Source organism: Dama dama, chromosome 12, assembly GCF_033118175.1.
Source record: "Dama dama isolate Ldn47 chromosome 12, ASM3311817v1, whole genome shotgun sequence".
NCBI lineage: Eukaryota > Metazoa > Chordata > Mammalia > Artiodactyla > Cervidae > Dama > Dama dama.
Window position 1 is genome coordinate 70,631,278 of NC_083692.1, and position 72,089 is coordinate 70,703,366.

The following is a 72,089-nucleotide window of genomic DNA, read 5'->3' on the forward strand; positions in this document are numbered from 1 at the left end:
AAAATAAATTAATTCTACACAGACTTTTCCCAAAAGTAAAAGAGGAAAGAATTCTTTCCAACTCAAACAATGAGACCATCCTACTTTGATACAAAAGCCAGAAAAGAAAAAAAAAAAAATATATATATATATATATATATAAGAATGACCACTCTTACCACTTTGAAAGTGATAGTGAAAGTGGCTCAGTCATGTCTGACTCTTTGAGACCACAAGACTATACAGTCCATGGAATTCTCCAGGCCAGAATACTGGAATGCGTAGCTCTTCCCTGCTGCAGGCGATCTTCCCAACCCAGGGATCAAACCCATGTCTCCCGCATTGCAGGCAGATTCTTTACCAGTTGAGCTACTAGGGAAGCCCACTTTAATTCAGTAATAAAGTGGAGATGCTGGCCAGGACAATCAAGGAAAAATAAATAAATAAAAGACATACAAATTTAAATAGAAGTAAGTTGTTATATTTGCTGACAGCACAATCATCTTTATTGAAAACCCTAAGGAATCTAACCCCAAAAAGCAATGAAATAAGTAAGTGAATATGGCAAAAGCATAGGATACAATGCAAATTAAGTTAAATTTCTACATACTAGCAAACTGAATTTAAAAATCAACTGCATTTCTATATATATAAAAAGATGCTTACTCCTTGGAAAGAAAGTTATGACCAACCTAGACAGCATATTAAAAAGCAGAGACATTACTTTGTCCACAAAGGTCCATCTAGTCAAGGATATGGTTTTTCCAGTGGTCACGTATGGCTGTGAGGGTTGGACTCTGAAGAAAGCTGAATGCCGAAGAATTGATGCTTTTGAACTGTGGTGTTGGAGAAGACTCTTGAGAGTCCCTTGGACTGCAAGGAGAGCAAACCTGTCCATCCTAAAGGAGATCAGTCCTGGGTGTTCATTGGTAGGACTGATGTTGAAGCTGAACTCCAATACTTTGGCCACCTGATGTGAAGAGCTGACTCATTGGAAAAAACCCTGATGCTGGGAAAGATTGAGGGCAGGAGCAGAAGGGGATGACAGAGGATAAGATGGTTGAATGGCATCACTGATTCAATGGACATGGGTTTGGGTGGACTCCGGGAGTTGGTGATGGACAGGGAGGCCTGGCTGCTGCGGTTCATGGGGTCGCAAAGAGTCAGACATGACTGAGCAACTGAACTGAACAATAAGAATCTGAAATCACAAAAATATTTCTTTAAAAATTGAACATTCACATGCCATTCAACCAAGCCATTCCACTTCTAGGTATTTACCCAAGAGGAAAAAAAAAAAAAGCATATGTCTACACAGAGGCTTATACACAAATTTTCATCACAAATATATTTGTAACCTCTGAACTGAAAACAACCCAATATTCAACAATGGGTGAAGAAAGAAACAAATCCTGATGTAGCCATACAATAGACTACTTCTCAGTAATAAAATGAAATGAATTATTCATACTTGCAACAACATATTAATCTTAATATCATTATGTTTCATGAAAGAAGCCAAAAGACACATTATTGGATGAGTCAATTTACATAAAATTCCAGAGCATTCAGACTAATCTATAATGACAGAAGGTAGGTTAATTAATGGTTGTCTGGGGCTATGGTTGGGGAAAAAGATCAACTGCAAATGGCTTAAGGAAATTTTGAAAGGTGATGGAAATGCTTTTGTCTTGATTGTGATGCTAGTTTCATAAGTGTATAAATAAGTCAAAACTGATCAAGTTGTATACATTATATATGTCATGTTGTACTTCAGTTACACTTCAATAAATGGGTAGAAATAAATAACTAAAAGAGATATAAAAATAAAGAAATAGATCAATTTAAAATAGCCTTTAAAATGTGAGATACAGAAATGACAAATCTGAAATATATTTAAGACTTTTATACTGAAAACTACAGAACATTATTAAAAGATATTAAAGATGTCTTAGATATATACTATACAGCACAAAATGGATTGAAAGAATCAATATTATAAAATGTCAGTTTTCCCAAAATTAATCTATAGATTCCATGCAATTCCATTCAAAATCCAATAGACTTTCTTTTCAGAAATTGATAAATTAACTCTAAAAAGTATTTGGAAGTGTAAAGGACCAAGAATATAAAAAAAAAATGTTAAAAACAAAAAATTGTGAGACTTACACTACCTGATTTTAAGATTTATACTAAAAGCTACAATAATCAAGATATTGGTATAAAAATTAATATATATATATAAATGGAACAAAAGTCAAGAAATAGAACAATATATTGTAGTTTGTTGATATTTGATAAAGGCAACAAGGCAACTCAATGTAGAATATTGATTTCCAAAGTGCTAGGACAATATTCACAAGTTAAAAAAAAGACCACAACTCTGGACTTTTACTTCTCCATATAAATATTGATCCAAAATTAACCATAGACTCAAATTTAAAAGTGAAAATTATAAAACTTCTAGAAGAAAATTTTAGTCATCTTAGATCAAGCAGATACCTAAATGACTCAAAAATTATAGGCTATGAAAATTGGTAAATTATGTTTTGTTAAAATTAAAAATTTCTTCTTCAAAACACAGTGTTAAGAAATAAAAAGGCAAGCTCATATCTTACTGTAGAACTACAAATTTAGTATCTCCAAAGCTGGAGTCCCGAAAGTCATTTTGAACCATGACTAATGAAGAATTACTGCCTTAAAAAAGAAAAAAAGAAAAGCTTGAGAATTTTATTATACCATATTCATGGCCTCCACCATGAACCAAAGAAGAACCATATGGAGAAATGAAAGACATATATTTTATTTTCTCCATTTCCTCACCAACATGTGTAATTTATGGTTTTTTTTTCTGATGACAGCTATTCTGACAGGTGTGATGTGATGTCTCATTGTGGTTTTGATTTGTATTTCCCTCATCAGCAATGTTGAGCATCTTTTCACGTATCTATTAACCACCTGCACTTCCTCTTTGAAAAAATATCTATTCAGGTCTTCTTTCAGTTTTTAATTGGGTTGTTTGGGTTTTTTGATGTTAAGTTGTATGAGCTATTAATATATTTTGGATAAAAACCCTTTGCTGGTCATATAATTGGCAAATATCTTCTTCCATTCCATAGGCAGTGATTTTTGTTTTGTTGATGATTCTTTTTCTGTGCAAAAACTTTTAAGTTTAATCAGGTCCCATTTGTTTCTTTCCAGTTTTATTTCCTTTGCTTAAATGGACAGATCATATATATATATATATTCATATATTTGTTGTTGTTGTTCAATCACTTAGTCATGTCGGACTCTTTGTGACTCCAAGGACTGCAGCACACCAGGCTTCGCTGTCCTTCACCATCTCCCAGAACTTGTTCAAACTCATGTCCATTCAGTCAGTGATGCCATCCAACCATCTTGTCCTCTGTCATCCCCTTCTCCTGCTTTCAATCTTTCCAAGAATCAGGGTCTTTTCTAATGAGTTAGTTCTTTGCATCAGGTGGCCAAAGTATTGGAGCTTCAGCTTCAGCATCAGTCCAATGAATATTTAGGATTGACTTCCTTTAGGATTGACTGGTTTGATCTCCTTGCAGTCCAAGGGACTCTTAAGAGTCACCTCTGACACCTCAGTTCAAAAGCATCAGTTCTTCAGCACTCAGCTTTCTTTATAGTCCAACTCTCACATCCATACATGACTACTGGTAAAACCATAGCCTTGACTAGACAGACCTTTGTTGGTAAAGTAATGTCTCTGCTTTTTAATATGCTGTCTAGGTTGGTCATAACTTTCCTTCCAAGGAGTAAGTGTCTTTTAATTTCATGGGTGCAATCACCATCTGTAGTGATTTTGGAGCCCCCCAAAGTCTGTTAGAATGTTGAGTTTTAAGCCAATTTTTTCAGTCTCCTCTTTCACTTTCATCAAGAGGCTCTTTAGTTCCTCTTTGCTTTCTGCCATAAGGGTGATGTCATCTGCATGTCTGAGGTTATTGATACATAAATCACGTCAAAAAATGTTCCATGTTTACCTCTAAAACATTTGTGTTTTCTGATCTTACATTTAGGCCTTTAATTCACTTTGAGTTTATTTTTGCATATGGAGTTAGAGAATGTTCTATTTTCATTCTTTTACATATAGCTGTACAGTTTCCCCAGAGCAACTTATTTCTCCATTTTACTTTCTTACCTCCTTCATTGTAGACTCACTACAGTGTTGTAGACTCACTGACCATAAGTGTGTGAGTTATTTCTGGGCTCTCTAATCTGTTCCATTGATCTATGGGTCAGTTTTTGTGCAGTACCATCATCTGGTCCCATCACCTCATGAGAAATGGATGGGGAAACGGTGGAAACAGTGTCAGACTTTAGGTTTTTGGGCTCCAAAATCACTGCAGATAGTGATGGCAGCCATGAAATTAAAAGACTCTTACTCCTTGGAAGGAAAGTTATGACCAACCTAGATAGCATATTAAAAAGCAGAGATATTACTTTGCCAACAAAGGTCCATTTAGTCAAGGATATGGTTTTTCCAGTGGTCATGTATGGATGTGAGAGTTGGACCGTGAAGAAAGCTGAGCGCCGAAGAATTGATGCTTTTGAACTGTGGTGTTGGAGAAGACTCTTGAGAGTCCCTTGGACTGCAAGGAGATCCAACCAGTCCATCCTAAAGGAGATCAGTCCTGGGTGTTCATTGGAAGGACTGATGCTGAAGCTGAAACTCCAATACTTTGGCCACCTCATGTGAAGAGTTGACTCATTGGAAAAGACCCTGATGCTGGGAGGGATTGGGGGCAGGAGGAGAAGGGGACGACAGAGGATGAGATGGCTGGATGGCATCACCTACCTGATGGACATGAGTTTGGGTAAATCCCGGGAGTTGGTAATGGACAGGGAGACCTGGCATGCTGCGATTCATTGGGTCACAAAGAGTCGGACACGATTGAGCGACTGAACTGAACTGAACTGAAATTAGTTGTGATTACTGAAGCTTTGAAATATAGTTTGAAGTCAGAGAGAATGATTCCTCCAGCTTTGTTCTTTCTAAGATTGTTTTGTTCATCAGTATCTTTTGTATTTCCATAAAAATGTTAGGATTACCTGTTCTAGTTCTATGAAAAATACCATTGGTATTTCGATAGGAATTGCACTAAATCTGTAGATTGCCTTGGGTGAAAGAAAATGAAAGTATTAGTCACTCAGCAGCGCCCAACTCTTTGCAACCAGGGACTGTAGCCTGCCAGGCTCTTCTGTCCATGGAATTCTCCAGGCAAGAATACTGGAGTGGGTAGCCATTCCTTTCTCCAGGGGTTCTTTCCAACCCAGGGCTGATCAAACCTGGATCTCCTGCATTGCAGGCAGTTTCTTTACTGTCTGAGCCACTGGGGAAGTCCGAAAAGTGAACGTATCAATAACGACATTAATTCTTCGAATCCAAGAACACCATATTTATTTTCACCCATTTGTGTTGTTTTCAATTGCTTTCATCAATGTCTTGCTACCGCTATGGCTAAGTCACTTCAGTCATGTCTGACTCTGTGCAACCCCATCCCTGGGATTCTCCAGGCAAGAACACTGGAGTGGGTTGCCATTTCCTTCTCCAATGCATAAAATTGAAAAGTGAAAGTGAAGTCACTCAGTCATGTCCGACTCTTCGCGACCCCATGGATTGCAGCCTACCAGACTCCTCCATCCATGGGATTTTCCAGGCAAGAGTACTGGAGTGGGGTGCCATTGCCTTCTCCGTCATCAATGTCTTACACTTTTCCAAATACAGGTCTTTCACCACCTTAGACCCTCATACACTGTTGGTAGGAATATAAATTGCAGCAGCTACCAATCTGATAGAAAAACAGTTTGGAGATTTCTCAATAAACTGAAAATAGAGCTACCATGTTATTTAGTCACTATGTTATGTCTGACTCTTTTGCAACCCCATGGACTACACCCTACCAAGCTCCTTTGTCCAAGGGATTTCCCAAGCAAGAATACTGGAGTGGGTTGCCATTTCCTTCTCTGGGAGATCTTCCTGACCCAGGGATTGAATCTGCATCTCCTGCATTGCAGGTGGATTCTTTATTACTGAACCACCTGGGAAGCCTAATATGACCCAGTAATTCCACTCCTGCATATATATCCAAAAAAAAGCAAAAATACTAATTTGAAAAGATACATGTAACATAATGTTCAAAGAAGCATTATTTACAATTTCCAAAATATAGACACAACCTAAGTGTTCATCAGCAAATGAATGGATAAAGATGTACTATATATGTGTATGTATACACATACATACATATATATATATATATATATATGTATATATATATATATGCATGTATGCTAAGTAGCTTTAGTCACATCCGACTCTTGGCAACCCTATTGACTGTATTCTGCCAGGCTCCTCTGTCCATGGGGATTCTTCAGGCAAGAATATTTGAGTGGGTTGCCATGCCCTCCTTCAAGAGATCTTCCCAACCCAGGGATAAAACCTGCCTCTCTTATACCTTCTGCATTGGCAAGCAGGTTCCTTACCACTGGCGCCACCAGGAAAGCCCAATACACACACACACTCACACACACACACACACTATGGAACACCACTCAGCCATTAAAAAGAACAAACATTTTCAGCAACATAGATGGACTTGGCAGGCATTAGGCTAAGTGAAATAAGTCAGTCAGAGAAAGACATATTGTATGATAACACTTTTATGCAAAATCTAAAAAATATAACAAACTAGTAAATTTAACAGAAAAGAAATAGACTCACAAGAACAAACTAGTCATTACCAGTGTGAAGAGGGAAGGAGGAGAAGCAACATAGGGGTAGGGAAATAAGAAGTAAAACCATTTTGTATAAAATAAACTATAAGGACATACTATACAGCACAAGGAATACAGCCAATATTTTATAACTATAAGGAGTATAACCTTTAAAGAACTGTGAATCACTATGTTGTACATCTGAACCTTATATACATTGTACATCAAATAAACTTTTTAATTTTTAAAAGACATATTTTCTAAAGGAAATAAGGACATTAAACCTAGAGAAGGAAAGATTAAGGGATCAATTAATATTGGCCTGCAAGTACATGAATGATCTCTATGCAGTGATCTGGACACAGATGCAGTAAATTAAAAGAATGGGAAAATAAGTATGAAAATTTTAGGCTAAGAAAAGGAAACCGGAAACCTAATTTTTAATAGCCAGCTTCCAAATGAGGTTGTGAAATCTGAAATGCTCATTGTATAAATTATCATTCAGTAGGTAAAATAAGCATAACCATAAGAAGATAATCTGGAGAATTTAAACTTTTCTTCAAGGGGACTAGACTCAAGGGGGCCACTGTGTGAAGCTCAAATAGTGACATCAAAGTCCTTTTGCCATGAAGTGCCCATTCTTAAATTGGGTACCCAGAAAATTTCTATGCAAACAATCTATATCTTTCCATCCTTATGCTAAGTTATACAATGCTAGTGTGATACTGAAAAACTACAATGCTATAGTTTCCTCCTTGTTGGTCTACTTATAAGCAAAGAGTAGTGAGTAAGAAGGGAGATGAGGAAAAGTTGTTAAACTGGTTGAATTTGTGTGTATTAGAAACAAGATTCCTCCGGGCAATAAGAGTATATTTCATGTTTACCTGCTCTATCTAAATAATAATTTTCAGAGGGAGGGTAAAATCTAGTTAACAACCAACCCTAGAAACCAGTGAGATAGCATGAATGAAATAGCTGAGTGTTTGTGTTTATTATATATCCTGATTTCCCCCAGCTGAATGTTGAAAATCAGTATGTATGCATCTGAAGGACTGTCACAAAGCAGGCACTTTGAAAATAACTCTTTTGTTATTACAGAAGTAATGCATGCTCATTTTAGAAAATATAGTTAAACAAACACACATGCACAAAGAAAATAAAAATTGTCATAGTTTTACCACTCAGCAATCATTACAATTAATACCTGGGTATCAACCATCTCTGTGCTGACCCATCCGTAACACCAAAATGGAAGCAGGCAGTAAACATTGCTTGCAATCATGAGAAGTACATTCTTTTGGTAATATATGAATGCCTTTGCTGTTCCAGCTCTTATGCAGGATGAGATTCAGTAAGCCTTAATTAAACGCATGGTTTAATTATAGAATATAAGAGAAATATAGAAATATGAGTAGATTCCTAGCCCCAAAGAGTTCACTTACACCAAATATGTATGTTCAGAGTTTGGTAACCTGATTTATCTGATTACAACAAGCACAATTTAACGGTGTCCTTTTCCTCTTTGTCACCTTGTATTCTAAACATAGGGATACCATTTTTAATGGCAGTGTCTTACTTTTTATTTATCCCCAATTCTCTCCTTTCGAAATTACAATTTCCCACTTAGTTGCAAAAGGCACATTATCAGCAGAGATCAAAGGATCAAAAGTTACCATCCTTACAGAAACTCAAATCCATTTCTACTTTTTCATGAGTCTTTGTCCCTAAACTGTAGCAATAACTTTCTCATATTAAAAAAAAAAATACTATACAAACAGAAATTATTATCGTTGCTCATTCTTGCTGTCCTTTTTCCACAACCACGGGAAGCCAAATTACTAATTCTTTATTGGATTTGTCGTTGGAAATGTTGCCAACATGGAATTAGAATGAGAAAACAATTGAGCTTCCAAATCCTTGAATTAGCTCTAATAATTAAGGCATCTTGTGGAGGGCTTCAATGACAGGATAAACTCATCTGTCCCTAGTGCAGGACCCATATCAATTATCCTGGGCATGGGGAGGCTGGTACACAACAAAAGGAATCAAAATACAGAGGCTGACAGTCCAGACAAAGCCTGACTCTGGTCAAAGGCAGCCTCTCCAAGTGTTATCTTTAAGCCAAGTGGTTTTAAGAAAGTTTAAATACCAATAGGGGGTTAATTTGAGCCCAATTTGATTTTATTTCTGAATTAATGCTTTTAAAATCTGCTTTTATAATTTCTGCTTATCAAGGATTGCCCTTCTGGTATAAAAACTGAGCCAAGACTCAGTTATCAAATAGTATGAAGGGTTCTGTTAATTAGATAGTGTATCTGTGATGAGTTGTTGACACTGAGATGATGCGTGTTAAATAATTTTAAAATATTCTGCGGGGCACTAACTTGGTGGCTCAAAGCATGGTTCTTCCATTTTTCAGACCCTGATTTGAGTCAAACTAGAAGTTCTTAGTAAAAATTAATGTGATGGTTGTAACACATTTCTTAAATGTAAAATCATTCATATCTCAAAATTATACATATGAGAGGATAAATCTTCTGGCACTCTTTATTAAGCTGCTCTAGACCATCCTAATTCAGCCTCTTTCACATGCTGGTTGGTCTTTAACTGCTCAGTACAGACTGCCAGGAAATTCATCATTACTGTTATTAAACACAATTCTCAGGATTTGCTCTTTTCATAGTGTTTCTTTTAAAAGCTTTCTTGGTGATTTTTCCTCTGGCTTCTCTTTCTACCTCCAAATCAGGCAACTCAGGAGAAATCTCAAAACCGAAATATTTTTTTCCCATGTAGGTAAATTGAAGCTCAAGCTGTTAAGGATTTTTTTTTTTCTTTCTGTCTGTCAATTTCCTTTTTCTGGTTATTGTCTGTGACAGCAGAGGCCATGAACAATCCACAGGGAATGGCATGGAGCCTTAAAACAAGCTGGTAACTTTGTATTTTCCAGAGGAAAAATACTGGACCCTAGTCTATAACATCAGGAATGCTGTTAATTAATGAACCAGTAATGGTAAAAAGCACAAATCACTGTTATCTATGGAGTTTCATTTTAAGTTCCATTTTAAATACTGACTTTTATTTACAATTTTGTTTCTTTAAATTTTGCTATTTTCTTTCCTCACTAATTCTCTAAGACACATGGTATACTAGAACATCTGTGTCTCATGGAATCTGGAGTCCTAAATCTTCCTTGTCTTTAACGTAATTAATAGCAGAATGTATTCAATCATTGTGTACGTGGCTCAGAAAAAGAGATGGCTCTTCTAAGGTACTGAAGCTCTCTGCAAGCCACTAACTTCACAGGAATGCTGAGTTCACACTCCAGGATTACCAATGACTCTGTGGCCTTGGGCAAGTTGACTCCCTCAGTTCAGTTCAGTCACTCAGTCTGTCTGACTCTTTGCGACTCCATGGACTATAGCACCCAGGCTTCCCTGTCTATCACCAACTCCTGGACCTTACTCAAACTCATGCCCATTGAGTTGGTGATGCCATCCAACCGTCTCATCCTCTGTTGTCCCCTTCTCCTCCTGCCTTCAATCTTTCCCAGCATCAGGATCTTTTCCAATGAGTCAGTTCTTCGCATCAGGTGGCCAAAATATTGGAGTTTCAGCGTCAGCATCAGTCCTTCCAATGAATATTCAGGACTGATTTCCTTTAGAGTTGACTGGTTGGATCTCCTTGCTGTCCATGGGAATCTCAAGAGTCTTCTCCAACACCACAGTTCAAAAGCATCAGCAATCTTTCAGTGCTCAGCTTTCTTTATAGTCCAACTCTCACATCTCTACACAACTACTGGAAAAATCATAGCTTTAACTAGATGGCTCTTTGTTGGCAAAGTAATGTCTCTGCTTTTTAATATGTTGACTAGCTTTTCTTTTGTCATAGCTTTTCTTCCAAGGAGTAAGCATCTTTTAATTTCATGGCTGCAGTCACCATCTGCACTGATTTTGGAGCCCCAAAAAATAAAGTCTCTCACTGTTTCCATTGTTTCCCCATCTATATGCCATGAAGTGATGGGACCAGATGCCATGATCTTGGTTTTCTGAATGTTGAGTTTTAAGTCAGCTTTTTCACTCTCCTCTTTCACTTTCATCAAGAGGCTCTTTAGTTCTTCTTTGCATTCTGCCATAAGGGTGGTGTCATCTGCACATCTGAGGTTATTGACATTTCTCCCAGCAATCTTGATTCCAGCCTGTGCTTCTTCCAGCCCAGCATTTTGCATGACGTAATCTGCATATCGGAGAAGGCAATGGCAACCCACTCCAGTACTCTTGCCTGGCAAATCCCATGGATGGAGGAGCCTGGTGGGCTGCAGTCCATGGGGTCGCTCAGAGTCGGACATGACTGAGCAACTTCACTTTCTTTTCACTTTCATGCATTGGAGAGGGAAATGGCAACCCACTCCAGTGTTCTTGCCTGGAGAATCCCAGGGACAGGGGAGCCTGGTGGGCTGCTGTCTATGGGGTCACACAGAGTCGGACACGACTGAAGTGACTTAGCAGCAGCAGCAGCAGCAATCTGCATATAAGTTAAATAAGCAGGGTGAAAATATACAGCCTTGACGTGCTTCTTTCCCGAACTGGAACTAGTCTGTTGTTCCATGTCCAGTTCTAACTGTTGCTTCTTGACTTGCATACAGATTTCTCCTTACATACATACAACTGCATACTTTTGACTCCCTAGGCCTTGGTTTTTACATTTGTAAAATAAGGAGACTAGAATTCACAAATACCCCTTCCAATTCTAATATTCTATGATTTTTTCCCTCAGAGGAGCTTACTATTGAGAAAGAACAAAAATGGAGCTCACATGAAAAAAAAAACTTGGCAAGCAGCCTTACTCAGCTACTCCAGAGGAGGTTTTAGACAAAATTATCAAAAAAGAAAGGAAAACACTGGGCATCAAGTATAAAAGGAAAGAACACTAGACAAGGAGGGGGGACTTGCTTCTAGTCACAATTGTACCGTTAACAACCAAGTAACGAAGAACAAATTATGAAATTGAAACTTTGGAGGCCAAAGTTTGGGCTCAAAATTGAAGAGGCTTGATTTTATTATCTCTAATATCTTTCAGTACAAAAAGTCATGGGGAAGAGTACCTGAAAATGTTCTAACAGTTACTGACAATGAATCCTTCTCTTTTGATCCTGGTTGAAGTACGTTGTTCAAAAGCATGCTGATCTAGATTGTCAATTCAGAAGTCAAACATTAGCTTGGGGATCCTAAACAAAAGCTAAGGGTAACTTTCTGAAGCTAACAATTTAGTTATCATAATGGTAATCTTCATGGGGTCGCAAAGAGTTGGACACAACTGAGCGACTGAACTGAACTGAACTGAATGGTAATCTTCGTGCTAACTCTAGGAGCTAAGGATTACAAGCAAAGCTGTTCTATGTACTTCTTTTATTCCTCTTTTTTATTTCTTCCACCCACTTCTTTACCTAGAATATAGCTGAAGTAACAAACAAAAATCAAGAAATGACTGAAAATGTAAGTCCTAGTGGTACATCTCAGGATATTTAGAACATGTGATGTGCTTGCTCTTTCTGCAAACCTTTCTAGACCCACTAAGGACTCTCCACAACACTGAATCTGGCAAGGCAGCTATCATACCTGCAAGCTTGCAATATACATCCCAGCCTTTCAGCAGGAGGAACAATCATCATTAATATTTTTCAGGTTCTAGTCTAGTTTAGAAATCTGAAAAAATCAACTATCAAAGGGGAAAATGCCAAAATAAAAGTTGTATGAAGGATAATTTCCAGATTTTAATAATTTACTGAGTGAAAAATATATAAGATAATGGGATTTTTTTTCCTCTTGAAACATAAAGTACTGGACATTGCCCAAGGTGAGACTATGAAGGCAGATGGTGTCATCATACATTTCAGATAGTCAGTTCTGTTTTACTTTCTGATTGCCTCCTTGAAACCGAGCCCAATGCTTTCTCTTTTCCTTCAGGACATTGACCATTCCCCTTAGGGTCTGGAACCTCCTTTTCATAAGCCCTACTTAGGGTAAGTAGCATCTTCCAAGAGCCCATGCTTTGCACCACAGAAAAGAAGAAAGAGATTCTGGTCCCAGTTTCTAATGAGCTTAATATGCCACCTGAGCCAAATCCCTTTAACCAATTCTTACTCTCATGCCTAGGGAAAGAAAATATTTGAAGGAGTACATGGTCAACAGTTCAGATGCCACTGAAAAATCCAATAGATTTATTAACAAAGAGTTTACTGATGTTCTAAGTAAGAATGGTTTAATAATGAAATTATTATTAATAATATAAGGACCTCATCTCAGGGTTGACTCAGGCAATACAATATTTTGTTATGACTCCTAGCGAAGTGAAGTCGCTCAGTCATGTCCGACTCTTTATGACCCCATGGACTGTTGCCCACCAGGCTCCTCAGTCCATGGAATTTTCCAGGCAAGAGTACTGGAGTGGGTTGCCATTCCCTTCTCCAGGGGATCTTCCTGACCCAGGGAATGAACCCAGGTCTCCAGCATTGCAGGCAGACGCTTTACCATCTGAGCCACCAGGGAAGCCCTATGACTCCTAAATTCAGGTCAATAAGCATCTGTTGAGCATTAAGTGTGCCCAAATCAGTTTAATAAGTCCCCTGAGAGATTAAGATTAATAGTACACTTCTATCCTGAGGAAACTTGTAGTCTCAAAGAAAAGGTAAGAAATGAACATAAAAGTCTATGGGATAACTTCAAAAATACACAAATGGACACCAAAAAACATGAAAAGATGCTCAATATCATTAGTCACTTGGGAAATACAAATCAGAAAACTAAAGAAGGTAATGGTGTTTGATCCAGGAGTTAAGGACAGACTAGAGGAAGAATAGCAGTAGAAGCAGAAAGAACACTTTCAATGGGGCAAGAAAGATCAGGAAAATGTAGGTCATGTGCAGAAAGCAGCTGACAGCCCTGTTTAGCAGTTATAGGATAAGTAAAAGAGAGTAGTAAAAGAAAATATTGGGGCCAATGTAGCTTGGAAAATCAGGTGCTGCTCTTTCCTCCTACCAGGCACATTTCCTCTTGGCAAGGAGCTATGTGACAGGACATTCTCTGAAGAAGGTCTTAAACAAAGATCTTTGAAACAATTTTCATAGTAAATGTCTAAACTGGAACTTCTTTCTATGCTCTTCTTCCCCATGTTTCTCTTTTATCTTGTATAGACTTAGGATAGACAAATCATGAAAAGTTCTTGATGCAGTGAAGAAACAACAGTCTGTCTTCCCACGTGGTCCTTCACTAGGTATACATTGACAAGCAGTGACAGCCTTCCTGTTGTACCTTTGTTAGTTAAAAACTCCAAACAGTCACAAGTTACCAGAGTGATTATTTTTCTTTTCGTGATGTCAGAATATAGAAAGACCAAGCTAATTTTAATTGGGAGCCATCTGCAGTCTTCCTACCTCATGGACAGATCCCATATGATACAAGGATGATCCTGAGGGCTGCCTCCTTTCCCCTCAGTTAAATCTACTATTCCTAATGGAATCCTGTCCGCAGATTTGATCAGCATGCAATTTGATAGCATTACCCACAGAAGTGTGTGGCATAAGATGGTGGAGTAAAAGGACATGCTCTCAGCTTCTCCTGTGAGAACTACAAAACTACAACTTGCTGCTGAAAAACTGTCGACTGAAGAATGTTGGATCCCATCAAAAAAAGATACCCCACGTCCAAGGGCAAAGGAGAAGCCCCAGCAAGATGGTAGGAGGGGCGAAATTATGTTTAGAATCAAACTCCTTACCCACCAGAGATGCTCAGAGGGCTCAAACAAACCTTGTGCACACCAGGACCCAGACCTCACAGAGACTGAACCAGAACTGTGTTTGAGTGTCTCCTGAGAAGGTACAGGTCAGCAGTGGCCTGCCAAAGGGGCAGGGGCTCTGGGTGCAGCAGACCTGGGTATGGCATGAGCCCTCTTGGAGGAGGTCGCCATTAACCGCACCACAGAGCCACCAGGACTTACATAGGACAGGGGAAAGAGACTCTTGGAGAGCACAAACAGAACCTTGTGTGCACCAGGACCTAGGAGAAAGGAGCAGTGACCCCACAAGAGACTGACCCAGATTTGTCCATGAGTGTCTAGGAGTCTCTGGCAGAGGTGTGGGTCAATGATGGCCTGCTGCAGGGTTGGGGGCACTGAGTGTGGCAATGCTTGCATGGGACTTTGGAAGGAGATAGCTATTATCTTCATCACATCTACCATAGTTTGACCTCAGGTCAAACAACAGGGAGGTAACATAGCCGGACCACAACAGAAAATTGGATTAAAGATTTACTGAGCATGACTCTGCCCATCAGAACAAGACCCAGTTCCCCCCTCAGTCAGTCTCTCCTGTCAGGAAGCTTCCATAAGCCTCTTATCCTTATCCAGCAGAGGGCAGACAGAATGAAAATCACTATCACAGAAAACTAACCAAACTGATCACTTGTCTAACTCAATGAAACTATAAGCCATGCCCTGTAGGCCAACCAAGATGGATGGGTCATGGTGGAGAGTTCAGACAAAACATTGTCACTGGAGAAGGGAATGGCAACCCACTTCAATATTCTTACCTTGAGAACCACATGAACAGCATGAAAAGGCAAAAAGATAGGACACTGAAAGATGAACTGCCCAGGTCAGTAGGTGCCCAATATGCTACGGGAGATCAGAGGACAAATAACTCTAGAAAGAATGAAGAGACAGAGTCAAATCAAAAGCAATGCCCAGTTGTGGATGTGATTGGTGATGGAAGTAAAGTCCGATGCTGTAAAGAACAACATTGCATAGGAACCTGGAATGTTAGGTCCATGAGTCAAGGCAAATTAAAAGTGGTCCAACAGGAGAGGGAAAGAGTGAACATTGACATTTTAGGAACCAGTGAACTAAAATGGCCTGGAATGGGTGACTTTAACTCAGATGACCGTTATATCTACTATCGTGGACAAGAATTCCTTAGAAGAATTGGAATAGCCATCAGAGCAAACAAAAGAGTCTGAAATGCAGTACTTGGAAGAAATCTCAAAAATGACAGAATGATCTCTGTCCATTTCCAAGGCAAACCATTCAATATCACAGTAATCCAAGGCTATGCCCAAACTAGTAACACTGAAGAAGCTGAAGTTGAATGGTTCTATGAAGACCTACAAGACCTTCTAGAACTAACATCCAAAAAAGATATCCTTCTCATTATAGGGGACTGGAATGAAAAAGCAGGAAGTCAAGAAACACCTGGAATAACAGGCAAATTAGGCCATGGAATACAAAACGAACCAGGTCAAAGGCTAACACAGTTTCGCCAAGAGAATGCACTGGTCATAAAAATACCCTCTTCCAACAACACAAGAGAATACTCTACACATGGACATCACCAGATGGTCAATACCAAAATCATATTGATTACATTATTTGCAGCCAAAGAAGGAGAAGCTCTATACAGTCAGCAAAACAAGACCAGGACCTGACTGTGGCTCAGATCATGAACTCCTTATTGCCAAATTCAGATTTAAACTGAAGAAAGTAGGGAAAACCACTAGACCATTTGGGTATGACCAAAATCAAATCCCTTATGATTATACAGTGGAAGTGACAAATAGATTCAAAGGATTAGATCTGATAGAGTGCCTGATGAACTATGGACATTGTACAGGAGACAGGGATCAAGACATTCCCAAGAAAAAGAAATGCAAAAAGGCAAAATGGTTGTCTGAGGAGGCCTTACAAATAGCTGTGAAAGAAGATAAGTGAAAGGCAAAGGAGAAAAGGAAAGATATTCCCATTTGAATGCAGAGTTCCAAAGAATAGCAAGGAGAGATAAGAAAGCTTTCCTCAGCAATCAATGCAAAGAAATGGAGAAAAACAATAGAATGGGAAAGACTAGAGATCTCGTCAAGAAAATTAGAGTTATCGAGGGAACATTGCATGCAAAGATGGGCACAATAAAGGACAGAAATGGTATGGACCTAACAGAAGCAGAAGATATTCAGAAGAGGTGGCAAGAATACACAGAAGAACTATACAAAAATGATCTTCATGACCGAGATAACCACGATGGTGTGATCAGTCACTTAGAGCCAGACATCTTGGTATGAGAAGTCAGGTGGGCCTTAAGAAACATCAGTACAAACAAAGCTAGTGGAGGTGATGGAATTCCAGTTGAGCTATTTCAAATCCTAAAAGATGACGCTGTGAAAGTGCTGTACTCAATATGCCAGCAAATTTGGAAAACTCAGCAGCAGCCACAGGACTGGAAAAGGTCAGTTTTCATTCTATCCCAAAGAAAGGCAATGCCAAAGACTGTTCAAACAACCGTATAATTGCACTCATCTCACACACTAGCAAAGTAATGCTCAAAATTCTCCAAGCCAGGCTTCAACAGTACATGAACCGTGAATTTTCAGATGTTCAGACTGGATTTAGAAAAGGCAGAGGAACCAGAGATCAAATTGCCAATATCCGCTGGATCATTGAAAAAGCAACAGAGTTCCAGAAAAACATCTATTTCTGCTTTATTGACTATGCCAAAGCCTTTGACTGTGTGGATCACAACACACTCTGGAATATTCTTAAAGAGATGGGAATACCAGGCCACCTGACCTGCCTCTTGAGAAATCTGTGTGCGGGTCAAGAAGCAACAGTTAGAACTGAACAAGGAATAACAGACTGGTTTCAAATCAGGAAAGGAGTACGTCAAGGCTGTATGTTGTCACCCTACTTATTTAACATATATGCAGTGTACATCATGTGAAATGCCAGGCTGAATGAAGCACTAACTGGAATCAAGATTGCTGAGAGAAATATCAATAACCTCGGATATGCAGATGACATTACCCTCATGCCAGAAAGCAAAGAACTAAAGAGCCTCTTGATGAAAGTGAAAGAGGAGAATGAAAAAGTTGGCTGAAACTCAACACTCAGAAAACTAAGATCATGCCATCTGGTCCCATCATATCATGTCAAAGAGATGGGGAAACAATGAAAATAGAGACTTTCTTTTCTTGGGCTCCAAAATCAATGCAGATGGTCATTGCAGCCATGAAATTAAAAAATGCTTGCTCCTTGGAAGAAAAGCTATGACCAACCTAGAAAGCTTATTAAAAAGCAGAGACATTACTTTACCAACAAAGGTCCATCTAGTCAAAGCTATGGTTCTTCCAGTAATCAATTTTGGATGTGAGAGTTGGACTATAAAGAAAGCTGAGCACTGAAGAATTGATGCTTTTGAACTGTGGTGTTGGAGAAGACTCTTGAGATTCCCTTGGACTGCAAGGAGATCAAACCAGTCCATCCTAAAGGAGATCAATCCTGGGTGTTCATTGGAAGGACTGATGCTGAAGCTGTAATTCCAATACTTTGGCCACCTCATGCGAAGAACTGACTCATTGGGAAAGATCCTGACTGGGAAAGATTGAAGGCGGGAGAAGGGGACGACAGAGGATGAGATGGTTGGATGGCATCACCGACTCTATGGACATGAGTTTGAGCAAGCTCCAGGAGCTGGTGATGGACAGGGAGGCCTGGCGTGCTGCAGTCCATGGGGTCACAAAGAGTTGGACATGACTGAGTGACTGAACTGAACTGAAGCTATTTTAACTACCTACTTTATATATTAAATCACTGCAGATGGAAGAGATCTGTTAAGTCACTAAAACATTTTGGAGGGAATATAATATTTAAGAACTACAAGGTTTATAAGATGTATAGGATAGAAATTTAATTTCTGGTTATAAGACATTTTATTAGCATACATTTCACACATCAAGTTGAATGTTGCTGGAGAAAGTCTATGAACTTAAGCCCTCTCTCTACCTTAGAGGCCTTGTACAAATGTCTGCTATCTGGCCCTGCATATCCGTTATCTTCATTACTATTAGAGTCATTATCACTATATTGCCAAGGAGAATCTACATGAGTCTAGACTGATTTGCACTTTCAGTTTATATAAACAGCATTATACCTCTGTGGCAGAAATATCCTAAGATGGTCCTCCAAGATTTTTGCCTCCTGGTATTCACCTCTTTGTGTAATCTCCTCCCCTAGATTATGGACAGGCCTTGGGACTTGCTTCTACCCTGTGGAATATAGCAAATGTGACGGAATATATGTGATTACATGTGTGTGACTGCATATTAGCATAGCACCCAACTTACTCAAGTCTCTCTGTCACAGACTTCTAGAAAGAAACTGATAGGAAATGAATCTACCAACAACCTCAGGAGCATGGAAATAGATTCTTCCCTACTCAAGCCTCTGGTGAGAACCCAACCTAATCCAACACCTTGGCTGTAGCCTCATGAGAACCTAAACCAAGGACTCTGGTGAGTCATGTTCAGACTCTCATCCCACAGAAACTGTGGGAGATAGTAAATTTGTGTTGCTTTAAACAATTTGTGATAATTTTTATCAGTCATAGAAAAATAATAAAACCTCTAAGAAGTACACTGTTCAAAACGGATAAGGGGAAACACATTACGTAAACAGCAAGAACATGAATTAAATATACCTATGGGCTTTTCAACTCTCTCCACAGGGAAAAAGAAATAGCATGAAACTTGTTATTATATTACCAGTTAGAGAGGTTAGGCTTAGAAATGTCCATAAATTCTCAGTATTAAGGAGCCAAATAAAGAGTAGACATTCTGACATCCAACCAAGTAATTTAAGTAGCATTCAGTCAGTCAGTCCAGTCTCTCAGTCAAGGAAAGTCCATATGGCACTAATTTTCCTCAACTCAATAACAAATATTTCCTTCATCATTTTAGCCTAAGACTCTGGATTCTAGGCATATGTATACATTCCTCAGAAAAAAAGACATTTTAAACTATTATCAATTATTTTCACATATTGAAAAAGAAATTGTGTATGAGTTGAGGAGCATAAAAACCCTGTTAGTCAGGTTAGCTCTATACTTTTAAGTCTCTGCTCCTAACCCAGCAAAGTTTTCTAAGACCCACATAAAAGCAACACCACCAAAGACACTCCAGGTTTTCAGACCTGTATATTGAACCATTCACTTCAACGACTAGTATATTTTCCTGTCCTCTGTCTTTATTGTGTCTCAATGGTTGATGTCTCTGTTTTAGCCTTCCTGTTGATGTTTTAATTATTTTCCAACTTCCCCACCACCAAGCACGGTGCCATTATTGCTCTTATTTTTCCTACTATTGATCCTGATATTTCAAGGGTGAATTTCTACAAAATATCCCCTAGGACATTAAGAAGTGAAGGAGATTATGAGCAGTGAAGCACTCTTCTAGCCAGCTTCTTACCTGGGCAAAGTCCACCCCACAAACAAGATCCAGATATAGGCACTTGAGTAGAGAGAGAAATAGTGCTCAGGAAGAAGACCTTGAAAACAACTTCATCTACTGTGTAATTTTGCATAGTTTTGTGGGGCTGTTATTAAGTTATCTACACAAGCAGATATTTAGATTCAATTAAACTTGGTCCCATTCCTCTCCATTGTCCTGGACTCAACAGTGGTATTTGTGGGAAATAATGAGAATAGAAAATTATCTTCCTCCTAATCTCTACCAACAGTTATTAAATGTAAAATAGTTATATGCAAGACACTTTGTAAAGTGCTACTGTGTGTGCTCAGTTGCTCAGTCATGTCTGACTCTTTGCACCCCCGTGGATGGTAGCATGCCAGGCTCCTCTATTCATGGGGTTTTCTAGGCAAGAATACTGGAGAGGTTTGCCATTTCCTTCTCCAGGGGATCTCCAGGACACAAGGATCAAACTTGCATCTCGAGTCTTCTACATTGGCAGGCAGATTCTTTACCACTAGTGCCACCTGGGAAGCCCTAAACTGCTATTAGTGACCCCAAAATTAATAAAGTATGTCCCTTCTGCTTAGTCACAAGAAGGGAGGACATCATTTATATAAGTATAATGCAAAGAAGAAAAATAATTCTATGATAGAGTCACAAAGAGATAGGAGGAAACAATTATATTAGATTGATGCAATCAGGAAGGTGCTTATAGAGAAAGGAGTTAAAGAAGTTGGCCAGTGATCCATTTCTTTCTTGATTACCCTAGGGATGTTTCTAGAAAAAGAAAGAAGACAATGACTGAATCTAATGTTCTTGCAGATATAATTACTAGAATTCTAGGGAAAAAGACTGATAATGTAGGATGTCCCTGGTTTAGGACTGTTTAGGATGAACAAGCCTATAATCTATGAATTTATGATGCATGGTTCCCTATAGAATGTGATGATAAGCTGTACAGCTCCCTGGACCCTGGAGCATGAGGTGGAGGTGTTTCCTAACTTAAATGCTTTGAACTATGTGAGGTGACCTGCCATCCTCATTAGAGACCTTGCCTATTATTCTGGGCTGGAGAGCACATCTACCAAAAAGGAGACAAGGGAAATCTTGTGGGATGTCCCAGGCTCCTCTCTGCTCTGCCTTTGACTTTTGAGTGCTTGCATTCTTAAAAATGGCTCAAAAGCTTGATAATGAGTAAGGGCTATGATTTGTGTGAGTTTGGTCTGACATTCTGATCCTTGGTGTTAACTCAGTCTTCAAGGAAGAGGCAGAATCTGAAATGAGTTTAGAGAGATATTTAGGATTTTAGAAGGCAGAAATGAAGCAACTGATAAACCAAGCAGAGGAAAAAAATCAGGTATTGCGAAAATAAAGCAGAATAACATAGGATCTATTCAGGTCACAATACACATCCTAGTTTGGCTAGAATATATTCTATATCCAAGGGAACAATCATGAATATAAAGCTTGAAAAATAAGTGGAGGTTTTTGAATTCTAGGTCGAGGATCTTATACTGAATTCTGTAGGAAAAGAGGACCCATTAAAGGTGGTTTTTTTTTTTTAAAATAGATATTATCACAGTAGAGCTTCAGTAGATTTTTTCAGCAGACAAGTGCAGGTTGCTCTGGAATGTGAAGAAATTATCCAGATATAAGCATGAAATGGCTTAGTTCAAAACTTCTCAAATGAGGTCCATGAACTCAGTGGATCTTTAGGCACAATTTGAAGACCTTTTTGAGGATTTTGTTGTTGTTATTATTTGCTTATTTGTTTTATCATTTAAAATATTGTATATTCACGAATTTTTTTTTGATTCATGCCATGAAATAGCCTTTTCTTTTTATATCAAAGTACAGTTTATTTACAGTGCTTTGCCAATCTATGCTATCCAGCAAAATGACTCAGTCTGATGCATATATACATTCTTTTCTAAACTATTCTTTTCCATTATGGTTTTTTTCCAGGAAATTGGATATAGTTTCCTTGTGCCGTACAGTTGGACCTTATTGTTGTTTATCCATTCTAAATTTAATAGTTTGCATTATTAAACTGTACCAACCCCAGATTCCCAGTCCATCCCTCTTCCTCCCCTTCTCCCCCTTGGGAACAAGTCTGATTGCTCTATGTGTCTTGTTTCTGTTTTGTAGCTAGATTCATTTGTGTCACATTTTACATTCCATATATAAGTGATATCATATGGTATTTGTCTTTCTCATTCTGACTCACTTCATTTAGTATGATAATCTCTAGTTGTATCCCTGTTTCTGCAAATGGCGTTATTTGTTCTTTTTATGGCTAAATAGTATTCCATTGTATATATGTACCACATCTTCTTTATCCATTCATCTGTCAATGGACATTTAGGCTGTTTCCATGTTTTGACTATTTGACTGCTATGAACAAAGGAGTGCCTGTCTTTTTGAATTATAGTTTTGTCCAGGCACATGCCCATGAGCAGGATCATATCATTTTACTATTAGTTTTCTGAGGAACCTCCATACTGTTTTTTGTAGTGGCTGTATCAATTGACATACCAACAGTGTCACAGGATTTTCTTTTCTCCATTAACAGTAATTTAAAAAGACAATTAGGTTCAGCTAGAGGACCATATTATAATTAAATATACCACAAATTTCAGTGCTTATGCCTTCTTTCTGTTCATCATCGTGTTGGCACTAATTACAATTTAAATTGTTATGGACTAATAAGAAATAAAAAGTGGACTTCAAATGTAAATTTGTATTCATGACAAAGGAAAGGCAAATTTTTTTATGCATTTGAATTTAAAAAAATGTTATGAGAGAACTGTTATCACAGAGTATCTAATAGTACATATTGAACTCCAAAGAATTTGGATAAACATTTTTCTTCACCTTTCTAGACAACTCTCTCTATCCCTCTCCCTTCTGTTCTGTGCCCATAACCTTCATCAAGGGGTTCCCTTGCTTTCTGGTTTCTGATTGGGTTCAGTAAATGGGAGTTAGTAGCAGGAGGCTGAAGAATGAGAAGAGTAAGGTAACGGTATTCATTTCATTTGTTTTTTAACTAGAGAATATTTGCTTTACAGTGTTGTTTGGTTTCTGCCATACAGCAACACGAATTGGTCATATGCCCAATATATATCAGTCATATGACTGATAAATGTATATGTGTGTGTATATATATATATGTATATATATGTACCCCCTCCCTCTTCAGTCTCCATCCAACTCCCCCATCCCATCCCTCTAGGCTGTCACAGAGCACCAGGCTGGCTTCCCTGTATTATATAGCAGCTTCCCACTAGCTATCTGTTTTTACACATGGTAGTGTACATGTTTTAATGCTACTTTCTCACTTTATCCCACCCTCTCCTTCTCCCACTATGTACACAAGTCCATTCTCCACATCTGTGCCTCCATTCCTTCCCTGCAAATAGGTTCATCAGTACCATTTTTCTAGTTTCCATATACATGCGTTAATATATATTTGTTTTGTTAATATATGTTTGTTTTTCTCTATCTGACTTCACTCTGTGTAACAGGCTCTAGGTTCATCTACCTCAGTTCAATTGATTCACGTTTGTTCCTTTTTATGACTGAGTAATATTCCATCATATATGTATAACACAATTTTCAAGGCATTTATATTGCTGGCTTCCTTCCCGCTGGATTCCTACAAACGGACTGTATCCCTCTAGCAAAGAGCACAGCTTCTCTACATTGTTCTGTAGCTGTAGCCACTCTCTCCAGGCTCTGATGACCACATCTTCATTTGCCTTTATAGTCTCACAGCATAATGGCTCTTCACTACTAAAATGTTCAACCCTCTTCAGTTTCTTCTGAGCCTGTCTACACCATTGTATATATTTCCTTTATTAAATTCTCTTCAACTACACCTAAAATAAATGCTTTTCATTTTCCACCAGGATCCAACTGATACAATGAATCTCAATGGTCATTACTCTGTTCATATTACAAACATCAATTTGAATTCATCGAAACAACATCATCTGTCATATTAAAATAAATATATTACTCTGAATTTTATTGGTTTTATAGTTTTACTTAATTTATAAATTTACTTTTGTTATAGTTGTGTCTAAGCTCTAATAATAAGCATATACCTAGGTTTATGTTTGTATGTTAAGTAAATTAATAAATAACAATGTCAATCAACATTAAGGAGGTCCTTGAAGTTTTTCTCCCTCAAAAGAAGGCCATATATCATTCAAATTTGAGATTCACTAGCCTAGCTTATTGCTTCTACCACAGCTTTCAAAACATCTCTAAAAAGCATCATAAAAGTTGTCAGAATGTGAAATGGCAAAGGTATATACAGATAGTGAATATATATATACAGAAAGTCAAGAACTGCATAAAGTCCATTATGACACCAGAAGCCATAGCTGAGAACAACTACACATTCTCTTACCACCACAGGGCTCTGAGAAGGCCTACATGAATTGCTTTCCCATGAATTCAAATCTTTAAACTCCAGATTAGAGAAATGTATTTGAAGTTTTCTTAGTCAAGCTAGTAAATGCATGAGTTGATACATCCTTCTACTACAAACATATAGTAACTTTGAAAAGGGAAGAAAGGCATTAAAAAAAATAAGCATCACTGTGAACCAAAATTCATAGAGATAAGCAGAGCTGAAGCTCCTGACTCACTGAGTATAAGGTCCACAAGAGATGGGGAGGAAGTACTTCAGCTTCAGAAGCATAAGGCACTCTAGAAGAACAAGAGTCAGCTTTACAGCTTGTAGCCAGAGGTTAGAGAACTTACGGTGATTCCTGCCTGGGACAAAAGAAGGCATCAGGTCTAAGGAATAGGGAATATAGACACCATCCTTCTAATAAGAACTGAAACTTGCCTGCTGGCATAATGCATTAATCTTCAATATCTCAAATATTATACTAAGGTATGAACTTTGAACCATCATTTTACAACCTACTTCTGGAATAAAGGCTAGGGAAGACAGTAAGTTGGCATGTGGTATATCAGTTAGGGCTAAGTTATGTTGTAGTAACAAATTAACCCAAAATATTACCAGACTTAGATGACACGGGAAAAGTTTTATCCTATGTTCACATCACAGTCCAAGCAGGTCAGGTGATTCTCCTCAAGAGTTGTCCTCCAACAGTGACATGGAAATCTGGGATGATAGAATCTAGCATATCTGCCAATTCAGTGTTCTTCATACCCATCAATAAGATAGAAAATATGGCTATTCCACATATGCCCTTAACTATTTTTGGACTAGGAATGGTACATGTTACTTCCACTCACAGCCTACTTGTCAGAACTAGTAACACATCCCCAAAGTAAATATTAAAAATGCTGTAAAATGTAGGAGAGTACATGAATATTTGCTAAGATGGATCCAGATGGATGAGACCTCAAATTTCCTAGAAAAGAAAGGGAGTAAGCCGAGAGAGAACAAACAGCTTATTTAAAATAACTTTGCAAAGCAGTGTTTCCAAACTTATGAAGAAATTTACCAATAAGAAAAAAAAATAAAGCACTCAGAACATGAAGTTGTTTCATAGAAAAGCAACTTCATAGAAAAGGTTGATGGACTTCAGAATAAATATAAATTGAATGCTTATAGAGATATGAGTTAATAACTTCTATTTAGAAATTACAAAAAAGAAAGAAATTATTTATATCAAAAATGACCAATTAGAAATATTAGAAATATAGCCATTAAAATAAAAAAGCAATGGTTGGATTAAACTGAATTATATATAATTGAAGAGAGAATTAGTGACAGTAGGAAAAGGAGCAAAGAAACCACCCAGTCAGTATGTTAGAGACAATGAGCTTTCTTAAATAGGAAGAGCAATTTTGAGAATGTAAGACAAATTGAAAAACTCTCAAATTTATCTAACAAGTCTCAGACAAATAAACTAGACACTATGAAGGAGAAGCAATATTTGAGTAAATATTTGAAAGGAATTTTCCATAATTGAAGAAAAACATGAAATAGGGCATGTACCCAAAATAATAAGCCCACACCAAAAGCTATATTGAACTGTAAAATATCAAAAAATTTAAAAGCTATCTGAAAAGCTACCAAGGAATGAAAATAGATTGATGTGTTACCTAAGGCAATAGAAATCAGAAAACAATGGAACAACACCTTCAAAGTGTTGAGGAAAAAGACATCAATTTAGAATTTTATATCTGCTCAAACTGTTACTTCAGAATGAGGGCAAAGTAAACACATCATCAGACCTACAGAGACTTAGAGTTCGTCACACACAGATCCTCACCATAAACATCAATAAGGCCTGCATTTCAGCATAAAGGAAAGAGAACCCACAGGAATACATGTGCCACAAAATGTGTGAGGACAAAAATCAATAAAATTACAGTAAAGAAAAGTAACTATTGGCCATAGAAAAGTAACAATAACTAGTAATTTATGTTTGAAAGGTAAAAGTAAACACTTTAAATACCATAACAAAAGGGAGAGAATGTCTAACAGTAATTAAAGAATGCTAAGACCCTTCTGTTGCTCAGGATTTCAGTGTTAGAAAATACTAGGAGTGCAAAAAGATTTAGGACTTAATATATTCATGCCCATCTCCAAGTAGGTAGCTATAATTGTCCTTGATAAAATAAGATGTTTTGTGTGCCTTGGTATATTCCCTCAATCCTATTTAAGTGTTGAAAGACAATAGAGTCATATGTTTTCCAATATTAGAGTCTTTTAAAATGTTATATAACAATCAAGATGAGTGATTGTATTTTAACTATAGATAGAAAGTATGAATATTTTTGAGTTTGCAGAGAGGTGTTATATTTCTGACTTTTGATGGGGAAAAGTACATAGTATCTTTGCCCACTTCTCTCCATGTACCACAAGATTGCACACACACACAGATTTATAATGGAATTTAACCTATGTTGCTAGATTTCTGTAACTTAAAAACAGACTCAAAAAAATTGCATAAGGTTCTCCAATTGCTTCAGAGTGGAATCTTACTTGAAATTTAACTTGCCATCCAGGGGTGATAAAGATAAAAAGAATCTGATAGGTTTCCCTAGTCTGAGTTAGCTTGCAAATGAAAAAAAAAATGTTTATGTGGTCAGGAAAAGTGGTAGATGCCATGCAATATTCACCATTTTGAGCCTTAGTTACCATAATTGGTTGAGTTTAATGATGGCTTATATTAAACTTTAAATATTTGGGTCTTTTTCTCTGGCTCAACTGGCTTTCGTAAAAAAGGAATGAAAACTTCAGGTTTTATGATTATATAATAGATATAAGCAGAATTTTATTGTAGAACAAGTTGTCAGTTTATAACAAGATCATTCTTTTATAGAGAAGTTCATTCAATGGAATAAGATTTGTTACATGTAAAGTAATTTGATATAGTGACTATTTTTACTCTTGTTTTCTATTATCTCTTAAGCCCAAATCATATGAAACGAATGGTCAGTTTCTTATGGCTCTTTGATCTGTGTCACAAAAAAATGCAAAAAGTAATAAATTATTGACTACATCAAAGGAATAGAGAATTCATGCAGTGACAATATAAAACATATGGGAAATGTGGTTCAAAGAAGACCATGACTTATGAAAGCTTGGAATTTCAGTACTGATATCTTGAAATAGGAAAAAAAATCTAATTTTAGCAGCTCTCTTTAGTAACATAGATTGGAACTAGATTTTCAAGAACCTATATAATTAATCATTGTTCTCAGAGACATAGATGTGGCTCCCAGTAGTTCTCACTATTAAATTCAACACCTTTTGAGAACCAAAATTCCTAACCATGTAGGAAGTGGGAAAATATCAGATTTCATTTACCATCAATCAACTCAAATCATTTTGACAAAATTGAGCTACTTTTAGCCTTCTGCCTGCTACTTCTACACTTCTGAGGCTCAGTAATAGAAGTATGAGTGAGACTACCAGTATTCATCCATAATCAGTTAGCCACTAAATTGTTACTTGTTACTACAAGGTACGGGGGTGAGGAATATAATGCAAGTGAGGCTGAAACTAGGAGAGAGACCTGAGTACCAGAGGTTCAGCAAAGTTGTAACCAGGTATTATCACACCCACAAGTTTGCAGGAAGGAAAAATCAGACATTCAAATATTGCACCAAGTTAAAAGTGAGTGAGTTGGATGAAACTGGAGCCCATATACAGAGTGAAGTAAGCCAGAAAGATAAAGAACATTACAGTATACTAACACATATATATGGAATTTAGAAAGACGGTAATGATAACCCTATATGCAAAACAGAAAAAGAGATACAGATGTACAGAACAGACTTTTGGACTCTGTGGGAGAAGACGAGGGTGGGATGTTTCGAGAGAACAGCATCGAAACATGTATATTATCTAGGGTGAAACAGCCTAGGTTGGATGCATGAGACAAGTGCTCGGGCCTGGTACACTGGGAAGACCCAGAAGGATCGGGTAGAGAGGGAGGTGGGAGGGGGGATAGGGATGGGGAATACATGTAAATCCATGGCTGATTCATGTCAATGTATGACAAAAACCACTACAATATTGTAAAGTAATTAGCCTCCAACTAATAAAAATAAATGAAGGAAAAAAAGAAAAAACAACATCAACAAAAAAAAAGTGAGTGAGTGAAAGTTGCTCAGCCGTGTCTGACTCTTTGCGACCCCTTGGACTGTGTGGAATTCTCCAGGCCAGAATACTTGCATGGGTAGACTTTCCCTTCTCCAGGGGATCTTCCCAACCCAGGGATTGAGCCCAGGTTTCCCACATATTCCATGTTCTTTATCTTTCTGATAAGATATAAAGAGATTGCAGGCTAGAAACAAGAAATATAATAGAAAATAAAATCTTTGGATATACATAACATTTATACATATAAAATTAAATAGAAAACAAAACAGTTTGCAGTTAAATGCTAGATAGTAATAACATATATGACTGAGCCTACATATTTTTTTTTAAAAGTCAAATGTTCATTCACTTGGTTCACTTGAAGTTTATGTTTAAATATGCTATTTGGCTATTGTTTCTTGGGAGGCAGTCATCAAGTATAGATCAGAATTAAAATCAACAGACCCTTTAGCTCTTCTCTTTCCAGAGTCTAATTTATCACAGCAGCTACTATAGATTCATCTAGCGTGTGATATTTTACATTTTACTGATTTTATTATATCCAATTATATGTCATTTTAAAGATAGTCTAGAAAACTGAACACTTGGTTTTAAATAAAGAATCAGCTTTCACTGCAAAATGTAATAACAATGGAGAGGCATGTTGATAATACTCAACAGTTTCACCTCTGAGACATGATTTTCTGTTGGTGCATGATCAAAAGCAAAACAAGCTTACTGATATTAATATAGCCCATTTTTTGAACTCTGCCTTAAGCTATTTCAACCTCAAGCTTCCCACTTTCAAAGATGTTGGGTCTTAAGGGACATGTTGTATTTTAAACTACTATGTCAAATTGATTAATTTAAAAATATATCTATGATGCACATCACAAGTAAAATCCATAAGAAAAAAATGGACAGTTTTTGTTGGAATATAGATAAATAGCTCCACTAGAATAATATTTTGACTTAAATTCAAAAGCATCCCAAAGACTTAGGTTTCCATGACATTTTTCTAAATTTCAAAAGTTCACAAACAGGAACAATAAAAGACTCTCTCCTTTCGTCAACTCTAAATAGTATTTTTATCTTTAGCTCTGAAAAACTGATTGATCTGAAATTGTACCATTGTCTTCTAATTCAAGAATAGATTCAAAATAGTAGCTTCCATATTATTTAGTGTTAGGTAATACCTCTGCATTTTACTGACAAGACAGAGAATTGTGCCCTCAGGCCCTTTAATTGCCTGTGAGTTAATAAGTACTCATAAGTAGATTTGAGAAGGAAGCACAGAATTCCTGCTGATTATCATGTGGCTGCTGGTGCTAACCCTGGTAAAACATAAAACAAGTAATTAGAAGTCCCATCTTTCCATTGGCTCCATCATTCCAGATCTCTTCACTCAAAATCTCCTTTATCTAAAATAGTGGCAACTTTAACTCAGAAGTCACAAGTTTAACTGATCTTTTGTAGAAGAAGATTTATACAAGACAAGTATTTGGAGAGAGAAAGGATTTTCAACAGATAGAACTCTATGGCAGTAACTCCAAAAATAAATTATCTATGTGACTGTGTTTGGATGCTTTAAGAATCCTTTCTGAAACATTCTGAATTACTGTCCTGATCTTTTTGAAAAACCATTTAATAATTCAGGGTCAAATATCAATGTCATTAACTATATTTACCAGTAATACAGCATCTTGTTTATTCCCCTGAATTTATAAATTAACTACAAACTATCATTTAATGATAGTTCCCTGTTTTTAAATGGTGCCAGAACTGGAATCTAAATAATCTTCTAAGTTCAAAGGAATGCCAGTAATTGTAGCCAGCATCATCTTCCCCACAAGGCCTGTAGAAAAGCACTCTTTCAACATAACCATAAAGATCACCTCCACCACCGTCATCACCAATGTAAGAGAAAGACTGGTTATGGGAAACGAGGCATGGCTTTTCTGGAGAGGGCAAGGGTTATAAATTTGAAAAATCAAGGCTATTGCTTTCCCGCAGAAGAATAAAGATGGCATACTTGTTGCCAAAATAGAGAGGGGAAGGTTCCAGGAGAATTACTCTCAATGCCTACCTAAACGTTATTTTAAAATTTCCAGGCTACTAGGCCAGCAGAATGTGTGATACTAAATATGGATAAAGGGCAAGAAGATGGCATGTAAGGGAGGTCAGTGAAACAGTTTGCATTCCACTGTTAAATGTGGACTATGATCCATGATTTCCTATGAAACACTGAGTAGGATGGCTGGCTTGAGCTGACTTGCTGGTATCAACCCATCCGCAGTAAGGCTATCTATTACCTAAGAGAATCCCAGCAGTAAGAGGCTATAGCAAATGTGGCTTGTGAAAAGGGGTGATCTAGGAGGAAAAGATTAAAGCCATTCCAGGAGACACAGAGGGGCATTCCCAGGACCCTTCATTAAACCAAAGGAGAATGATGGCCAATCGGCATTAGATGGAGATTAACTTGTTAAAAAGAAACATATACACAAAGAAGCCATGTCCATCAAAATAGAAGTACAGGGAAAAGGGAAAGGAAATGAGTCATGTCTTGGTCCTTTGGGGCTGCTGTAACGGAATACAATAGACTGGATGGCTTAAACAACAAAAAATTATTTCTCATTGTTCTGAAGGATGGGAAACACAACTTCAAGTTTGTTGGGTACTGGTGAGGCCCCTTTTCCTGATTTACAATTAGCTACCTTCTCACTGTATCCTTTTATGGAGCAGGTCTCCTCTTATAAGGGCACTAATCCCATTGTGAAGATTCAATCCTCATGACTTCATTTAAACCTAATTACCTTTCAAAGGCTCTACCTGCAAATACCATAACAGTGGGGTTTGGGTTTCAACATATGAATTCTGGTGAAGCACAGACATGCAATCCATAGCCAGTCATAAATCGACCTGAAGATGGAGGGAAACAGGAAAGTTTTGAATTGAATGTGAGATTGAACTTGCAAAACAGGACTGAGTTTTAAAAAACTAGAGAAACTGTCCTGATAACTTAAAAGATTGTTAAGTTATAGAATTGGAAGTAGTACCTCAGCAAAAAAATAAAGAACTCAGCACAGTACAGAGTTATCAGAGAAATAAATCTAATTCACGTTTATCCCTAACAAGTTGAAGCTCCTCACAAAACTTGATACATATTTTAAATTTTATCATCTTAAAACAAATTTAAGAATAAATCTCTGAAAATCATACTAAATTAATATATTGACACTATTTTATACATTTCTTTTTAGGGCTTATACATATAGTTAAATATTTTACATAGCTATATACAGAGTGTAATTTAAATTTTGAATTATTTTTATTTCATATATCATATGCTAACATAGTGTAATCATCCATTTTAAAAGACATTTGATTCCACTGAACTGTCATTTTATAATTTGTAACTATTGTGTCTTTTTCATCAGTTCAGTTCAGTTGCTCAGTTGTGTTCAACTCTTTGCAACCCCATGAACTGCAGCACGCCAGGCCTCCTTGTCCATCACCAACTCCCAGAGTCCACCCAAACCTGTGTCCATCAAGGTGGTGATGCCATCCAACCATCTCATCCTCTGTCGTCCCCTTCTCCTCCTGCCCTCAATCTTTCCCAGCATTAGGGTCTTTTCAAATGACTCAGCTTTCCACATCAGGTGGCCAAAGTATTGGAGTTTCAGCTTCAACATCAGTCCTTCCAATGAACACCCAGGACAGATCTCATTTAGGATGGACTGGTTGGATCTCCTTGCAGTCCAAGGGACTCTCAAGAGTCTTCTCCAACACCACAGTTCAAAAGCATCAATTTGCTTCTAATTTTAGCTATTATAGAAAACATAGCAATTACTCTTCATTCATGTAGTTTTCAATATTTTATTGAATTATTTCTTAGGATCATTGGTCACAAAACTTCTCATGGCTTTTGATGTAAAAAAAAATAATAAAATAAAATGTCCAAACTTGTTTCCAAAGTTTTACACTGCAGCCAGCAATAAATATAAATATTTGCTTCTCCACAATCTCATTAGTATTATATAATTTTTTAAAATTTTACTTACTTTAATGATAAAATGGGCCTTTATTATTGTTTTAATCTGCATTTTCTGGATTCCTCCAAAAAAGAAGGTGAATATTTTCTCTGTTTCCTTGTTTTACTTTCTCCTGAATAAGTTGCCTTGATAACTTTTGTCCATTTATTTATCTGGGATCTTGATGTCATTCTATGCATTTAAGAGAGCTTTCTGAAGGTTAAAAATATCAACTCTGTTCCGCTTTAAAGCTGGTTAAACTTCTCTAGTAAACCCTCCCATATGGCCCAAATGTACATTTGAGCATGGTCACAAGCACCCCCTAACTCTAAAGAGAGTACCCTTGTATTTAATTTTTTTTCCTTCTAAATTATTCAAGACTTCATGCCATTTGGGAGGAAAGATTGTCATTAAGTATATGATCCTGAATCAAGTAATTTCCATTCTGTAAATTGGGGCTATTCCTGTGGCATTCCTGAGGGACAGGATTCTCTGAGACTGACAGGCTTATTCTGAACAGCCAGGGACAATGTGCTCCATATGTGGGCAAAGAAATTCTTCTCTAATGTTCCTTGTTCTTTGACAATTGTTGGAAAAGATCCATTTACATTCATTCTACATATCCTCATCCCCCACTTCCAACCTAGGGCAGAAAGTTTGGGGCTACTATGCAGTTCAGCAGAGAAGAAGACCCTACATAGTACAGAAGGGCCTGAGTGGGAGATAATAGAACAGAGATGAGAGGGTATCCTAGAGAAAATAACAGTAAAAACAGTGCCCCTTCAGATGTCTCTCGTCCACATACACCTACAGCCCAGGTTCTGATTCTCTAAGGGCAAGGTCTTCTAGCAATGTGAGTAAAGAGAGGGTAGTGTGCATTTCTGTGAAACCTTAGAATGAGAGTTTCTGCTTGTATTACTGCAGAAAAGGTCCCTCAGAGCCCTTCTTGTAAAATCAAGGAAGTTGTTCTGGGATCTGTAGCTATACTCCTTGAGCCTGGCTCCCGTGCAGAAACAACACTGCTTCAGTAAGAAGTCAATGAATATTTTCCATAAGCCTTCTCCTTTGCCAAGAGCATTAAGACTGAAGGCAAAAAAGGAAACTTATAGGAGCAAATGGGGTGGTGAGCAGTAAATACATGATAAGGCTATGTGGTTTGTAGGTGAAGACAAATTGTTTTGAAGACTATAAAGACTTTCTTGGTCCACATGCAACATCCATGAACACCTGCAACAATAGCTTCCATTATTTTAGTCATGAATCACTTATTCCCTCCCTCTTTCTAGTTTTCTTAAATTTACAAAGGATTAGCTTACATTATACCTTTCTGCCAAACATCTCCCTACATTATATTAATAAAAGTCTTGGTCTAATATAAAAGTAATGAATCCAAGGAAAGGGCCAGAACCTTAAATAAAAATTTGAGCATCTCCAACTCCTAACAAGTATTAAATTGTTTATACTTCTATAAGCAAAGAGTCATAGAATTACATGTGTCACATAAGTCATCTGCTAAAGGAATCAATTGTTCCACTGGCACATTATCAAGTATTAAGGAGACATTATTATTACTCTTTTACCACTCCTGGTAAAGAAAAATAAAGTTCAATTCTTAGATAAGAAAGACAACTGCCTATAATAGGTGACTACATATCTAAGGTTAAGATTCCTGAATTCAAAAATATGTCTCTTGGCCACTTTTTCTGAAATTAGAGATAGATTTTAAGGCAATTATCCCATTAAACTTCAAATATCCCACCAACAGGACAACATAGAAAAACACTGCTGAACATTTACATTTGGGTGCAAATTTCTTTATAATATTCCTTCTCTAAGAGCTACTTAGAGAAAATGATTTTGAAAGGAGAAAAAAGGAAGAAGTTGACCCAGATAAGAGAAGGCTCTAAGTTCAGGGCAATAGAAAGATTATTTTCCATCCCCTAGGCCATAAATGCAGGATGAAAATCCATCATGAAATCTTTACCTATTAAGCTATTTATGAAAACAACAAAAGGTCCGAATTAACTCAGTTAAGAAAATGTCCACTAAAACTGTTTCCCCATAGAACTGCTTTAGTTTGAATTTACTTATAGAAGGATAAATCAAGAGGAACACTGCTCAGATTTTATGTTATGACAGTTAATTTCTTCACTTTAGTCCTTGGGCAGATAGAGCCAGATACCTACCCAATATCTTTCCTCACTTCTGCGTTGTCTAATAAGACCCTGGCTTTTGGAGATGGAACAAACCATCTAGCTAAAATCATTTGCTATCCCAGACAGTGGATTTTTGAACTGTGGTGTTGGAGAAGACTCTTGAGAGTCGCTTGGACTGCAAGGAGATCAAACCAGTCAATCCTTAGGGAAATCAGTCCTGAATGTTCATTGAAAGGACTGATGCTGAAGCTGAAACTCCAATACTGTGGCCACCTGGTACGAAGAACTGACTCATTAGAAAAGACCCTGTTGTTGGGAAAGATTGAAGGCAGGAGGAGAAGGGGATGACAGAGGATAAGACGGTTGGCTGGCATCACCGACTCGATAGACATGAGTTTGAGCAAGCTCCAGGAGTTGGTGATGAACAGGGAAGCCTGGCATGCTGCAGTCCATGGGATCACAAAGAGTTGGACATGAATGAGCAACTGAACTGAATTGATCCCAGACTGCATGGTATCCTAATGATGTGGCGCCTCCTACTCTATGAAACGTAAGCAGACATCTGCTGCGACTGATGGGAAAGCAGTTGCTTCTGGGTGCTGTCACCATCCATTCCCAACTCCCTGTTCCCTCTGTCTTCCCTTTTTGCCTGATGAAATATTAGCATAAGACATGGCAGCAGGTATCTTTCTTGCAATCATAAGATGCCAAGCTTGAGAGCAAGAGCCCACAAATTATGTTTGGCAGAACAGACAGAAAGATGGAAAGAATTGAGGTTCCTAGTAGCATTATTGAGCTAACACACCTACCTTGTTCTACCTACTCCCAAACTTCTTGCTGCAGAAGACAAAACCAGGTCTGTTAGGGCCACTGTGGAAGTTTTCTGATATTTGTAGCCAAATACATCCCTGAAGACCCCTTTGACCCTGTTCTGACCACAGACAAAGATCAGAACAGATATTAGTACACCCTTTATTAAAACTTGCTTAACGCCTTATCCTCTGGATTTCCAAGCATACATACATAGAGAAATAAACTCCACTGTGATAAACATACCACCTGTTCAAAGCTGTATTCTCTCTCTGACATGTCACCAAGCCATAGATTTCTTTCCCCTATTTAACAATATGCATTGAATGTCTCCTATGGTCTAGGTACACTAGCAGTACAATAGTGAGAAAAATACATAAAACTATTATTAGAGCATATATCTAGTTTCCATTTTTAAAAGTTTGCTAAAAAGTGCTCATGTATTAGAACAGCATTAATTGAATATTTCACTATTAAACTTGTTAGTCTAGTCTCATATAGAACTTAAAGCATCCCTTCCATATAGGCTTAAGAATATAGTTTTTTTATTTTTAATTTATTTATTAATTGAAGGATAATTCCTTTACAGAATTGTTTCAGTCAGTTTAGTTGCTCAGTTGTGTCCGACTCTTTGTGACCCCATGGACTGCAGCACCCAGGCTTCCTTGTCTATCACCAACTCCCAGAGTCTACTCAGACTCATGTCCATCGAGTGGGTAATGCCATCCAACCATCTCATCTTCTGTCGTCCCCTTCTCCTCCCACCTTCAATCTTTCCCAGTATCAGGGTCTTTTCAAATGAGTCAGTTCTTTGCAGCAGGTGGCTAAAGTATTGGAGTTTCAGCTTCAGCATCAGCCCTTCCAATGTATATTCAGGACTGATTTCTGATAGGATGGACTGGTTGGATCTCCTTGCAGTTGAAGGGAATCTCAAGAGTCTTCTCCAACAGCACAGTTCAAAAGCATAAGTTCTGTGCTTATCTTTCTTCAGAGTCCAACTCTCACATTCATATATGACTACCGGAAAAACCATAGCCTTGACTAGATGGACCTTTCTGGTAAAGTAATATCTCTGCTTTTTAATATGCTGTCTAGGTTGGCCATAGCTTTTCTTCCAAGGAGAAAGTGTCTTTTAATTTCATGGCTGCAGTCATCATCTGGACTGATTTTGGAGCCCCCCAAAATAAAGTCTGTCACTGTTTCCATTGTTTCCCCATCTATTTGCCATGAAGTGATGGGACCGGATGCCATGATCTGTTTTCTGAATGTTTTGTTTTAGCCAAATTTTTCACTCTCCTCTTTCACTTTCATCAAGAGACTCTTTAGTTCCTCTTCACTTTCTGCCATAAGGGTGGTGTCACCTGCATATCTGAGGTTATTGATATTTCTCGCAGCAATTTTGATTGCAGCTTCATCCAACCCAGCATTTCTTATGATGTACACTGCATATAAATTAAATAGCAGGGTGAAAATATATAGCCTTGACGTACTCTTTTCTCCATTTGGAACCAGTCTGTTGTTCCATGTCCAGTTCTGTTGCTTCTTGACCTGCATACAGATTTCTCAGGAAGCAGGTCAGGTGGTCTGGAATCCCATCTCTTTAACAATTTTCCAAAGTTTGTTGTGGTCCACACAGTCAAAGGCTTTGGCATAGTCAATAAAGCAGAAATAGATGTTTTTCTGGAACTCTCTTGCTTTTTCAATGATCTAATGGATGTTGGCAATTTGACCTCTGTTTCCTCTGCCTTTTCTAAAACCAGCTTGAACATCTGGAAGTTCACAGTTCACATGCTGTTGAAGCCTGGCTTGGAGAATTTTTAGCATTACTTTGCTAGCGTGTGAGATGAGTGCAATTGTGCGTAGTTTGAATAGTCTTTGGCATTGCCTTTTTTTGGGATTGGAATGAAAACTGACCTTTTCTAGTCCTGTGTCCACTTATGAGTTTTCCAGATTTGCTGGCATATTGAGTGCAGCACTTTCACAGGATCATCTTTTAGGATTTGAAATAGCTCAACTGGAATTCCATCACCTACACTTGCCTTCACATTCCAGGATGTCTGGCTCTAGGTGAGTGATCACACCATTGTGGTCATCTGGGTCATGAAGATCTTTTTTGTATAGTTTTTCTGTGTATTCTTGCCACCTCTTCTGAATATCTTCTGAATGCTTCTGTTAGGTCCATACCTTTTCTGTCCTTTATTTTGCTCATCTTTGTATGAAATGTTCCCTTGGTATCTCTAATTTTCTTGAGGAGATCTCTAGTCTTTCCCAATCTATTGTTTTCCGCTATTTCTTTGCATTGATCACTGAGGTTTTCTTATCTCTCCTCACTATTCTTTGGAACTCTTCATTCAAATGGGTATCTTTCCTTTTCTCCTTTGCTTTTCGCGTCTCTTCTTTTCTCAGCTATTTGTAAGGGCTTGTCATTCAGCCATTTTGTCCTTTTGCATTTCTTTTTCTTGGGGATGGTCTTGATCCCTGCCTCCTGTACAATGTCACAAGCCTCTGTCCATAGTTCTTCAGGCACTCTATCAGATCTAATCCCTTGAATCTATTTGTCACTTCCACTGTATAATTGTAAGGGATTTGATTTAGATCATTACATCCACCATAGTTTGGCCTTAGGTCAAGCAACAGAATTCACCGATTTCTGCCAAACACCAACAAGAATCAGCCATAGGTATCCATATACCCCCTCCCTCCCATCTCTCTCCCCGTCCCACCCCTCTAGGTTGTTACAGAGCTCCAGTTTGAGTTCCCTGAGTCATACGGCAAATTCCCATTGGCTATCTATTTTTAAAGTAGAAAGTGCTACTAACGCTATACTGAAATTTAAAAGTTGGGTATCCATGAAGGCGTGCTACAAATTAAAAACTTTAAAAAAAAAATCTTGTCTGGGCAAAGAACTTTAAACACCTAGGGTTTTATTTCTTCCCTTTCATTGGTCTTTTTCCCTTTCATTGATCTTAATTCTTGTATTAGTCTGAGTAACATAGTAGGGGTGAGTGGAAAACAATCTTTATTGTTGCTCAAAAAAGTATGTTTGTGTGTTAGATACCCTGAGGAATGTTTGGAAAAGCAATTGACTTGCAAAAGATTTAACCAGCCAGGCTCCCCAACTAGATGACAGCTAAAATTATCTACTCCAAACTGCCAGTCACACACTTCTTGAGACCAGACATCAGACTTTTCTTAGGTGGGGTTTCAGAAATATCTGATGTTTAGGGAGCAGCATTCTTTGTGCATTTATATAGGGAGTGGTTTTTATTTTGCCATTTCCCCAGTGAACAGAGCATTCTTGGGCTGGTCCTGAGTGTTCCCCTGGCTCCATAATGCATGAGTCTCTTATGGATACAGCTGATTTGGGAAGAAGCACAATGTATAATAACCCAGTGTAAATTATAAGGAACTGGAGTTGAACCCAGGCATATTGTAAGTCATTCATGAATACAACTCAGAATGCTTAAGGCTGGATGCACTATATTTCCACCAGCCCAGCTCCCTGCTATGATTTAGATCTAACAGAATAAACATGTTGTTTGTCTTTCTATTGGCAATATGCTTATAATGAATTGTATGGCTTCCATGAGTGTAATAAGGATTGACTGAACTAATTTTCCTATTTGGTGACACCAGCTTGTCCTATTCCAATGCAACGTGTCAGTGATGTCAGACTGTGCTTGATCATAAAATATGAATATGTGTACTCAGGTTTGAATATAGACCATGAATTCTTTTTTATTAGATATTAAAAATGTGTGTGTATACACACACACATCCTTACATACAAATATATTGCTCATTCTTAGAATGGTCCATTCAAATCCAGTACATTAATGCAGTCTATATATCCCTTTAATATCAATAACATATATTGATTTCAAAGGAAATTAACTAAAGATAAACTATATATTCATTCTCTAAAACTTCTTGTCTGAAAGTCTAGAAGCAAAAATCTTACCCTGCATGACTTGACCAGGGAGCAACACCTGAATAGCCATGCCTGTCCTGTGTTTTGCTGTAGCATGAGTTCAAATATATTCTTTAGACTATAATGCTCTAGTTTTGGCAAAAATTATTTAAAAATTTTAATTTTTCAATTTCCCAATGATGTTATAAAAACATAATACTATGTTTAAAGGATTTTGCCATAAATCTAAACGCTGGAGAGATATTAAAGACGTATGTGCCACCTTTCCCCAGGTTCCACACACATACACCTGAAGATCCACTCTGACTGGTGAGGCTATCTTTAAAAATTACAGAGTTATACTTCAACAACAACAAAAAAACTACATTAAGTCAATCAAAAAACTACAGATATAAAATGAGGATCAGGGGAAAATTTAAGAATAATTTTCAACATCAAGGCACAAAATAAAAGTTAAAGAAAATAAACACATTTCTCTAGTCAATTTAACTTTAATAGATTCATTGATGAATGGTCTTTTTTCAGGCTTTAAAAAAGAAAAATATTAAATTTTGCTTTATGACATTCAATATTGTGTCAAAATATACATGGCTGTATTTATTATCTTCCCTTCAAACACACACACACACACACATCAGAATAAACCTGAGGAAGACAGGTGCATCATTAATGGTGTTCTGTTACACATTGTAACCACTTTAATATTGGTTCAGTTCAGTTCAGGGGCTCAGTCGCATCCAACTCTTTGTGACCCCATGGACTACAGCACACCAGGGCTCCCTGTCCATCACCAACTCCTGGAGTTTACTCAAACTCATGTCCATTGAGTTGGTTATGCTTTCCTTTAATATGGACTGGTTGGATCTCCCTGCAGTCCGACGGACTCTCAAGAGTCTTCTCCAATACCACAGTTCAAAAGCATCAGCTCTTCGGCACTCAGCTTTCTTTATGGTCCAACTCTCACACCTATCTATACATGACCACTGGAAAAACCATAGCTTTGACTAGACGGACCATGGTTGGCAAAGTAATGTCTCTGCTTTTTAATATGCTATCTAGGTTGGTCATAGATTTTCTTCCAAGGAGTAAGTGTCTTTTACTTTCATGGCTGCAATCACCATCTGCAGTGATTTTGGAGCCAAAGAAAACAAACTATCTCACTGTTTCCACTGTCTCCCCATCTATTTCCCATGGGGTGATGGGACCAGATGCCATGATCTTAGTTTTCTGAATGCTGAGCTTTAAGCCAACTTTTTCACTCTTCTTTCACTTTCATCAAGAGGCTCTTTAGTTCTTCGCTTTCTGCCATAAGGGTGGTGTCATCTGCATATATGAGGTTGTTGATATTTCTCCCGGCAATCTTGATTCCACCTTGTGCTTCATCCAGCAGGGCATTTTGCATGATTTACTCTGTATAGAAGTTAAATAAGCAGGGTGACAATATACAGCCTTGACCTACTCCTTTCCCTATTTGGAACCAGTCTGTTGTTCCATGTTCAGTTCTAATTGTTGTTTCCTGACCTGCATACAGGTTTCTCAAGTGGCAGGTCAGGCGGTCTGGTATTCCCAACTCTTTCAGAATTTTCCAGTTTGTTGTGGTCCACACAGTCAAAGGCTTTCTTTGGCGTAGTCAATAAAGCAGAATTAGATGTTTTTCTAGAACTCTCTTACTTTTTTGATGATCCAAAGGATGTTGGTAATTTGATCTCTGTTTCCTCTGTCTTTTCTAAATCCAGCTTGAATATCTTTAGTTCATGGTTCACGTACTGTTGAAGCCTGGCTTGGAGAATTTTGAACAATACTTTACTAGCATGTGACATAAGTGCAATTGTGCAGTAGATTCAGGATTCTTTGGCATTGCCTTTCTTCGGGAGTCAAATGAAAATTGACTGCTGAGTTTTCCATATTTGTTGGCATATCGAGTGCAGCACTATCACAGCATCATCTGTTAGGATTTGAAATAGCTCACCTGGAATTTCATCACCTCCACTAACTTTGTTCATAGTGATGCCTCCTAAGGCCTACTTGACTTCACATTCCAGGATGTCTGGCTCTAAGTGAGTGATCACACCATCATGGTTATCTGGGTCATGAAGATCTTTTTTGTATAGTTCTGTGTATTCTTGCCACCTCTTCTTAATATCTTCTGCTTCTGCTAGGTCCACACCATTTCTGTCCTTTATTGTGCCCATCGTGGCATGAAATGTTCCCTTCGTATTTCCATTCTACTGTTTTCCTGTATTTCTTTCCACTGATCACTGAGGAAGGCTTTCTTGTCTCTCCATGCTATTCTTTGGAACTCTGCATTCAAATGGGTATATCTTTCCTTTTCTCTTTTGCCTTTTGCTTGTCTTCTTTTCACAGCTATTTGTAAGGTCTCCTCAGAAAACCATTTGCCTTTTTGCATTTCTTTTCTTTTGGGATGGTCTTGATCCCTGCCTCCTGTACAATGTCACGAACCTCTGTCCATAGTTCTTCAGGCACTCTATCAGATCTAATCCCTTGAATCTATTTGTCACTTCCACTGTATAGTCATCAGGGATTTGATTTAGGTCATACCTGAATGGTCTAGTGGTTTTCCTTACTTTCTTCACTTTAAGTCTGAGTTTGGCAATAAGGAGTTCATGGTCTGTGCCACAGACAGCTCCCGGTCTTGTTTTCACTGACTGCATAGAGCTTCTCCATCTTTGGCTGCAAAGAATATAATCAATCCGATTTTGGTATTGACCATCTGGTGATGTCCATGTGTCATCTTCTCTTGTGTTGTTGGAAGAGGGTGTTTGCTATGACCAGTGCATTCTCTTGGCATATATACTTAACCATATATATATATTATGTATAACCTAATATAGCTTAGCCAGTCACAAAGGATGCATAAAAATGGGAAAGAGGTGAAATTCCTTTCTGTTTTTTCTAACAGATAAACAGAAACAGAGCATGAGCAATTAATAATTCTTAACTCAGAAGAAGAGGTCAAAGAGTGAGATGCTCTCCTGGGCAGTAAAATATCAACTCTTAATCGAAGACCATAAATGCCTCACCATGTTGGAGAGGATATTTGTTCTGTAGGGAGTGTATGTTATCATTGCTATTGTCGAGTCTATTTGTATTATTGCAACTATTCTTGTCACTTATTGACATGAGGTTTTTCAGCAAATTCCCTTATAAACATATGTTCAGATTAAATAACTGTCTAGGATTATGAGTGGGGCTTGAAATAGTTTGAGCAAACCAATCTTTCTAAATATATGTTTTTGACTCTGATAACAGGTTAATCTGGTGAGATCTCAGAGTTCCTAGGTTCTCTTTGTTTCTCTTTACTTAATGTGAATATGTCTGAATAACAGGTCTGATACAACTCACCATAACACTCAGAGTTGACATTTGCAAATAAAAATTACTTTTCAAGTTAAATTCAATGAAGAGATAAATGATAAGAATATGACAAATATTGCTGGTAAATTTTAGAAAATAGTAGCAAAAATAGTAGCTTTTTACATTTGCAAATCATTTAAAGAGTAACAACTTAATGATTAAGTTCTTAAGTCAGAAACTATCTCCAGTCCTTATAAAAGTTTATTAATTTACAATAGAAATGTCTTTGAAAGTTAATCAGAGGTAGTCAAAACCAAGACTTTACAATGGATTTAAAATCTATCACTGTGCATGGACTTTAAACTTTAATAGAGTTATTTCCTTCAATTTTTCTACTATATCTGTTAAAATTTCATCCCATGAAAATCCTCTAAAACGTGACTGCATTATTCTGCTGGATGTGTGGCACATCAAGTAGCAGTTCTGATATTCAAACTGCTGTTGGTGTTTTATCTTCTTTGTATTGCTTACCCCAAACAGGCTTGATAGCCACTTGCCTGGAGCTAGGTCAGGGCAGAGAAGCCTTCTGAGCTGGCTGCAGAGGACGCTGCAAGCCCGATTGCAACCTTTCTTCTTAGCAGTAAGTGGGCTTCCTCTGTGCCACTTCCACACTTTTAAATATTTCAGTCAGTAGGATCCCACAGGAGCACAAAAATGTCTGACTCTTGCTTATTCTTTCCTCTCACATCTTTTCCTCCTCAGAGCTAGGGATGGGAGGTTGAGGGGGTGGGGGTTAGGTTTTCATACTGAGAAAGGCAAGTAAGGATTTTAAAACTTGGCATTTTTCAATGAACAGTCAGATATTGTTTTCAGAAAGTTTCCTCTTAGCACTGTTCATGATAATGTCAATGCTAATAATAAAAATAAAAACTATTAATTGGTTGGTGCTACAGTCAGGAACTCCTAGACTTTCAAATTTAATTAACTTAAAAATTAATTAACAACAGAAAATACTGGGAAACTGATATAGAGAGAAAATTTTTCATTTTCCTATGAAAGGTAATTTGAATAATTACTGTCTTTTATCACCATTGTATTAAGAAAAGACAATTTGATACCAATATAGTAGAAAGAATCCCTGAATAAGATGTGTTTTCCTGTTAAATTAAATACATTTGACTAAGTAAAATGCTTACTACTTTTTGTTTTTGTTTTTAATTTTGCCAGCCTAATAATACCATCACCCACTGACACCAACTGATACACAGCCAAGATATAAGCATATGCACAATGAGCAGAATGTAGTTAAATTTTCCATTAATCTTTTTGTATTATATATTGTATCAGTGCTTTAGGACCTAGAAAGACTGTGACTAGATGGTTGCTTCTCAGAAACAGAATTTCAGTGATCTTCCAGGACTAACTGCCTTAAGGCCCTCATCTTATAGGTAAAAAAACTGAGGAGCAGAAAGACCCAATTTCTAAATACCACACAACTTCCCTCAATGAAAGGTGTCAGCCTCCAGCTGTATATAGCAATATGGTCACCTTTCAAATTTATAGTCAACATTTGAGTTTTTAATAAGTATCAGACACATTTACATGTTACCTCAGTTATGCTTATAGTTCAGTTAATCATTTGTTGAACTTAGTAATCCTGTTATACAGATAAGGAAAACTAAATCAATCATAACTGACCCAAATTCATACTGCTATGAAGTATCAGAGTTGCCATTTGCTGAGATATCCAAGCTAAATGTTTTTTATGCTTTGCTGTATAATTAGAGAGTATTTATTGTGTGGATCTACGGGGCCAGCCCTCTGATTAGTACTATAGAATTTGCCAGCTTCTAAGTTGAGAATCTGAGGGCTGTCATGAGAAGAAAAAAGGGGTCCCTTGAGTTTCAGATGCCCTCTTCTATTTACTACGAGAAGAGAGAATGAAAAATCTATTTTAGTAAGAGTAATCCAATGTTCAACATTTAGAAAACTAAGATCATGGCATCTGGTCCCATCACTTCATGGGAAATAGATGGGGAAACGGTGGAAACAGTGGCTGACTTTATTTTGGGGGACTCCAAAATCACTGCAGATGGTGACTGCAGCCATGAAATTAAAAGACGCTTACTCCTTGGAAGGAAAGTTATGACCAACCTAGATAGCATAATAAAAAGCAGAGATGTTACTTTGCCAACAAAGGTCCATCTAGTCAAGGATATGGCTTTTCCAGTAATCATGTATGGATGTGAGAGTTGGACTGTAAAGAAAGCTGAGTGCCGAAGAATTGGTGCTTTTGCACTGTGGTGTTGGAGAAGACTCTTGAGAGTCCCTTGGACTGCAAGGAGATCCAACCAGTCCATCCTAAAGGAGACCAGTCCTGGGTGTTCGTTGGAAGGACTGATGCTGAAGCTGAAACTCCAATACTTTGGCTACCTGATACGAAGAGTTGACTCATTGGAAAAGTCCCTGATGCAGGGAAAGATTGAAGGCAGGAGGAGAAGGGGACAACAGAGGATGAGATGGTTTGATGACATCACCGACTCTATGGACATGAGTTTGAGTAAGCTCCAGGAGTTTGAGATCAACAGGGAAGACTGGCCTGCTGCAGTACATGAGGTTGCAAATAGTTGGACATGACTGAGTGACTGAACTGAACTGAACTCAACTCTGAATTAATTTTTGAATACACATTACAGTTCTGGCCTATTTCACCATTGTAAAGCTTTTTAATTCATTACACTCCACAATCCTTGTGTTTTGACATATATTGTTTAACAAACAGTTTAAGTAATATTTGGTTTCCTATTTTTTTACACATACACATCTGTTAAGCAAAGATTCTGGTCATGATGAAGTAACAAGGATATAACCTTACTGAACTGATATAATCCTAGCCAACAGTCAAGAAACTCATCTTTTAAAACAGTCTGTGTAGTCTTATCATTGTAGAGGGATAATTTTCTTTGACATATTAGAATACTGACTATAAATCACATGATTCTCCAATATTATCATCACATCCCTAATGGTCCAGCAATATCACCTTTAAAATCACTGGTAGAACACTCACTGTACACAGACTTGGTATGAAGTTCTCAAAATATGAAACTAAATAATCCAAAGACTCTGCCTTGATATTCCCAGGGTCTACTTTTTAACGTGGATACCCTTGGCTTTTGCATCCACAACACTTGCCTGGGTTGCTCACTTCCCCCACCTTTACTCTATTTCTTAACCAACTAGAGCTCCCCTCAGGACAGAGCACTTAACACTTTATAATTTTTTATCCTAAGCACTGTGCATTCAGGTACTTTTTGCATAGGAGATAGTATAGTAGCTGCTCCCAGGGAGAAACTAAACAAGTAGGTAGCAGAAAGTGAGGTTAAAATCACTCATTTGAAGTGGACACTTCTCTGGATTTGAATCCCAGCTCTTCTACTTTTGAGCTAACAGACTTAGGGCAAGTCTCTAACCTTTAGGCCTCCCTTTCCTTATCTGAAAAACAAAAATAGAGTAATTATCTCTTATTTTTTATAATGTATGCAAAGCATTTTTCACAATATTCGCACATAGGAAGTGCTTAAAATTTTCATTTATTATTATTATTACTACTATTACTAAAGTGGAAGAGAAGAGAAATAGAAATATTAGGTTACTGAGACTTTTTAAAAAGGGATGTATTCTTATGGATCTTTAGCCAGAGAAGTATCAAATTTGAGGAAATCATCATTTTGAGAGTTAAACAAAGGACCAATAAAGGAAGATAGAAAAGAGGAGGGAAGACAAAAAGAGCAAGAAATGTGAAGTAACGGGGCAGAATAGCTTAAATCATGAACCATGGAATTTGATGTTTCTCTTTTCCAGGTAATTTTGGGTGCATATCTCTATAAGTTTAACAATAATAATATGCTTAAATTGGAATAAAATAAAATAATATGCTTAAAATGGAATAAAAATAGATATTGCTTGTTTTAGAGAAAAGAAAGTGATCAGAATTTATAGATTATGTAGAGAGATTTTCCTTGTACTAGTTCAAATGAAAATAAGATTAATAATGAATCTAAATCAGGCCAAGCCTTCCAATTTTTGACTCCTGGAATTTATATCAATAAACTCTTCCAGCATTAGATTTGCAGAAATCAAAATTCATTCTTTAATCTTGGAATTTGAAAACTGTATTAGTTTCCTACTTCTGCTATAACAATTATTGCAAACCTAATTACTTCAAACAACATGATTTCATTATGTTTCAGCTTTGGAGGTCAGAGGTCTGAAAAGGGTCTCACTGTGTTAAAATCAAGATATGGGCAGGGCCCAGAGACTTTGACTATCTCAGCTTCTAGACTCTGTATGCATTCCTTGGATGATGGTCTACTTTCATCTTCAAAACTAGTAATGGCAGTCAAGTCTTTCTCACAGTGATTCCTCTGACACTTTTCTGCCTCTCTCTCTTCAGTATCTCTGTATTTTCTTGTGATTAGATTACATTGGACACACTGGTTAATCAAGGATAAGCTTTCCTTAGATAAAAGTCACCTGATAAGCAACCATAATCCCATCTGCAACCTTAATTCCTTTACGCCATGTAAGGTAACATATTCAAAGGTTTCAGGGATGGATATGGTCATTTTTGAAGTGTCCTATTCTGCCAATAAAAAAAGGCTGAGTGGTGAAGAATTGATGCTTTTGAACTGTCATGTTGGAGAAGACTCTTGAGAGTTCCTTGGAACTGTAGTCAATCCTAAAGGAATCAGTCCTGAATATTCACTTTAAGGACTAATGCTGAAGCTGAAGCTCCAGTACTTTGGCCACCTGACGTGAAGAACTGACTCATTGGAAAAGACTCTGATGCTGAGAAAGATTGAAGGCAGGAGGAGTAGGGGGCAACAGAGGATGAAATGATTTGATGGCATGATCGACTCAATGGACAAGAGTTTGAGCAAGCTCCAGGAGATGGTTAAGAACAGGGAAGCCTGGTGTGCTGCAGTCCATGAGGTCGCAAAGAGTCAGACACGACTGAGAGACTAAACAATAGCAAATTCTGCTGACCGTTAAGTGTGTACTGACTGCATTCTGCTTTAGCTTTTCATTCTAACAGAAATTAAATAGAATAGATCTGAATTTTAACATATATGGGCAATTAATGCCATTAATGGAAGTTATTTCTGAAGTCCAGTTAGAAACAAATTCTTCTCATTTACTAACAATTTGGGAAAACAGATTAACCTTTTTGTGCAAACAACTCATTTTAAAGGAGAATCATAATATCTACCTCATATTGTTGCTATGAGAATTAAATGAATTAATTAAATAATTTAGGATAACAGAATCAGCAGTCCATAAATTTAGTTGTTGCTATTATTAGCCAGTTTTATGATCTATAGACTCTCTTAAACATATATGTAGTTTTATACATTCATCAGTCACTATCAATTGATCCATGAACTTAGTTTGACCATTGATCCACCAGAATTTATTAATAAACATCTTTTGCAAAATGAACTGCATACTATGCATAAGAATAACAAAAATACCTCACAATTATATAGCATTTACATTTTCACCTTTTTATCTTATCTGATCCTACTTAGGTTCCTACCCTTAGGAAGTTCTAGTTGCCTTGAGAAAACAAGAGATTACATACAAATTTAGCCGAACATCCCAGACATAGCACTGAAGTTTTGCAACACTATGAATAGGCATTTGCTCAGGCTGAGAGTCATTAAGAGTAAGTCTATGGATTAAAGAGCACCACGCTGGGGAATGATAGTGAACACCATCTCAGTCGAGGTTGGGCTCTTCTCTCATATAGGGCTGTGAAGACTATACTCATTAGATTAATGAGGTCCTAACATTTCAAAAGAAAAAAAAAATCAAAAAAGTAGGCAAAAAGGAAAACAACCTATGGTGTGATGGCTGTAATAGGCCCATGGGTTCCTCCACTAAACAGTTAAATCTACCCCACACATTTCCAGGTTCATGCTTCTTCCAAACAAGGAAAGGCAGAAAACCCAACACAAAATAATTTACACAAGATTTCTTAGGTGGTTACCTGAGAAAATTGTACAGGGCAAGCATTGGGTTTCTTTCCCCAGAGTTGGTATTTTGATATACCCTTTTGCTGTTTTGCATATTGATCACTAATTCTGACAGTCACTTCATCCTTTAGAGGATAGAGTAGGGGGAGTTTGAGTAGCATTCCTCAAGATAGAGAGGAGACTAATAAAAAATACGTGCAATGGGAAACCCCCCAAAGAAACAGTAGATGAGGGCACAAGATAAGAATTTCGGCCTGACTGTTTCATTCTTTCCACTCATCTCTTGAGTCTGGCTGCCCGGCTGAGCTCTGTTCCCAGGTGGATTTCTGGGAAGAGAAAGCCACCATTTGCTCACTTTACCCTGGGGCCACCCAGCTGCCAAGTGTCAGCTGAACAGAGGTGCATCAGAGGCCTGCAGTCAAAAGGCAGCAGGATGGCCAATTGCCATGAATTTCTCAGGAAGTCTGGCAACTTGGCATCCCGCTGCTCTCCCCCTCCCCCAGGTTAATTGCTGAGAACCTCCAACATGAAAACTGCTTATCCTACCAACTTCAGCTGCTGCCCTCCTTTCCCTATGCCACTTCAATTCCTACCTTCTTACACTCTGGAAGTAAAATGAAGTCACTCATACACCTGGCTCTACTTGTGAACCCACCTAAGCTCTAACATAACTGTTTCTTTTCCCTCTTACACACCCCCATGGGTAAAGGCAGAATTGCCACATCCCCCTTGGACCTGATTGCTAGGCAACACTCAGCCATGTGAATTTGTCACTTCTGCTTGGCGCAAATTTCAATTTCACCTCCAACTGTAACACTGCTCGATATATTTTAGATGCCACTGTGGTTGGACGGCATCCCAGGAAAGATGTGAAGTGCTACTGCCAGGAATGAATGATTGGCATTGGGTAAAGCAATTCTCTGAACTCAGCCTTGGCATACCATTAATTGTTAAGTCTGTTCAGCTACCACCAACCTCTTGTCAGAATCGTGTCTATTGTAAGCCTTTGCGACAAGAGTCCAAATGGTAGAGCTCTCTCCCTCTGTAAGATCTGAAGAATTATGTCGATAATGAAGCAGTGGATTTCTCAGCTCACAACATATTACTTCTTCCTACTTTCATCTACTGGCTGCACTTTCATGTGCAAAGAAAAAATAGTTCCACGTTTGAATATTACTGAGCTAAGAGCTGCCAATTCAGGTTCTAGCCCTAAATAAAAGATTTACCTTCCCTCTTCTCTTTATCACAATCTGCTTTCTTTCATTCATGATAACAATTAAATGCTGCTACAGGGAAACAAGTTATTAATGGGAAAAGATAAAATTAATGCTAGAGCCCTCAGGGAAAGAAGCCGCGGGACGGCTCCCTTCCCCTGGGGGTGTTAAAAAAAAAAAAAAAAAAAAAAAAAAATTAATGCTAAACATACTCTGGTGACAATACATATATAATATTTGACATGTAAAATTTACATACTGACATTAAATCAGAAAACATGCAACATGAAAACAATAATGATTTTTGAATAAACACATACCATCACTGGCAAGATATAATGCTATAATTCCCAAAGGCTCTGTCCAATGCAGTCTGCCCAATGTGCTTATATATATATGTGTGTGTGTATATATATACTGAATATGTATATGTGTGTGTATGTATATATATATATATATACTGAATATTATTTGTCCTTAATGACACATTCAATTGCCTAGCCACCTACATCCTTAAATACTACGCAATTGCTCTATTGACTCTAAGATGCTACAGTGTGGAAAGCTTTCATTTCTGTGCACTGTGCTAAATAAAGGTAAAAATAGTCAATCTGTTTTGATTCCCCTTCCACTGCCTCCAGCCACCAAATTTTCAATTGATTTTTTTTTCCCCCTCAAATCAAAACATCCTCAGAAAGCTTGGAAATATTTCCCTAGAATGGATCTAATTAAATAGAAGGAGTCAGTCAGTTATGAGTAAGAAGAGTGTTTCAGACTTTAAGTGCAGGTCCTGATTCATCGGAAACAAAAGGAGTTTTTGTAACAGTGTGAATGAACCTTGAAGTGTGCCTGTGCTTTTAAGAAAGGCCAAGGGTGCAGTTCTATTTTCTTAGCTCTGCTTTCATATTTATGTGTCTCATTTCCAGCTCATTGCTGATGCCTCAGTTGCGCTATCCATCACCACTTTTATCCTCCTTGTTCCTCAAAAAGAACATAAAATCCTTTTTTATGTGGTGGTAATATTATTGCAAATAAAAGCAAATACCAAAATCTTTATTAGTCTGCCAAAATAATAAACTATTTAATAAAAGCATGCTGTAAAAATAAGGTCATTTGCATCACTCAAGTTACTTGCAGGAAATACAGAGAATTATTGGTCAAAAAAATATAAACTGACAGCAATTACTTCTGTTGTTCATCTAACCACACTATGCAATAGGGTTAAATTTTTGTTGATATTTTGCACATTTTCTGGGTTTAAATGCTTTTAATATTACTTAAAACTGGTTCCACATTGGAAAATTTAAAAAAAAAATCTAATTCTCACAGAATATTGATTTCCTCTTTGCAAAAAAGATTTTTGATAAGGGAAAAGGACTAAGTAGACTGGTCTCTTTTTGATATCTTTTCCACAAATGTCGAAGTTGACCTACTGATAATCTTCATATTCTAAGATTTATTGCCTAAATTTTACCATTTTAATATCCAATATTGATTTTATTTGCTTTGGATTTGCGTCCACTGTTCAGATGTATAATTTTTACCTCTTTGTATTCAGCTTTGTCATTTCTGCGTGCACACCAACATAAGATATTTTATTTGAGAAGGTTAGTTTAACAGTGAAAGTTAACAATAAATATACTATTTCTAAATAAATTCTAATGTTTGATCTTTTAGTCTATTGTATATATAAACCTATCAATTTTTACTCCCTTGCAATTTCCAACCTCAGCTGGCAGATTTGCAAATATATTATTGATATGTTTCTAACACAACAAAATCAGTAGCATGGTAAGAATTAAAACATAATTTGTATAGCCCTTCCATTGCTAAGAATAACTTGTATACTGTTTCTTCTGCGTAAAAAGCAAACATGATAATTAAACAAATATTATAAATCTTTTCAAAACTACATATTAATTATTTACATTACTTGTTCCATGATGACATTTAAGGTCAAGAAAAGCTCTACAAACTATAGTTACTACTATTTTATCTTTATAAAGCCTTTTGTTTATGGTTGTTTTCTTTTGGTCACAAATTAACCATTGTTAGTTTTATTGACATCAGGTAACATAAGAAAATGAGGTACAATTTCTATACAATGTAATGTTTCTGAAGGATAGATAATTCAACTAAGAAAATTTGGAATTTGAAATAACACTTTTAGAAGCAAAGAAAACCAATTAAATTCATATGCTGTGTGTTATGGCCTGAATTGTGTCCCCATTAAATTCAAATGTTGATGCCCTACTCTCCCAACCCTCATGCCTAAGAATGTGACTGTATAGGAAATAGGGCCTTTAAAGAAGTGGTAAAAATTAAATGAGGTCATATGGGTGGATCCTAATACAGTCTGTCTGGTGTCATAAGAAGAAAAATTTTGGATGTATGAAGAGACACTAAGAGTATGAACTCACAGAGGGAAAATTGTAAGAAAAGGTGGCAAGAAGGCACTATTTTCAAACTGAAGAGAGACCTCAGAAGAAACCAACTCTGCCAGTCCCTAGATCTTGGACTTCCAGTTTCCATAATAGTGAGAAAATAAATGTCTGTTGTTTAAACTACTCAGTCTGTGGAATTTTCTTATAGCAGTCCTAGACAACTAAAACACTATCCTATATAAGTAGAAAGTTTTGATAAAAGTCTATTTGCAACACCAAATCAAATATAATACTAGTTATTGCCAACTCTATCACTCAAATGCATTAAAGATATATGATGCAACTAATTCTTACCAATTCAGGACAAAAATCCAAACTGACACCCTAAGCTCTGTGTTGTCACAAAAACACCTGAAAATCTTGCTTCATATTTGAAATTCTTTCTGCCTCAAGAGTTCTTAACCTAGGGTTCATAAATCACAAAGCCTCTTGATATTTCTTATACACCAGCTCTTGTGGGCTTTGCATACATTCATTGCCATAGGAAGAAATGTATCATCTCCAAAATAAGAACCACTTAAATCTCAGAGTATTGTTTCTAGTTGACTAATCAGTAGCCTGCCAGGCTCCTCTGCCCATGGTATTCTCCAGGCAAGAATGCTTGAGTGGGTTGCCATTGCCTTCTCCAGGGAATCTTCCTGACTGAGGAATTGAACCCGGGTCTCCTGAATTGCAGGCAGACTCTTGACCGATTGAGCTACAAAAACCTAATACTGTATATTTTAATTAACAGGTTTAGATGGATAATCATTTACCATCAAGTGAACGATCTGACTGGTCCACAGTTAGATGCTTAATTTAGTGAATAAATCATGTACAAATTTTGTTGGAGTACCAGAAAAATTCTGGTAACCAAACGTTTTCTAAGATAGCTCACTGGTTTGTAGCTTTCAGACTCATAAGGATCACTTAAACTCAGATGGAAAAGAAGCCACCTGCAATGCAGGAGACCCAGGTTCGATTCCTGGGTTGAGAAGATCCCCTGGAGAAGGGAATGGCTACCAATCCAGTATCTTTGCCTGGGGAATTCCATGGACAGAGGAGCGTGGAGGGCTATAATCCAAGGGGTCACAAAGAGTCGTACATGACTAAGTGACAATACAAACCAACAAACAAAAAAATAGAACATCTGCAAATTTGGTGGATTCTATTTTATGCCAAGAAGAGCACTGAGATTAAATTTCTGACCTAGGCCAAATGCTGTGTCTTAGCCAGTAACACTGTGACTTATATTTTAACAAAAATCTGTTTTTAAGGGCATAGTAGTAATATTTATTGAGTGCTTACTTTGTGTCGGCCACAACTCTAAATATTTTAAATATATTGTATAGGTTAGCAGCAGAAAAACAAATTATGAGATGAGTTGTTATTTCTATTTTAAGAATAGGAAAACTGAGATACATAGAGTAAGATTAACAAACTTGCCCAAGGTTATAACTACTTCTTTAAATTACCCAGATTAAGTATCTTAATATATAAAGCTAACTCCTTAAAATATCATGCCATTATTGCCCATGAAGTTACTCTAGAACATGATGCAGTTCATAGACTTGCAACTTCAATGTGTTCTTTGTATCAAAGTTATTTTCAGACAAACTTTAATTTCCTTGCTTTAGTATTTGTACTTAGAATGGTTTCTAAGCAGTAAACCCACTAGTCTCTCATTTTGCCACGAGCAATGATAATCTTGTTTTATCTTGTGAATACCTTTCTTTCTTGTAAAGGTCACAAAGTTCAGGATAGGGTTACATAGTGAAAGAAAAAAAAAAAGCCGTTTCTGTCACTGAAGAGACATGAGATAGATGTCAGGCTTCAGCATAGGCTCAATTTCTGTTGTTACCCAACTCATTAATTGTTTGCTTTCATTTGAAAGTCTTCGCTGAGTGTTTTTTAAGTTTTTTTCACATCCTTGTTTTCAGTGGCCCCTTACAGGCTTACAGATGGAAATCTGTTTCCCTTATCCTTATAGGTAACTCATGTTGTTTTTCTTTGAAGCAGAGGAGAGGGTAGTGAACAAAAACAGCTCTGTCCTTTAAGATCTTTTACATACATCCCTCTACATTTGGAGCTTTGTCTAAACCTTAGCTATGTAATAGTGTGTGGGGGAAAAGATTCTTTTTTCTTTAATTTTTTTCCTGGAGTTTTAAATAATTCATCTTAAATGACAGAAAAGTTGTAGAATTTGAAGAGTCAGTGAAAAGTTAAGTTAGGTCCCAAACCCAATGGCAAAGATTTTTTTTTTTAGATTGGTTTCAAGTTATCCCAATCATGTTACTGTTGTGATATTAGATTACTTCCTTGTAATAGTATCAGGTTATATAATTGTCCTGGTCCATTCAACTTAATGAAATAAAGTGACACTGATGGTGAGAGTTTTACACACTGTACCATGTATAGAAGAATGGTTTTCAGCAGACTCTGGACTTTTAGCATCTGTTAACCCATGATACTATTCAGTTCAGTCAGTTCAGTCGCTCAGTCATGTCCGACTCTTTGCGACCCCATGGACTGCAACACACCAGGCCTCCCTGTCCATCACCAGCTCCCGGAGTTTACTCAAACTCATGTCCATTGAGTCGGGGATGCCATCCAACTATCTCATCCTCTGTCATCCCCTTCTCTCTCCTGCCTTCAATCTTTCCCAGCATCAGGGTCTTTTTAAATGAGTCAGTTCTTCGCACCAGGTAGCCAAAGTATTGGAGTTTCAGCTTCAGCATCAGTCCTTCCAATGAATATTCAGGACTGATTTGCTCTAGGATGGGCTGGTTGGATCTCCTTGCAGTCCAAGGGACTCTCGAGAGTCTTCTCCAACACCACAGTTCAAAAGCATCAAAAGCACTCAGCTTTCTTTATAGTCCAACTCTCACATCTATACGTGACTATTGGATACTATGATACTATTAGTGGTTCATTATATTTCTCTCTATTGCAAACAAATAAATAAATATACCATGATAATATTATAAATAAGAAGTAGTATCTTAATGAAATGATAAACTAAATAGCTGTAGTGATTGAATCAAGTGAAATCTATAGAAAATGATTGATTTGATTTTTTAAACTATGAACAATACCAAGAGCAGATACTGAGAGAAGTAACTGTACCGTTGACAAAGTCATTAAGTCCATAAGTTAATTAATACATTGGTAGATATCCACGAGGTAATTAAAGAACTGAGACAGATATTGTACTTGTAGCTTTATTTCAGTCTTCAGAACAGCACTTATTTTAATATTAATAAATCTGGAGAATTATAGACATATATACACACATGAGAGAGGGGAAAAATCTAAAAACATTGTTCTTATGACTCTAAGTTTAGGGTTATCTGTAAAGCTTTTTAATTAAGAAGTTATTGAAGAAGAAACATCTGAAATCAGGGGGGAGGTTCTTCAAGTGACTTAGCAGTTTGCAGTAGCATCAACTGTTGCAGAGAAAACAAAGATTTCTTATCGTAGAACTTGGCAGGTAAGTGAGTAACAGATTTTTCAATATAATGTTTTGATTTTTAAGAAATAAATGAATTTGTCACTTCTTACTTTTGCTTGTTTCACATTCAGTCACATATTTTATTACCCACTTGGGAGGTTGATTACAAATATTTTTAGTTAAAAGAATTCTTGGTTCTCTGTTAACTGAACTATTTCCTAAACCTTGCACCTCTTTGGGAATCTGTAAGTTAGTTCAAGTCTGAAAAAGTGAGTGTATTTTTGAATATGCTGATATGAAGATATATGTAGGTTTGTGTATGTCTGTGTTTGAAATGGAAGAGAAGACGTAATTAAGAAGTCGAAGTTCTTGGTTTTAGAGTTTATTTTTCAACATTATTGGTTTCTGTCACTTTATTAATATCTCTCAACTTTTTAAATTTTACTCATTGCAAATGTTGGGAAGAAGGTGCAGAGTTGCTTGAGGTATTTTTACACCCTGCAGCACACCATCTTAGGTTTCTTTAAGTGCAATGAATGTTGTATTAATGAGGACTGTTGTCAACACTATGCCAATAAAACTGCCAATTAAGAAAAGGTACTCCTAGAGATTTTGTTTTAAAAACAAATTAGCTAGGTAGTTGGGCTATATAAAAATACATCAAAAATAAATTTCTCACTAATAAGATGCTTTTGAGTTGACTGGATTCTACCTTTAAATTTTACTCATCCTCATAGTCTCTACATGAACCTTGCAAATATTTCCTTATTCACTTATCCACTGCAAGTAACCAAGTGTGCCTTGTAGCAAAGACTATGAATTTCCTGTTCAAATATATGTCCCCTAAGGCTAGGACAGGTAGGGAAAATAATGAGAAAGTCAATTTTTGAAAGCTATTTACAAGGCAGCTATAACATACTTTACAGAAAGAAAACATATGGTCTCCAGAATTTGACTTGTATTGACAGGTAAATTCTAATCCAGAACACTAAAGCTATTTCTTACTATGGTGGCGAAATGATAGAAGCCAAAATCTCAAAGAATATGGTACTTTGCCTTGACAAAGTAAATTATGAAAAATCCATATTTCCACAATATTACATCTTGCAGAATGAAGTTATACAACAGTAAATGCTTTTAATTGTCTTTCTTCAATGGGTTAGAGTTCTTTACTAATTGTATACTGATATTTAGAACACAGTATGGTTTGTTGTATTTTATGCCTAAAACTCTTAAATACTTTTAAACATCAGCTTAATTGTCCTTTATTACTAACAAAAATTTAAATATCTTTCATGACACATATGGCTAGAACAATCTTAATTGTTTAGAAATGGTATAAAAATAGCCACACTTTCGGTCATGCCTATCTAGTTTTGGTATGCATTTTGCCTTCATAAACTTAGTAATCCCCTGAAAAATCTCTGTTTACACTACTGTAAATTTGTTGGCTTAAGTAAGTTTCTTTTTTCCTTCTCTATCAAAAGAAAAAAAATTATTTCTTTAAAATTTCCAGTTATCATTCAGTCAGTCATCCAGCTCAGTCATTCAGTCATGTGCAAAATCTTTACGACCCCCTTGGACTGCAGCACACCAGGCCTCCCTGTCCATCACCAACTATTGGAGTTTACTCAAACTCATGTCCATTGAGTCGGGGATGCCATCCAACTATCTCATCCTTTGTGATCCCCTTCTCCTCCCACCTTCAATCTTTCCCTGCATCAGGGTCTTTTTAAATGAGTCAGCTCTTCACATCAGATGGCCAAAGTATTGGAGTTTCAGCTTCAGCATCAGTCCTTCCAATGAATATTCAGGACTGATTTCTTTTAAGATGGACTAGTTGGATCTCCTGCAGTCCAAGGGACTCTCAAGAGTCTTCTCCAACATCACAGTTCAAAAGCATCAGTTCTTCAGTGCTCAGCTTTCTTTATAATCCAACTCTCACATCCATACATGACTACTGGAAAACACCATAGCCTTGACTAGATGGGCTATCATTCACAAAGTAATGTCTCTGCTTTCTAATATGCTGTCTAGGTTGGTCATACTTTCCTTCCAAGGAGTAAGCATCTTTTAATTTAATGGCTGCGATGAACATCTGAAGTGATTTTGGAGTCCAAAAAAATAAAGTCTGCCACTTTTTCCACTGTTTCCCCATCTATTTGCCATGAAGTGATGGGACCAGATGCCATGATCTTAGTTTTCTGAATGTTGAGCTTTAAGCCAACTTTTTCACTCTCCTCTTTCATTTTCATCAAGAGGCTCTTTAGTTCTTCTTCACTTCCTGCCATAAAGGTGGTGTCATCTGCATAACTGAGGTTATTGATATTTCTCCCGGCAATCTTGTTTCCACCTTGCGCTTCATCCAGCCCAGCATTTGTCATGATGTACTCTGCATAGACGTTAAATGAGCAGGGTGACAATATACAGCCTTGACATACTCCTTTTCCTATTTGGAACCAGACTGTTGTTCCATGTCCAGTTCTAACTGTTGCTTCCTGACCTGCATACAGATTTCTCAAGAGGCAGGTCAGGTGGTCTGGTATTGAGTCCCATCTCTTTCAGAATTTTCCACAGTTTGTTGTTATCCACACAGTCAAAGGCTTTGGTATAGTCAATAAAGCAGAAATAGATGATTTTCTGGAACTCTCTTACTTTTTCAATGATCCAGCGGATGTTGGCAATTTGATCTCTGGTTCCTCTGCCTTTTCTAAATCCAGCTTGAACATCTGAAAGCTCATGGTTCATGTACTGTTGAAGCCTGGCTTGTAGAATTTTGAGCATTACTTTACTAGCTTGTGAGATGAGTGCAATTGGGCAGTAGTTTGAGCATTCTTTGGGACTGTCTTTCTTTGGGAATGGAATGAAAACTGACCTTTTCCAGTCCTGTGGCCACTGCTGATTTTTCCAAATTTGCTAGCATACTGATGCAGCACTTTCACAGCATCATCTTTTAGGATTTGAAACAGCTCAACTGGAATTCCATCATCTCCACTAGCTTTGTTCATAGTGATGCTTCCTAAGGCCCACTTGAGTTTGCATTCCAGGATGTCTGGCTCTCAGTGAGTGATCACACCACGGTGATTATCTGGTTCGTGAAGATCTTTTTTGTATAGTTCTTCTGTGTATTCTTGCCACCTCTTCTGAATATCTTCTGCTTCTGTTAGGTCCACACCATTTCTGTCCTTTATTGTGCCCACCTTTGCATGAAATGTTCCCTTGGTATCTCTAATTTTCTTGAAGAGATCTCTAGTCTGTCCCATTCTATTGTTTTCCTCTATTTCTTTGCATTGATCGCTGAGGAAGGCTTTCTTAGCTCTCCTTGCTATTCTTTGGAACTTTACATTCAAATGGGTATATTTTTACTTTTATCCTTTGCTTTTCGCTTCTCTACTTTTCACAGTTATTTGTAAGGCCTCCTCAGACAGCCATTTTGCCTTTTTGCATTTCATTTCCTTGGGAATGGTCTTGATCCCTGACTCCTGTACAATTTTACAAACTTCCGTCCATAGTTCTTCAGGCACTCTGTCTATCAGATCTAGTCCCTTAAATCTATTTCTCACTTCCACTGTAACGGATTTGATTTAGGTCATACCTCATTGGTCTAGTGGTTTTCCCTACTTCCTTCCATTTAAGTCTGAATTTGGCAATAAGGAGTTCATGATCTGAGCCACAGTCAGATTTCATTAGTGATCATTTTATTCTTTTCTCTGTTATAGTTTCAAACAAAACATAAGAATCCTAATGTCTCTGTGTCAGTAAAGAATTTTCATATAACAATATATTTTCTTTCTTTCATATTACTCAAACTAGGCTCACTCATCTATCCATTCACTCATGCCCTTAATCACCCAACAATGGTTAAATGTTTACCATGTTAGGCACTAGGACTAAAAAACTAATAATATATAATGTCTTCCTTTAAGAAATGTATACTATTCAAGATTCTATTAGAGAAACAAAAGAATTTAATGAAAGAAACATTTATAGATGTGTGTGCAGAATTAAAGAATCAGCAATGGATGTTGAGGTATTTCAGGGACTGGAAATTGTGGCAAGCCTAAACCATTCTTAAGCCTGAAGAGGGAAGTGGAGGAAATGGCATTATCAGCACTCAGTGATGTCTGGAGCTCAGACTCACTCAAGTGAGGTGCATTATGAGGCAGAAGAATTTAGCCACTGCCGGAAACACAGCATGAAGGCAGAAAAAAAGCAAGAAAAGAAATATTTCTACTGTATTTCTGCTTCTCTTTCCTTTTTTATTCTTCTGCCTGGATTTCCCATTGGCAAAACCCAATAGAAAGGCAAAGGGTAAGAGCCTGAGTGATGCTGTCCAACTGACATCCATATCAGAGCAGAATAGGGGACAGAATGAATTGAGAGTATGAGAAGCAGCCTCCAAGGTGGCTCCCGACAATCACCACCTCCTGGTATTCTTTCCCTTGTGTATCTTCCCCTTGAATCAAGGCTGGATATAGTCACACACTTCTAATGAATAGAATGTAACAAGTGTTGAAAAGTCACTTCCATGATATGATCCCATTCTGGCTTCCATCATGGGCTTCCACATTGGACATTTTCCCTTGCCCTCTCACTTCCTCTTTCTATGGGAAGCCAGCTGCCCTACTGAGGTCCACATGCAAAAATTAAAAAAAAAAAAGAAGTCTCCAGTCCAGCAAGGAACTGAGGCCCTCAGTCCAACAACCCTAAGGAATTGAATCCTGCCAATAGCCATGTGAATGACCTTGGAAGTAGATTTTTATCAGCCAAGTCTTTGAATAGGCTTCAGCCCTCTGAGAGAACCTGAGTCAGAGTATCTAAATAATCCATATCTGGATTTCTGATCCACAGAAATTATGAGCTAGTAAAAGATTGTTGTTTTAAGATGCTAGGTTTGGGGAGTAATTTTTTATGTCACAGTAGATAATCAATATATGGGAAGAGTGGGGAGAGAGCATAACTGCCTTAGTTCACCATTTTTGCCTCATAGCATTAATTTTTGCCCCTCAATCACATGGAGAAACTCTTACCCCACCCACAAAATTGACATCAGCTGTGCTATATAAATACGGAGTGTTTTCAGTTCATTCATGTTCCTTCCTGAAATGTAAATTATAAATGACCTCCCATCAGAACTTTTTTATATTCAATAGCAGCAAACAGGGGTAAATGAAAAGAAATTAGCATAAAATCTAGCCACTTTTTTTTAATATCTGCTTTGGGAGCTGGGCATGAGATCTAAAATTAAATATATATTACTTTTTTAATATATTAATACTTTTCTGATTGAGGTTATTTACCTGGTTGGGTGAACTAAACCTTTATTTTTACAATTTAACAATTCTTAGTGGTGTTCTTAGTGGTGATGACTTTATTGAGATTCCACAGTTTCCCATAGACTATTCTCATGGAAGAGTAAGAAGTTCCCCAGTGAAATCCTTGCGTTTCACACACGTTCTTCTTGCCTCTATTGTATCATAGTAACCCAATTTTCACATACAATTACTTTAGACAATAAAGTAAGGTCTTTCTGTTGGTTCTTCAGTGGGAGAAGCCCCCAAATTGTCAAAGGATTGTCTCAGCTCTTAATTTAATGGAAGAATGACAATATTTCCTGTCAAAAATTGTCCTACCTAGGAAATTAGGATTTATAAATCTTCTGAATACTTAGTTGAAATATGATATATAATACTGACAGAGGTAACTCCCACCTCCATTCTTTGGTTCCTGAATCTCTGAATTCTGGCGATAGGGAAAATGGCACTGTATATTGAACATCTAATGTTAGTTTAAGTCACATACTACATTCTATAGCATAGCAACCTAAACTTACCAGTTGTTTCTAAGTTGATGCTTCAGCTGATTTAAAAAAAAAAATCCGTTTTTTAAATATATTCAGAAACTGTGGAAAACAGTGGAAAACAGAAAACTGTGACCACAGGAAGACGTTGTGTTACTGAAGACACTGTCAGATTAAATGAAGTCAAGACTTCATTCATCACTTGATCTCTATAAGTCCATACTTGGCCCATGATAATGTTTTGTCTCCTACAGACTGGCATTACCTCAGATTCACTATTTAATAAGCCCCTCAGAAGGACTGAGGATTTCCCTATCCCAGTAAAAATTGTTTGGTAAATGACAAGTTCATCTGGAAAAGACATGGATGCCATTTGTGGCCATATTTCAGGCTACATTCTTCCTCAAAGGGACATGGCCTGTTCCCAAATTAAAGAATTTCAGATCTGCGAATTGGCTAAAGTCTGGGAATTGGGTATGAGGCTAATTTTCACTATGACAACTTATATTGGTTTATATTTTATATTAATCAAGAAACACCTTAGAAGATTACCCACATATTTAATTGTCAGTGACCTTGTGATCAACTAGTCATTGACACCCATCCATGCTGGTCAAAACACTCTGGTTACCACTCTGTAAACTGTGTTTAATAATATATTATTATTAATAGTAAATTATATTATTATTAGTAATAGAATTATTACTACTACTACTGAGACATTATTATTAATAAGGATACTAGAATAATGTGTCCACCTTATTTCTGACAGTTTTGAGCAGTCACTTCACCCTACTACTCAGGGAGTTCATTTTCATAGCAATCTTTCATGTCCATCATCAGCTGTTAGGGATGCCAGCACAGAGGTTTTAAAGGATGCCACCCTTCCTTTAACCATTGCATTCTACTATGTTTTGAATGAAGTAGGTGACTTCCATGGAAGATAAGAGTCGGGGCTTCCCAGGTGGCTCAGTGGTAAAGAAGCTGCCTGATAATTCAGGAGTTTCAGGAGGCACGAGTTTGATCCCTGGGTCAGGACAATCCTCTAGAGGAGGAAATGGCAACCCACTCCAGTGTTCTTGCTGAGTGGGCTGTATATAGTCCATGAGGTCGCAAAGAGTTGGACATGACTGAGTGAGAAGGTATAGACCAAATTGTACATTTTAAATCTGTTCTAATATGTTCATTTCTTTAAGCCATTAAGCTTCCTTTTCTACATTATATCAGTGTAGTTCTGAAATCTTAAACTCATTGACCACAGGCAATTGCTGAGTCCAGACTTTCATTTACCAGCAAACTGTTAGACTTACTCTCAATTTTTCCTGGCTAAAATACCAAAATCTCAAATTCTAATACAGGCCACATTAAGCATACAGTTAGCACATTCCAATGATTCTCAAATTTTAACATGTATCAGAATCACCTGGATGATTTGTTAAAACAGATTTCCAGTCCCCATGCTCTAGAGTTTCTGATTCATTAGGTCTAGGATGGCAGTCTAGGAAATATGCATTCCTATCAAGTTCTCAGGTGACACTAATGCTGGTTGGTCCAATGACCACATTTTGAGAACCACTGCCAATCAAATCTTATAATTCATTCACCTTGACCTAATCTCTTTAGTATTCAATCTAATTCATGTTTGCCAGATTCTTGTTTTTATAAATTGACAAGATGATCTCTCAGAGTAGACCTTGCAATTTGCTCTCAAGGTTATGCTGGGATTTAAACTTATTATGGTTCTGGAGGCAATAAGGTAATATTATGGTTCTAGGGCAGGAGTGTCTTCAGGAGAATAGAAACACTTTTGAGAGGAAACTGCCCCAGCTGAAGTTATTGAAAAGTTTTTCTACAGAGAATGACTGGTTTCATCAGACAGTGGGAAAAAGCAGTTCTATTCTCAAAGCAGTGTCAAAGGAATTTGAGGTTCTAAGTTCTCAGTCTCATCTATGCCTGTCCAAATGTCCTTATTTCAAACAATAGTTTTCACTTCTTCCCAACAAGTGCCCCCACCTTAGACAAGAAATGTGAATTCTTAACGTGTATCCTAGGTTTAGAAAATCTTGCTTAAAACTTCCATATAAACCTCCTGATAGTCTCTTCATGCTTTGGTTTAAGAGTTCAAATGCTAAGATTAATTTTTTTTCTTTTTCATAAGCTTTACAACACAGAGATAGTCAATCTATCCCACAGTCTTTTAATCATCATTGTTGCCATAGTAATCAGATGCTACAACCACGTGACCTTCTAATACCTTGCCCCAGCTGATCTCTACCCAATATCAATAACGGTGATAATTTGAGGAATTGTGTATAACTGCATGTCATGAATTACATTTTCTGACTCACCTTCCTCACTTAATTATCTGCTAAATAAACGTTCAAAATGAATCACTTAATTTTTGCATACCAATATGATCTCTTTCACAATTGCTTCCCCAATTACTTTACTTTTTAGTATCAAGAAATGCAGCCTAATCTTAGCATCCAGATTACTTTGGTTTTAAAGTCTATGTTATTCTTTCATCCATTAAATATCCTTAGGTATTTCCTATGCACCAGGCAAACAAACAAACAGGAATTAGAAATAGAGCAACAAGGAGGCATTAAAGTTCTTCAGTTTGCCCTTCCAAAACCAACCTTTCATCCTTTTTTTTTTTTTTTTTTTTAAAAAAATATGTATTTTTATTTATTTATTATTTATGTATATGGCTGTGACAGGTCTAAGTTGTGGAATGTGAGATCTAGTTCCCCAACTAGGGATCCAGTATGGGCCCTCTGCTCTGGGAGGATAGGGTCTTAGCCACTGGATCACCAGGGAAATCCCTGTAGTTTTTTTTGTAAGTATCTAAAGGAATGCATATTTAAATATTTAAGTGATTCTGCAAAATCATCCTCTACAATTGTGTGTCCAACTTTTCTCACCTCTACAAAAAAGCCTGAGGACTTTGTCTTCTCCATACTGAATAATATCAGTCTTTTAAAATTTTTGACAATGTGGTAGGTAGTAAATTGCATAAGTTCAACCTCTTTAACAAGTGGTGCTGGGAAAACTGGTCAACCACTTGTAAAAGAATGAAACTAGAATACTTTCTAACACCACACACAAAAATAAACTCAAAATGGATTAAAGATCTAAATGTAAGACCAGAAACTATAAAACTCCTAGAGGAGAACATAGGCAAAACACTCTCCGACATAAATCAAAGCAAGATCCTCTATGACCCACCTCCCAGAATATTGGAAATAAAAGCAAAACTAAACAAATGGGACCTAATGAAACTTAAAAGCTTTTGCACTACAAAGGAAACTATAAGTAAGGTGAAAAGACAGCCCTCAGATTGGGAGAAAATAATAGCAAATGAAGAAACAGACAAAGGACTAATCTCAAAAATATACAAGCAACTCCTGCAGCTCAATTCCAGAAAAATAAATGACCCAATCAAAAAATGGGCCAAAGAACTAAACAGACATTTCTCCAAGGAAGACATACAGATGGCTAACAAACACATGAAAAGATGCTCAACATCACTCATTATTAGAGAAATGCAAATCAAAACCACAATGAGGTACCATTACACGCCAGTCAGGATGGCTGCTATCCAAAAGTCTACAAGCAATAAATGCTGGAGAGGGTGTGGAGAAAAGGGAACCCTCTTACACTGTTGGTGGGAATGCAAACTAGTACAGCCGCTATGGAAAACAGTGTGGAGATTTCTTAAAAAACTGGACATAGAACTGCCATATGACCCAGCAATCCCACTTCTGGGCATACACACTGAGGAAACCAGATCTGAAAGAGACACGTGCACCCCAATGTTCATCGCAGCACTGTTTATAATAGCCAGGACATGGAAGCAACCTAGATGCCCATCAGCAGATGAATGGATAAGGAAGCTGTGGTACATATACACCATGGAATATTACTCAACCTTTCATCCTTTATTGCCTTCTCTGCCAACTCAGCCCCAAGGGGCTCATCTCGTGAATTGTATCCACATGCTTCCTTATCTTCTTCCTGTGGAATTCAGTCAGTGAGAGGCACTGGTAGGAGATGGCAAACCAGAAGCAAAGGAGATCAGTGATTTCTCTTTTCTTGGTGTACTATTATGATAATGACTGTATCCCTCAGTCACTACAGCTCCTATCTAGTGACTGATTCCTCTCCCATCACTCCAGTATCTAGAAAGATCCAATGACACCATTTCTTCCCTTGCCTCTTTAGAGATTGCTGCCCATACCAACTGGCAGGTTTACCTCCTCCCTTAGATAATTCGGTGGACTTCACATTTCAATAACCCCTAAAGTCTCAGTGATTTGTGACAACAAAGGTTTATTTCTCAATCATTCTAAGTATCCATCCTAAAACAGGTAGGGATTTTGTTTCAGGATTTACACTAGTAGAGCAATGATCACTCTGATTACCAGTCTCTTGGTAGAAGAAAAAGAGAAACAGTGAACTATGTGGTGGATCTTAAAAGTTCTTGCCAGAAATGACTTCTGTCTCCTCTGTTCACTTATTTGGCAAAAACAAATCACATGATCTTTGGACAGAGACCAGTGGTCTCTTGCCAAAGGACTTCATAGGGAAGAAAAATAGAATATTTGGTGAACAGTAATAAAAACTACTACATCTACCAGATGGGATCTTGCCAATGGATGGGAAATTATCAATTGATGACTGAAAAGTCTTGGTAGGGTCTTAGGAAGCAAAAGTCTTTTCATAAGATATGAAGTTAAAGTTGAGTTTTTAACTTGGTCTAACAGATATAAGCAAAATGTTCCCATCTGTCCACATATTAGTATTCTGCACTAATCACAATAGAATATTTCAATGGATTGGACAACAATTATCTTAAAAGAGAGTAGAATTAAGGACGTATAAATTTCCTTTTGCCTAAGAGAGAAAAAGGAATCAGTGATGAATAATCCTATAAACAAATCAGGTAGGCTAATTATTTGTTCTTTATTAATTTATATCTTTACCTTTTATTTTAAAAATAGGAGAATTTAGAGAACAATTCTTCCTCATTTTAAACATATTTTAAAATATTAAATGAAATTAATATCTACTGTACTTTTTCAAATAACTTCTTATCTATAAAAAGTATTCATTTTTCCAAATCAGAACACATTCTATCAAAATAACAATTATGTTAAAATTATGTTTGTATATAGATACAAATAAAATGTGGAAAAATTCAAATTAATATCAGTAAAGAAATACAGAATATCTTGTGTAATTTCTAGAATTATAATACAAATTGTGATTAATAATTTAAAGTGTTCATTGCCTATTATTTATCAAAATCTCCCATGATTTTTATTATATTCATGCTTATATAGTAAATTTTGCTTGATCAGAACTCCTACCTATATTATTTCTGTCATGTATTTTACTGTAGATAAATTAAATCATATCAAGTATTTGTTCTCCTTCCTCACAGCCGAGTAGTTCTCAAATATCACTTATTTCTTTGTGTGTGTGCACATGCTCAGATACAGATATGAGAAATGAAAAACAATATTAGGATCATGTACACACATAATCCAAAATACACAGTGCTAAACCCAATAAAAAAATTAATCTATTGGGTTCTAGAAAAAGAGCAAAGCCAATGTATGTATATAGAAATTTATGAAATGAAAAGCTCAAAGAGAAAATGACCATAATTAAAATGTTGTTCAATCAAATTCTAACATACTATTATAGTTACAATGGAAATTTTCCAAGTTCAAATTCTCTTTTTATAAACTGTTTTTCTCTCAGTTTTTCTTGCAAATTGCTCTGTTTCAGAGAAATATAGGTTTTCCACTTAAACAAACTCATTTATTTAACTATTCCTGTTGCCACTGAGTCATCATTCAGAATTTAGTTTGTTGGATTTTTTAATTTATCTAATTACTCAGAATACACAGCTGGACAGAAGAAGCTTATTCATAAGCTTTTACCAGAGCCATGAGATATTGCTATGAATGATTACAGGCTATATATGTTCCATGATGAAACAGAAGTGACAGATGGGCATGATGTTTATGATGCTTCCAATATTTTCAAAGCTGTGGTTGATCAGTTTCAAATGATTGATTTAGAGTCTAAGGCATTTATATGTTTGGATAATAATTTAGAGGAGTGAAAATAGTTGTAACATTGAGCCTGATGTCATTACTTTTTAAGCTCATTTTACAGAAAAATTCTTGAAGAGAATCAGTGGTTGAATACATATTCTCTACATTTCTTGAGAAGCGTTTTTTCCCAATGAGATTAGAAGGAAGACTTTTTTTTTTCTTTTTTAATGGATTATTATTAAGCTCTAGAAATTCAAAATGTATGAAAGTATAGGCTATTACTTTTGCAAAATTGCAGAGGTGACAATTTTATGATTTTGAAACTTACAATGGCTTGAAAGTCAGGAAACCTGGGTTCTAGTTCCAGCTCTGTCATTATCACACTGTGTGGGCAAGCACTAATTATCTGATATATCTTTGTTTTTGTCTTTTCTTTAATAAAGTGAAAAGAAAATATTTTCTTCCTATTTCAAAGGTATATTATTAGGATACATGAAATAGGACTTGTTGAAGTATTTGGCATTTGTCAAAAGAAAGATAATCCACAAATCCTCATTATACTTATACAATACTATATGTATTGCAGAAACATTTTCATAAATAAGAATGATGTATAGAATTATAAAGAAAGAATCTGAAAAGAAACTTTTTGAATAGGGAATATTAAAAATATCAATTTGTCACTTTAAGTAACTCTAAGTTTCTTCTATGATGCAATTTTATAGATAAAATGTCTGACATTGGAGACTGAAATTAGATGTAGATGTTAGTCTTATTGAGGTTTCCCTCATAGCTCAGTTGGTAAAGAATCTGCCTGCAATGTGGGAGACCCAGGTTCAACCCCTGGGTTGGGAAGATCCCCTGGAGAAAGAAATGGCAACCAGAAAAAAAATAAATAAATAAAAATAATTAAAAAAAAAAAAAAAAAAACCACAAAGAGGTATCACCAAACAGACACCAGAATGGCTAAAATTTAAAAGATGATAACGCCAAGCGCAAGCAAGAATCCAGAGCCACTGGAATTCTCATAAGCTGCTGCTGGGATGTGAAACAGCACAGCTACTTGCAGAAGCAACTTGCAATTTCTGATAAGAGTTAAATATATGATTACCATGCAACCTAGGAATTTCACTGCTAGATGTTAACCTAGGAGAAATAATAAAAAAAAAAAAAAAAAAAAAAAAAGAAATGGCAACCCACTCCAGTATACTTGCCTGGAGAATCCTATGGACAGAGGATCCTGGCAGGCCACAGTCCATGGGCTCTCAAGAGGCGGACACGACTCAGCGACTAAACCACCACCACATTAGTCTTATTTACAATATATTGAATAAGTAGCAATGAATTTCAAAAAGAATTTCACTATCCATTTCTGACTTATTGAGATATCTTGAGAATAGAATCTTATAGATTCTATTATAATATAATAGAATATAACTGTATATATATAATATATATATTATATATAATATATTATTTATATATAATATAATATAACTGTAATATAATTGATTACAGTTTGTGGAAGGATAAGGGAGAAAGAGAAGTTAAAAATTACCATGGAGACCATCCTCAACTAACAACAAATTGGTAGAAGTGCGAGTTGGTGTAATGGCGTAGGAGTGTGACATGTTAAGATATTGAACTCAGTTTTGAATGTGCTGTAGATGCAGGTGTCCAGCATCCTTAAACTAGTTGTATCCAGTCTTACTTTAGAGGAACTTCACCTAGCCACATTAGCTAGAATTTGTTCTGGTTCTCTTAAAAATACTTAATTCTTTACTATGCAGTTGTTAAAAAGAATTAGATATATCTATATATAATGGTACGAAATGATACCCTAGAAATATAAACAATGTCACAACAGTGAATATAGTATGCTCCCCTTAGTGAAAAATAAAAGTGACATATGTTTATACCCTCATAAATTCATTCTGGAGAGATACAGAACAGTGGGTAAAGTGTTACCTCACAGGAAGGGATCTGGAGGACTGGAGGTCTGAGGAGGGAGAAAGACTAATTTTATTCCTTACTCTGAAATCTACATTGTCTGATATGTATACAGCCACCCTAGCTTTTTTTGGAATGTGTTTGCACAGTCCCTGTAGCTCAGACAGTAAAGAATCTGCCTGCAGTGCAGGAGACCTGGGTTTGATTCCTGGGTTGGGAAGACCCTCTGGAGAAGGGCATGGCAACACACTCCAGTATTCTTGCCTGGAGAATCCCATGGACAGAAGAGGCTGGTGAGCTACAGTTCATGGGGCCACAGAGAATCGGACACAACTGAGCAACTAACACTACTACTACTGCATAGTAAATATTTATATCTTACTTTTACTTTTAACCTGTGGTTTCACATTTGGAGTTTCTTATGAACATAATATAGTTGGGTCTTGCTTCCTTGTCTAATCTTTCTACTTGCATTTTAGGTGTTTAAACATCAACATTTAATGTGATTACTGATATTACTGGATTTAAATCTAACATCTTGATATTTGTTTTCTGTATCATTTCCCCTCCTTTTCTCTTTTTTTTCTGCCTTCTTTTAGACTAATACAGTATTTTTATATGATTCCACCTTAACTCCTTTTTGGCTTTTTAGCTATAAATCTTTGTTTTATAATCTCTCAGTGTTTCCTTTAGGGTTTACATGTGACAGCTACTGTGACTAGTGTGTGTTTGTGTGTGTGTGTGTGTGAAATTGCCTGGTGGCCCAGATGGTAAAGAATTTGTCTGCAATGCAGGAAACCCAGGTTCAATCCCTGGGTCAGGAAGATCCCCTGGAGAAGACAATGGAAACCCCCTCCAGTATTCTTGCCTAGCGAATTCCATGGACAGAGGAGCCTGGTGGGCTATAGTCCATGTGGTTGCAAAGAGTCAGACACGAATAAGAGACTAACACACACACACATGTATGTATATGTGTGTGTGTATATATATGTAATATATATAATTTTATGTAATATATATTACATATATATATATGTAATCCTAACCTCATAAGGTAAAAGTGAATATCCCTATTTTGCAGGTGAAGGAAAAACATATTGTTGAAATTATAAATAAATGTCTCAGAACAAGAATTAAAACCCAGGTTTGCCTGACTCCAAAACATACATTGTAATATTAGGAAAATAATGCAATAACTTTCAACCTTGATATAATCAGAATCCCATAAAAAAGACATAAACTAAAAACTGAATTGTTATTAAATTTTAAATTATTGAATATATATGTGAATATTATAAAAAGATACAGGGTCTAAATGTAATGGATTGGCAGAATTTAGAAATAAATTCAAAATATGGTAATGTTATCGCTCTCTCTTTGAAGCTACTACAGTAAAACACAAGGAAGAAATTAGCTATCTGCAGAAGTAAACCTTACCCTTAAGGCAAAATTTTTAAATATATTCCAATATTTTTAATGTGTAATGGAAATTTATTTTCACATATTTATAACTGACTAGTGCCTAACTGAAATCAAAATAGTATTTGAAAATATTACTGCCACTAAAATGGTTTTAGATGCTCTAACCCCCTTATAATCCCTTGCCTCCATTTTAACCATATAGACACTCCTAAAACATTTTTGATATAGAAATCCTAGAACTCCCATTGTTTCAGAAAAAGAATAAGAGGAAAAGGAGGCCCCACCAATGGATGAAGATATTCTGGTCTCCTTCAAAGTTTAAATCTTATGGCACTTATATCCATGAGTGCTAAGTCACTTCAGTCGTGTCCTACTCTCAACCCATGGACTGCAGCCTGCCAGGCTCATAGATCTATCTATCTATCTATCCATGTATTTTGAGAAAGGGACTTAATGGGATGATACTATTTATCAGATAATAAAAACTGACTCCATCCTTACCAATAACAGTTTTGTTAATTAAGATACCAATTGCATACAATAAATATTACCAATCTTAAGTATACATTAAAATTTGTATATTAAGTGTACATTAAAATTTGATGAATTCTGGTAATTGTATATAATTGTATAACCACTTCTACTATCAAGGTGTAGAATAATTCCTTCACCCTAAAAAGTCTCCTTAAGGCCTTTTGTCCTTGATAAGCTTGTCTCATGCCTGACTCCAGGCAATACTGATACCCTTTCTATTACTGGTAGCTTTGTCTTTTCTAGCATTTCACAAAAATGTAGCTGCACAAAATGTAGTCTTTTGTGCTTGACTTCTTTCACTTTAGCATGCTTTTAAAATTCACCCACGTTGCTGTGTATATTGCTGAACAGTATTCTGTGGTATG